Source organism: Pinus tabuliformis, chromosome 7, assembly GCF_031772625.1.
Source record: "Pinus tabuliformis cultivar Carrire ecotype Pingquan chromosome 7, CPIR1, whole genome shotgun sequence".
Taxonomy (NCBI): Eukaryota; Viridiplantae; Streptophyta; class Pinopsida; order Pinales; family Pinaceae; genus Pinus; species Pinus tabuliformis.
Window position 1 is genome coordinate 102114029 of NC_142293.1, and position 72089 is coordinate 102186117.

The window sequence follows — 72089 nt, forward strand, 5'->3', positions numbered from 1 at the left end:
CATATTTGATCTTGGAGAAATCACAGAAACAAGAACCCGACAACTACAAAATTGATTAATTTTAGAGTATCTCATTAAGTGTAAGAACTTACCAACTGAAGATTCCACATGGGAGGATGAGAATTTTATACAAAAGCATCTAGAGCTACTCAAGTGTTGAGGACAACACTTTTTTGAAGGATAAGGGTATTGTAGGTCCATATAATACTAGTGTATCCCCCTTATTGTTATTGTTAGTGTATCCCCCTATTGTTATTGTCATGCCCATGTATCCCCCATGTTGTTATTGTTGTGCATCATAGAATCCCACTATCATTATTGTTGTGCCCTTATATTATTATTGTTATGTGGGATATGATTATATTGTGACCCCTTAGACTCCTATATATACCAAGGATGTCTTATCATTTGTATCATCCAATAATTTTTCATTTATGTAATTTAAAGGAGGCTTTCCCCTTGAAGAGGATAATTTTTAATCATTGGTATATCTTTTATTTTATTTTATGAGATGGTTGCATAACAACTTGTGATCATTACTTGAAAGTTCCAAGTACATAATACAATGATATAGTGCTAGCTAGAATAGTGGAACATTAAGCCACCACTTTATTCTCCAAAAAATGATACTCATTCGAATGTTAGACTAGAGAAACCAAGGCTACAAATCTCAAGTTCCAATCCCTTTGCTTGAGTTATAAGGGTTTATTTATAACACATGCGATGACCTTTCATCTCCCCTTATGACCTTTAACTTCCCTCATGACTCTTGGACTTCTTTTGTCTTTCTTCTATCTAATGACTCTTCATATTTCATATTTGACTCTTGGACTTACATTTACACTTCTTATTATTTTCTAAATACAAAATCAAATAAAACAAAAATGTGGCTAGAGCCTCATAAGACAAAAAATTATACATTATGTTTGATCTTGTAGAAACTCTAGCTCAAAACTTCCACTTGTAACTTTGTTGTAACATATTGGTACCAACATTTATATTGTGCTGTTACGTCCTCAAACTTTGATGGAAGATTTAACTTATATCCGAATCTTGCCTCCATAACATCTAAATAGATATTTTTGTAACTAGATTGAACAGTATTCCACAATAAGAACAACTTCATGTTTACCTTGGCAGGTATCACTACATATTGTTGCATGTTCTGCCTTGTGATCTCTAAATCTTCTTTAATGGTAACCTGCCTCAAGTTGTTCAAGTATTCTTGAATTTCCTAAATGATAACATTTCTTCCCTTTTTTATGCAAATGCTCCAACAGAAGGAATTTTATGCACCATGGCCAAGGAGTCCAAACTATGGTACAATCCTGAATAGGTAGTTATGATGTTGGACACATATGTACTAAGCTTCTTGTTACTCTGTAAAATAATTCTAACCCGATCCCTTTCCACTTTTGCTTCCTGCCTTGTTTTTCTGGTCAACGCTAATAGTGCATTCTTGCACTTACTTCCCCATTCACAGATCATGTTGATGACTGCATGATTAACAACCCCGAAATTAAAACATGCAACTAATTAGATTAATCATGCGATTTATGGTCAACACACAATTTATCAACTATTTAACATCAAATTTCGAAAATATGAGCAGAGACAACTTATCTGTGGCGATGATATTCCTTACTTGTGATTTCGGAGTTGAATGTTATTTGAATCTTGCTAACCGCAACAAAGTTTTGGGGACAACTCTCCACCCAACCGTAGGCTCAATTGCACAAAATATTGCTACAATTGGCCACCCCCGAGCCCTCAATCAACGTACTACTGCCAGAGAATCCTTTGTCTCACAACACTTTTCTCCCAAGAGAATGGATGATGGAATGCCTCTCATCTCCCTCACCGTCTATTAATAGAGCAAACATTGGAAGGGGAACCACATGCTCACACTCCATGTGTCAACATGCAACTTATATATTTTTATTTTAAGTTTAACTTAATTTAGTAATTCTCTTAATATAATTCTTTCTTATTTTATTCCTTTTTTACTTTTTGATAACTTTACTTATTTTCACTATTTTTATAGTTCTCTTAATTTAACTCTTTCTTATTTTATTTTATTTTTGTTAACTTTACTTATTTTTACTATTTTTATAGTTTATTTATATTTATATTTATTTAGAACTCTAGTATTGTTATTTATTATTTATTTTATTTATTATTATTATATTTTCTTCTTTATTTATTATTTATTTACTATTATTATATTTTATTTATTGTTTATCATTTATTTTCTTATATTTTAATATTATATTATTTATTATTTTTATTATTATTAAGGAACATTACATACTCCCCCTGTTTAAGGAACTTTGTCCCGAAGTTAAGTTGAATTATTTAACATTTTATATATTCAGTTATTTATTACTTCATGTTTGCCCTACACCCTCTGCTGAACTAGTATAACCAACATGCATCGAAAGTTTTTACAACACCCGAGAAATCTCAAGGAATCTCTGTCCTTTTTCCCGCTTTTGGAACTAGGCATAAGCTTCCCCGATCTGTATCCTAGTCCAAGGCTGGCCCCAAGGCTCGCGCTTGACTCAGACCTCATTTTCCCCAAGGCAGGGATTCGGTATGGTACTCAATGACTCCGGGCATCTCGCAAGGCTGGCCCACTCCCTCCACAACTAAGGCGCAAAACCCCAGGCATCGAAGTCCTTACACCCCACCAGACTTCGTCATCCCAATCCAATAACAAGCACCTAACCTAGAACATCTGGCACTTGGTCTCCTCAATATGGTCCCATAGCCCTTCAAGAGCTATCCATCAAGAGCTACACAAGACAAAGGAACCACTGGCATATGTAGTGTTGATTGAGTTTGTCCCTAGCCCATATGGTGTTACATATTCTCCCTCGTAAGTATGGGCTCCCACGAGATCATCAAATAAACCGGCCCTCTCGGCCCATTTGTGGAGTTCCTGTCAATCACCACATCTCAACATGCAACCATTGCATTAGTTATAATCATAATATCATAGAAAATAATCTACATGACAACTCTTGCATGTCATCATGATAACATAACATCATTGTTAATCACCACATTCTCATGTTATAAAATTTGCTTGCAATTACCACATGCTTCACATCATAATATCTCATAAGTTACAACATCAACATATGAACATCAAAGATATATCATGACATCTCATAATAAATGAACCACATGTCAATTTACATCATATCATAACATCATGATCCCTATGCATATCATATCCATCATGAGCATTCAACATCATTATCATAACAATAAATAAATAAGCACCACATATACATCATTATCATATCAAACTAAATGAATAAGAACCACATGTGCATCATTACTCTCATACCATCATATCATGAAACATCATCAATATGAAAATCATCTTAATACTTATCAAATACAGAAGAATAATACACTATAAGCATTCTTAACATGATTCCTCAGAGAAAAAAAAAACTTCATTTTCTTGTATAAACATTGAATACCAACTATGAACTAAGATTATTCAGCATCCATATAGGATCTAGGCTATCTCATCAACACTCTTAGTGTTGTGCTCTTAACTATATGCCAATTTCTTTCAATAATAATCTCCTCTTCCTTCAATAAGAAAGTTCAAAATTTACTGGATAGGCATAGCCACACTATCGATGTGCTACAGTTTTGATATAGTCTCATTACTTGCAAGTTTCACCATCTATAACTGCAATTTCTAGTTAAGTTATTATTGGTCTTACCATCATTCCTTAAACCAATATTTCATTTCTAATACATTGAATCATTTACTTTGATACATAACTCATCAATGGCATACCAACTCTTTACTCTTCACATTAATTATTTTTTTTCATCTAGTTAAGTTATTATTGGTCTTACCATCATTCCTTAAACTAATATTTCATTTCTAATACATTGAGTCATTTACTTTGATACATAACTCATCAATGGCATACCAACTCTTTACTCTTCACATTAATTATTTTTTCATTAGTCTTTAAGCCTCAACTTATCACAAAATGTACCCCGGATGCGGGTGCTGCCACGCTCAAGGACGGTGAGCCACATGCTACGCATGCGCCACCCCAGGTGAACAGCACGGCATCTTAATGAATCGCCGGCTCAGCTATCTGGTTCCATCTTCGAGCCTGAGGCATTCAATGCAGAGTAATTGGGGTAGCAATATGCAGTTAATGCACACAGGCTACGAAGGAATTGAAGCCATTAAGGCGCAGAGGAAGCGATGCAGACACAGAGGAATGTTGGATTCAAGGGAGAGAAGGTTCAGCAAGCTGCGTGGAGAGTGGAGGTCTGGCCACCCTGGAACGCAGTCGGGAGCACTAGCTGTTGGCAATGCTGTGGGAGGGATCAGCAATTCGGAAGCAATCCAAAAAAATTGGCCATACGAGCCAGCTTTCTTGCAAGGGAACTCCTCTCGGTGGTGGTTGCGCTCAGTGATCAGGCCCGAAGCACTTCTCAGGCAACCCAGGAAAGCTGCGAGGTATACATGGCGAAATTGCGGGAGCGACAACCCTGTAGGAGAGGGCCACAGCGTGGGTCTTCGTCTCGACGACCTGCAGCAGACGAGCATCACCATTGTTGCTGCTGCTACTGTCACCGAAGAGCTAGAGCAATTCCGCTTCCAGCTGCGCAATTCTTGGAGGTTGGTGGTGCCAGAGAGGGAGGGCCTATGCTGCCCGCGTTTGGTTCGGTCATTTTCACTTTGGGGGGCTCAGCAGATAATGCCGGGCTCAATGCCCACGTCTCAGTCCTGTTCACCAAATCATCTGAAGGAACGGAAGCTGGGAATCAGCAAGGCACGCTGGAAACGCCTAAGGGAAATTCTGGAGGGGAGGCTTCAGCGGTGCCACCACCATTGCCCCCGGGAGGTTCTGGAGAGGTTGTTACAGCTGTGCAACCATCGATGGAAGCAAGCACTAAGGGGAAGGAGCCTATGCAAGGCCCCTCACATGCAATGGGGCCGGCACCTCCGGGAATTGATGAGGAGAAATGGAGGTCGATGTGGGAGGGCGTCGAAGAGGGACATGGATGGGCGTACATCAAGGAAGACACAAGTCTCTGTGAAGACGCTGAAGCACATCTTGAAGCCACACTCCGCCCACCCTCACCCCGATTCCAGGATTGAAGCAACAACGGGTAATTTGATTTTGCATTTTGGTCATGTTTACTGGCAGCAGACATTTCTGTCTCTGTCCTGTTCATGTTTGTATGGTCTCTGGCCAATTCTCTACGCTGTTCAGTTTATGTTGGTTCGGCTTTGGCTGTCTGATAGCCATAGCACTCAGTCAATAGTAGTAGTACGCCCCTGCGTGGGCAGTCCTGTGTCTACTTAGTGTAAAGCTGCACCTTAGTGCAACGGTTCATAAGTCTGTTGGGCCTCCCTGAAGGACGTTGGTGAACTTTAACAGAGATTATGGGAAGTCTAGTTGGTGCTGCCCCTGCGTGGGAGCTTTTGATAGCTGGAAATTTTGTAGATGCAGCCCCTGAGGGAGAGCTCTCTGCGCTCAAGTCAAAAAATCCAGGGTGCATCTGCTGGCCCTGGCAGGCATGCCTCACTGTTTGTAAAAGTTTCCATGTACATATAATACAATAGTTTAGATAGTCTTTTACCGAGAAAAAAAAAAAAAACTTATCACAAAATGTATCTCCTTTACCAATGGTAGACATTTATTATATTTATTATTTACCTTTCACTTTTGGCTTGTCAACACTACTATTTATTTAAAATGTGAAGCATTGAACCACTACTACCCTTATCATCCACTAAAACAGATTATATGCTTCGTGAGCTGGGTAACTTCTTCCATTTTCTATGGTATAAACTTGATAAATTCTTTTACAAAATTTTGATTATATCACCAATATAGTCATGAAACAATGAGTGAAATTTAGCCAAATACACCCTTTATTAGTTGATTTTCACTTCTTTGTCAGTTTGTATGTAGTCCTTCTCAAGATCTGATTATAGAATTTCCAACAATATTTCTTCCTACACTTCATGATGTGTGTTTTCTCATTAGTCTACATAGTTTATATCATTTTCCAACAATTAAACCATCACTATCCTTGAATTATTTTCTCGGTTGATCACTTGTCATTTCTCACTAATTCCAAGTATTCAAAACTTCCCATCTCGACACTTTTAAATTCTATAGGTCAATACTATGACCCTTACCAGTCTTGTTGTTCAATCCACTCATCAATATCCTTAAGAGAAATTTATTCTTAATAGAATCACCCCTTCACTTCCCCATACCAAATATCCATTGATATATTTTTGGTTTTCTCCATTAGTCTCAATTTCCTAATATTCCAAGTGGCAAGTTCTCTTGAGGATAAACCCCATAATTTACCCCTATACATTATTATATTTTCACCGTTCCATCCACACTTAATGTTATACACCTCAAAGAATTGTATGAACCTAGTTATCTACTCCATTCCTAAAATTTCATAAATGCTCGACTAACACTAATGTTAGACTTACCATGAAAACAGTACCTTAATGCCAAGGCATTTATTTTCTTTTACTAGCAAAATCTTCCAATTCCCATCATATAGACATTCATGGATCTATGACCAAATGTTGTCATAATTACTACAATTCCTCAAAATGACCTTCATAAATATAAGTATATTATTAAAACATTAAATGTTCCAAATCTTTTTCAAAAGAATAAAACTATAGATTTAATGAATATATTTTTTCCAACCACTTAAATTATACTTAAAATAATAATGTAAAACTAAAAATCAACATAAATAAAAAGATTAGACATATCAACTAACTTAAACTAACTTACATGAACATTTCTATTAACATGTAATCGCCTAAACCTACAATGCCTTGGGTTGATTTTCTGTTAACAAACTACATATGCATATCTAAGAATTGCAATACCTTGATTGTTTGTGTTGTCCTTCTCAATGTAGCAAGTATTTTTATTATTTTATAGAAAAAATATACAACAATAAAATATAATAATTTCAACTATTAACATAATCTATTAACAATAAATAGATTATACTACTATTTTTTTTATAACATTTATTTGTAATATCAATGCCACTTTCTATTCGATGCCATTTTTTATAAAAGGAAAGGAAAAATATTTAATTTTAATCTCCCACAAAGCTTTAAAATTCATGAAATAGTGAGTTTTTATTTCTATTTATAACATAAATTCTCTCATAAACTAAATCGATACCATACTATGTTTTTAGCATAAATATATATATATGATAAAAATTGTCCATACTAATAATTGAGAAGAATTTAGAAGAATTATTACCATAATCCTCAAAATTTTAATGATGGAAAACTTTACCATTATGTAATGAATAAACGTGGAACTTAAAAAAATTAAATATGTAATGAAATCGTGGAATACCGTGGAACTTAAAAAATTTAAATATGTAATGAATAAACGTGGAACTTAAAAATTTAAATGATAAAGTTCCACATAATTGATTCTTGAAGGGTCGATCTAAATGATTAAGATAGCTCCAAACAAAGCTTGAGACCTTCAAATATTTAGTGCCCAAAAATGGCTGCACTAAAGCTGTCAAATCTGGAAAGTCGAAACCTTAACTGAGATTTAAAAAAAAAATCCTATAAATGAGAACCCTTAGAAAATTCAATTTTAAAGCAAATGAAAGAGTCTCAAAACCCTAGTGGCCTAAAAGCCAAGGAATTGTCTAGATAATCAGTGGGCGGAATGTGGGCAAATTTTTTTCAAAAACTCTCGTAGAGACCGTGTTTGATTCAAACTTCAGGAAAAAATATGCGGCTTTGATGAATTAATGACTGCTGCCACCGTGAAATTAGGCTCAGAAATGCTTGCGGCCTAGCAGAAAATTGGTTTCAAAGATTACGCTAAATTCAACAAAAGTTTATGAATGATTTCCTTAAGGCTTTGAGGCTTGAAATTTCGGAGATTTTTTTTTTCAGAGAGAAATTCATATATATGGTCGAAGTCCTCAGATTACAATATGGTCGAAGCCAGTCAGAATACGGCCAAAGCCCTCAGATTACAATATGGCCGAAGCCAATCAGAATATGGCCGAAGCCAGATTACAATATGGCTGAAGCCAGATTACAATATAGCTGAAGCCAACTGTTTTTACGGCATAGCCGTCACATATATCACCGAAGCGAGAGGTCCTCCGCAGGAATCGGCTGGGAGGAGCGAAAGCCATCCGCCCCAGCCGTCATATTTTCAGCAGATTTGCTCCTTTTCCGACTTTACAAGCATTTTTGTGTTACAATACCCTTTAATGTCAGAGTTTTTGTGGGCTGAAATCCGCTGACTTAGGAATTGTACCGGAGGGATTACACGAGCTGCCAAGATTACACAAACTGCAGGCACAAAACTGCCTTAAGGCCCGACGATTTTATGTGAAAAAAAACAAAAAAAAAAAACATAGGGTCGCGCCGCGCCCATTTCCCCTCGCAATACAACCTCTTCCATCATAAGAGCCAAGAATCCGGTGGTATTGCGTCGCTGGCTTCTCCTTGCCGGGTAACCCAACTATTCTTCCCACCTGGTCATATCGCCCATGCAGGTTCGAACCCTTCATACATATCGACCAGTTCCCCCCGCCAGCGAGGGTTTGCTAAACATGGCTAGGGAGGAATGGGGGTTAATTATTTTCAAATAATTTAAGGCTTTTAACCTATATATATATCTATATCTATATATATATATAAATATTCAATAAAAACAATAATCTAAAAATTATATATAATATTATTTGTAATTACTTTCAAATAATTTATAGCTTTTAATATATATATATTTTCAATTAGAGCAATAATAAAAAATATAATAGTTACTTTATTGCATAATTTAAAAAAAATGGGAGGTGAGTCCCTTGAAGAAGCTTGTATTAGCCCAGTGTACAATATTTACATTATATACAAACTGTCAGATCAATCACATTATACCGATATACATGCTCAATGAAACATATAAGCTGTCGCGGAGTGCCACATATAATGGAAATCGATCACGAGTGAGGAGCGTGAAAGTCGACTACCCCAACCGCGTGAACTGTGCACTCGTGTGGTTACTTTATTGCATAATACAACTATCTATTTTTTTCCATATATATTATAACAATTTATATATATATATATATATATATATATATTATTTTTAACGATATGCCTCCTTATCATATTTTTGTCTACTTTTTGCACGGGCATAATTGAGGATGAAGAAATTTAACTAATTTTAATTTTTCTAACGATGCATAATATTTAATTTATTTGTATTTTTTTATATTTTAATTAAAAATATAAGGTATAAACATCAAATTTGACAAGAATTGATAAGAGACGAAACCATGGTTTTCTTTATCATAACTATTCATTAGCTTTTATTAGTTTTTTAAGCACATATGATAGATTTGTGCATGGAATTTTCCTATCATAACTATTCATTAGCTTTTTTTTTAAGCACATATGATAGATTTGTGTATGGAATTTTAATTCAAAATTTTTATTTTATAAATAAACACTCATTGAAACATGAAGTAAAAAAACTCCCATTCAATATAAATAATTATTTATTAAATAAAATAATTTAATATTAAATAAAATATTAATCATAAAAGAGAAAATCCAAAAGTCCAATAGAGTTGAAACTTCGCTCTGATACCTTATGTGACAACTCCGAAATTAAAACATGCAACTAATTAGATTAATCACGCTATTTATAATCAACACGCAATTTATCAACTATTTAACATCGAATTTTGAAAGTATGAGTAGAGACAACTTACCTGTGGCGATGATATTCCTTACTTGTGATTTCGGAGTTGAACGCTATTTGAATCCTGCTAACCGCAACAAAGTTTTGAGGACGACTCTCCACCCAACCATAGGCTTAATTGCACAATCAACTCCCGAGCCCTCAATCAACGTACTACTGCCAGAGAATCTTTTGTCTCACAACACTTTTCTCCTAAGAGAATGAATGATGGAATCATGGAATGATGGAATGCCTCTCATCTTCCTCACCGTCTATTAAATAGAGCAAACATTGGAAGGGAAACTGCATGCACACACTCCATGTGCCAACATGCAACTTTTATTTCTTTATTTTAAGTTTAACTTAATTTAGTAATTCTCTTAATATAATTCTTTCTTATTTTATTCATTTTTTACTTTTTGATAACTTTACTTATTTTTACTATTTTTACAGTTTATTTTTATTTATATTTATTTAGAACTCTAGTATTGTTATTTATTATTATTATATTTTTTCCTTTATTTATTATTTATTTACTATTATTATCTTTTATTTACTGTTTATCATTTATTTTCTTATATTTTAATATTATATTATATTACTTATTATTTATATTATTATTAGGGGACATTACACATGAAACACCTTTAGAACTTTTACATTCTCCTGCGATTGCTTTTGCATTGCATGAAATGGCACTACCACCTTGTGAAGGATGACCATCTCTTCATACAGTGGTCTCATGGTGTCTCCAAATGATTGGATTTCGTCAAATATCACTGCTTGTAGCTTGATCAAGTGAGAATCAACGAAAGACAATCTTTGGTTCTCGGTTAGGAGATGATCAATCTGTTGTCTTGCAACAATTAGATCCTTTGCCAATTGCTTATTTTCCTCCATCAAGAAATATGTTTTTACTTGCAGCTCTTGAAAAGTCTAAATTTGTTGCTACAACTGTCCTCATATTCTTCTTGTTATTGGGCACAATCACCCTCTATGTATGAATGGCAATATGATGAACTAGGTTATCAGGAAAACATTTATGCCTTTCTTGTACTATTTTGTTCTTTAGTATAACCACCCCTCCCACATTTACCCACTTTCACCGACATGTCAGGGTAAACATGAGTGGAGAGCTACTATGACATGAATCAACTCCCTAAGTGTAGTTAAGGAATTGGAATCAACAACCTAAAATTTTACTAACTTCCCTCATGTGCTACAAGACCCCTAGGAGATAAACAACCACTCCAGGTGCCCAAAGTTTGAGTTAAATTTCCTTTTCATTGATTTGGAGCCTGAGTCGCTCCCATGACAAGGAAATCCAGTGTATGTGACCCTCTAGTTTCTTTGATGACCCTGCCTCCTAACGACTGTAGTCTAAATTACCCAGTTATGAGCCCACAACCCTGAAATCTGAGCCACCTTTTCAGGGTCTGACTCTCAACCACTGCCCAGAACTTAATGATACTTTCAAAAATGATAAATGACACTAGGGAAAATCCATTAACACAAAACTTAGACAAGTACTTGACCTAACCAAGTCTATCCATGACAATCATTCCGTTAAACACATAGTGAACATGAAATCTATAGGTCATGAATGCATATCTGAACATGGAGATCTGAAACTTATATGAGAATCATAAAGAATGTCTAATTCCCTCTCACAATAGCTTCAATAACATCTATTAGTTCATGAATTCAATAACCATTCATTTACTAATCAAACATGATAATAGCCATAACTTGAATCTGTCATGAAACCATGCCTATAACAATCATATAACCATCATAATAACAATGGTAGAACAAACATTAAAGCCACATCTTAACATGTATATTTACTCATAAAATACAAGAGGAAATTAGCACTTATTAAGATATGTAAAAGCCAACCAAGTCAGGGACTTCCACGTACCACCTGACCATAGATTGGGCTAAACCAAATCTTTCTTTCAACCAGTAACCCCCGTGCCATATTCCAAGCATGAATGTGGGATCTCATGGGATGAAAAAATCCATAAACAACCAAGGGAATCCAGAGGTTAAACCACCTCCACCTTCACACTACTATGATCTCACTTAAACTGGTCCTAAGATCACAGAACCAAACCAAGCTTGGATTCCTCAGAATTACTTCATCATCCATTGAGGCATTTTCTTGTCTTCACCCACCTATTGAGGGCTTCCCAGAGAAAACCATTTCCACACCCAACCCTTGGGATTTTCCTAAGACCACCCCACCCAAATCCAAAACCTCTCAGCAACCAAATCTCAACCAAGAATGAATCCCATCATACCATGCCTATCCGGAAATGGCAAGGCAAGGAAAGGTTGAAACCACTATCGAACTAGGAAAAACGCATGAAAATGACAACAAATGAACCAAATACACACATGAATGTACCATTCATGCCAAAACCAACTAGGAAATCATACATGCAACCTGTTAACTGCAAGTATTCCTACTAAATCCACTCGATCCAACTTCCTTGCTTGATCCTTGCTTTCCTTTGCTTTCTTGTCCTTCCTTTGATTTGATTGCTTGCTTTCTTTCTCCTCTTGGTGCTATTATCATCTCTAAGACTAATTACAAAAAAAAAATTGACTATGGTATTCATTTGAGTTATATTAAAGAACCCATTTAAGTCGATAAGTCAAAGAACCTTTTCTATGATTACGACTTTCTTATAGTTAGCCCATTGATAGTGTTTATTCAGGCCAAACAGAAAAACTTATTTGTGCTGATTCATACAATTTTTATGAACACATTTTTATTATTGAGGATTCTTATTAAGATCCATTATTGCTGGTAAGAATTCATGGCACATCAAAGAACTTAATTGTAATGGCTCAACCTAGCTCGAAACAATTTTAAAAAATAAAACAAATTGTATCTATGGAGGCGATATTAAAGAGTCTGTTTTAGAGAATCCATCTAGGGCTTACCTCAAGAAACATATCCAAGGCGTTGTAAATCACATCACATGAATCTCTAGCATCATTTGGAAATGAGTCAAGAAGCAACTAAAATTTGGAGGGCTTAAGATTGACATTGTGGGCCACCTCTGTAATATACTTGTCCATGAGGCTACCCAACCTGTTATAGATGCATTTGGGCACATCACTCCCAACATTTAGATCAATTCTATTAGGGATCATCAAACCCTAATCCAGTTGCTACATAGACAAGTCATCACTTTGAATGCCTCCTTCCTTGAAAGTTTCCTGGCCTGAAGCCCTCCAAAAATGACTTCTTAAGGGACTAGCACAACCTTGGTTAGGAGAAAATGTGCTTCAGTGTAGGTAGGACCATGTAAGGGTGCATTTTAGTGCACTTAGGCCCACTTTGACCTACGCTGGGCGAGATTGATCGAATTATTCATAGGGTTTTGGGAATATTCTTATCTTCTGGAGCCTTCTAGAAGATCCCCACACTTATCATCTCCTATGAGCTCGAAATTGGATATGGAATGAGTTAAGTAACCTCCTATACTCTCACCCCTTCCTCCATGGAAACTAACTCTAATTTTGGAAGGCCATTCAATACCCTCATTTATGACCAAACCACCTCCAATTTCCTATAAATTGAGCACTCATATAAGTGATCAAGGGCTGGACTTTGAGAATTTGTAAGGAGATACTGTTGGTGTGAGGTTTGATATTGTAAGCAAGTATTGTTATGCTGCTGGAGTGTTGTGCTTTTGATGTGATGTTGGATGGAACTCAAGCTGGAGGAGTGACATTGGATCAGACTTCATGGTTGTAACTATTCCTTCTACTTAATTAATCTGTTTACACCTTTTCTCATATTCTTGCCTTTATGTATGATGATTATATGTGTAAATTATTTCGATTCCATTTTATTATAGTAGATAGATCTCTTGCTTTGATTGGTTTTTGTCCTCTGTTTATGATTGCAGGTACTTATTGAGCGGATTCTGTTTGAGAAGGAGCGATGGTAGGTATTCAAAGGAGACAAAGGAAGCGAAATATAATAAGTAGGTCCCTTGTATTATTTATCTTCTATAGGAAAATGTTAAACTCTTTAAATCTGTTGTTCTAGGTGTAGCTACCCACCTAGGGAAATTGTGTTTATTCGTAGATGCAAAATTCCACATAACAAATTGGTGACTCCGCTGGGGAACGATCATCGTTCTGGATAGTTTACCTTCATCCTAGTACACCCTAGTAGACTTTACTTGCTTCCATTGATGCTGTTTCAACCTTTTTGAAGTGTTTTTTGGTAAAAATTGTGCTTGAAAACCCCTAAAATGGCCTCTTTGGCACCAGCGCCGGCTTGGTCATGACACAGAGCATTGCAGAGCACCCTTGGCTTTAGGACAGTGCTCTGAAGCGCACTATCTCCCATTTAGGGCATGCTTTGATCCTTCTTAGGTAAAAAATCCCACCTTTGACTTGATTTTTCCCAAATTTCCTTCTGTTTTTGCTTGTTGAAAGATCAATGATTGTTATGTCTCTGAAATAAATTTGTGTTTCCTTTCCTAGCCCTACTTTGGCCTTGATTGTTTAGTGTTTCTTAAATGATTTCTTTATCACTATCAATTCATTGTCAAATTTAGTTTATAGTTGATTAATCTTTGCTCAAAAGAAAGTGTTGTAAAAGTATTCATTTCTTTCGAAAAGGAACTGTCGTAAAGCCTTCTTTCTTGCAAAAAGATTGATTGGTTGTATGTGCATTAGTTTCCTTTTGTTCATCTAAACATTAAGGAAATTGAAAAGAAAATTTTCCATCATGCATATTGTAGTTTGTGAATGCTTGATAGGAATATCTAGGGAAATTGCATTAGGTGTGCTGTTTTCTCTTTGTCAAAGATCTGATTACTCTATCCCTTACTAGCTACAGTTTTCATTGTTAATTGAATGAAACAATGTTTCTCATGTTAGTTTCATTCTAGGAATTGCAAACATACATCGCATGCTGAAACTTGAAAGAAAAATTCTTAAGAACATCAACTTAAAAGTTATCTCAATTAACCTAATGGAGCATTATAACTTAATGCATAACATTTAGAGGTCTAGGCTAGAGACATTTTCCAACATCGTAAAACATAGAAGCTGTCATTAATTGTCTGTGATACATTCTGAGTGTGATATCTCATTCCACGTATGTAAGTATATCGTAGCCCATCCATGTACTTTCGGGTATATAGGGTAGTGTTACAGTACGTAAAGTATAAAGGAATTCTCTCACTGTGCGGTTTCGCATTAGACAGCGCTAACATGGATTGGGCCTTCGTATACTTTCAGGTATATATGGGAGGAATACATTAAGTTGCTATCCATCTTTAGTTAACTGAGTCGGCCACCTTGTACATTGTGATACACCGAATACAACATTCGGGGAGATTGTCTGCCCGAACTTCTCGGTTCGCCGAGAGGTATACTGCAGTTCACAGTTGCTTGGTAATCCTTTTGCCTAGATTATCCCTCTTTTGTTTTGTTATGTTATTTTGATTAAAATAAAATTAATTTACCGCGGATAACATTCCTCCACGTCACTCCTTAGTTGATCTTAGGTTGAAACATATGGCAACAACTCTAGAGTCCATCGACCAAGGAATTCCTTTTGATGGGAATCCTAGTCCTTTTCCTCCATTCGGAAATATTGGTGTTCCTTATATGGCTACATTGTCCCTTCCGGGACTTACCATTGGCTTGCCAGTATGTTTGTTCTCAACCTCCTTAGCCCTGCAACCGAATATTCCTACAACTGGACAAAATCAACCTCCAGTTGATCCTAAAGTTAACCCTTTGCCTTCTTCATCAATTGTTTCTTCCTCCCCTTCTTCCTCTTCACCTGGTGAAAGTATTGACACTAGTAACCAGGTGGCTAAGAAGAAGAAGAAAGGGAAGAATAAGAAGAAGAAGAAAATTCAACAAGGGGGCAACCAAGAAATCATTGCTTCGAATGCAACTACTGATGAGAAACCGTTTGATAAGCCTCACAAAGTTCGATATGCTTGCAAACTTTGTACGGGAGACCATATTCTTCGAAATTGTCCAATATTCCTCAAATCTTAGAAGAATGGTCTTTTCGTTCACATCATCTTGTGTCATAAACTTCTGGAGATCACGCTGGTGACACACCATCAACTAGTGGTAGTAAAGTTCATGGAAAGAAGGATAAAGTTAAGTTTCCTTGTAGGTTATGTGAAGGGAATCACCCCATTCACCTTTGTCCCTATTTGGATGAAGCCAAAAAAGTGTTGGATAACCATCCTACTTCTCTACAGCGACTTCCATCTGGTTACAGGAGACTATCCCTTAAAACTTCACTAGTTCATAAGGTGACTAACTCAAATCAATCATCGGTCAAACCCACTCTCTCTGAATGTGAATCCCATGAGTCTATACCTGACCCATCACAGGTCGAGGTAACAGTTGACCTGATTTCACCTTCAGTTAATCGTACCTTTCCCGTAGAGAGTGAGTATGATACCACTTAGGTTCTTTTCGTTTCTTTAGATTCCAATGAGCTTGGAGGCAACCCTCCTATTCCATCAAGACAGGAGGAAAATCCTCCCGTTCTCGTAACTCAAGGGGGTAATTCTCCCATTCTTATGGTACCCCCTCCAAGTAGTCTATTCACTTCCTTTGATTGGAATCGACTGGCAAGATGTCGTCTTCCTTCTTATGTGCCTTTCCAGATCACAGTACAAGTTTGTAATATGATTGTACATGGCACTATTATATATGAAGGTGCATCTATGAGTACCCTTTCCTCCATTGCTTTGCAAGCACTTGGTTCACCACCACTTGTGCATGTTACCCAGAATCTGTTGGCTTTTAACAGAGGAACCAATCAACCATTAGGGATCGTTCCTTAGTTGCCTATTACTTTGGGAGGATAAATTGTTTATCTCAATGTGATGGCAGTCCCAAGCCCTTTAGATTACAATTTACTTCTTGGGCGCGACCATGTTTATGACATGGGAGCTATTGTTTCAACGCTCTTTCGAGTGATGTGTTTTTTGCATGAAGGCAAAATTGTCACCATTGACCAGCTTTCATTTCCCAATCCAAATATGACTTCCAGTCAACCATCTTCCCTAAATGGTCCTTTTGTCCCAATGGTATCTTCCCTACCATAGGTCAATTATGTGGCAACCCATTCCATGCCTACGTCAACTGACAATCAATTCCGTGATGTTGTGCATTATGTACTAGGGACATTGGAGCCAGATCTCACTAATGGATTCCTTGCTACGGATCCCTTCCAGAGCATTGTTCTCCCATTTGATGAGAACCTCTTGGAAGTCATGACCTCTTATGGGTCGTGAACAAGGACATGAGCATAGTTCCTTGTCTTATGTCAAGCTCGTTAAGAAATGAAACAATGAATACGAGGATAGTTCTTTTACTGTGTCAACCTCATTAAAAAATGAAACAGGTCCTAGAGCATAGTTCCTTGTCTTTTATCAAACTCACTAAAAAATGAAACAAGGTCCCATGGAGCAAAGTTCCAATTCAAGTCTTTGAGTAGATCTCGTAAATCCTAGTCGAGCCTTTCACTTGATCTCGGAAATGAACCTTCATTCCATCCACTTGATAGCCATGAGTAGTCTACTTAGGTGAATGCAATGAAGCTTGGGGGCATGCACCTAGAATTGAGTCATCATGCTGGGGGCATGTAAACCAATCTCAAGCATAGTTTTTCATTTCAAGCTTGTGTAAACATGAAACTGAATCCAAGCATAGTTCCCTATAGTTCAATCTTGTGTAAAAATGAACCCATCTCCATTTTAACCCTTGTGATTGCCATTCTATCAGCCTCTTCTGTCAGATGAGCCTTGGTTTTTCTCTTTCCATCATCACTATCTTCTTGGCTGACCATACACTTTCACTTGGTTGTTTTATTTTTTTTGAGAAACAACTGTAATGAGTGGTCTTATTAGCGAGCCTCTTCATATAAATCAACATGTTTTGAAAAGTTCCAACATCACCGAAACCAGTTACTATCTTGGAAACCACTCGTTCCTCTAAGTGGAATCATTTTTAAGCTCTTTTCAGACTCTTGAAATATGAAAATATTGTCGAGTGCTTGTCCTTTTCAGCTCGTTAATGGATTGGAAATGACATCTACTTAGTATAAGTTTAACCCTTTTCCGGACTGAGATAGATTATTTATGAAAAAGGAATACGTTGATCGAACATGGTCAATAGGTTCTCTCTCGTATTATTTTATGCTTTTTCGGACTTGAGAGACAAATTTACAAAAAAGAACTTGTGGAGTTTTCTTTTTTTCCCTTTTCAAACTCTCTAAACATGAAAAGGACCAAGTTATCATTGTCATTAAACTCGTTAAAACATCAAATAGCGACAAACTTGTCCATCATGACAAGACCAAGTTTCACCTTCGCTAGACTTGTTAAAACATCACATAGCGATGGATTCACCCAAAGGGTGGAATTATATAACAAACATATGTTATCCTGCTCAAGCTTGATAAAAAATAAAGAGGTACTAGTTAGAAATGACTAGGGAAAATGGGAAAAGGGGTAAACCACTTTATGGCAGCATGTCACTCTTGAACATGACACTTTCACTCCATCACTGTGACTACTTGGGTTGGGTTATCTGCTTGATGGTAATCATACCTTAGTCTATCATACCATCCATTACTTTGGTTTTGGGTAAATGTTGCCAATTCATTCAGTGTCGCTGACATGTTCAAGAGAAGTCACTCAGTTAAATTCATCCTTTTGCAATACTCATAAACCTTCATTTTCATGACCTCCATTCTTGAACTTTGTGTCATTAGTCACATTCCGTCTCCAAAAATCAATACAATCATTTCGTGTTATTGATATGGGATACATCAAGGCCCTCTTGCGATGAGTCGCTTCTTGTCGACATCAGCACATTATCCAAGAAGTTGACTTAGAATCACCCTTTTAATACCTTGAGGCTTGCATACATCAATGGCAAGTTTCTCGCTTTCGGTGATAGGTTGACAATAGGTTGACACATAGAAAATTTTAGGGGCGAATGTTTGCCCTTTGGCGAAATTAAGGGGTTTTAAATTTTTAGTGGGCGAATATTTTGTATCATAGTACATTTTTACAAATCACCTCAAATAGCCCACCTTATTTTAAGGGAGAGGGTAAAAAAGGTAAATTTAGCCCTTGAAATTAGGAGTTACAACCTTCCATTCGCCTACTTTCAAGAATATGTTTTATTTAAGTAAATCCATTCGCCCATTTTCAAGAATAGGTTTTATTTAAGTGAATCCTATGGGCCAAAGGCCCAAATACCATATTTATAAAAGAGGTATGGTAAATTAATAAAAATATAAATAAATGAGAGGTATGGTAAATAAATAAAACATTTTTTATATTTACTCCATAAGTCACCTTATATACATGCAAGGGTGTAAACAAATAAAAATATAAGTAAAGTGGAGGTATGGTAAATAAATAAAACGTCTTTTTATACTTACTAAAAAAGTATGGTAAATAAATAAAAATATAAATAAACTAGATGCATGGTAAATAAATAAAACCTATTTTTATATTTAGTCCATAACCCTCGTTCTATTTATGAAGGCTCAAGAAAGAGGTTTTATTTAAGTGAATCCTATGGGCCAAATACCATATTTGTAAAAGAGGTATGGTAAATTAATAAAAATATAAATAAACGAGAGGTATGGTAAACAAATAAAACATTTTTTTATATTTACTCCATAAGTCACCTTATATTTACGAACACTCAAAAAATGCGTTATATTTAGGTGAAACCTATGGGTAAAATACTATGGGACAAATACCATGGACTAGATTGTTATTAATACCATGCAAAAAAACATTATTAACCCTAATATTAGTATTAATAAAAATAAAAATGGCACATGGTATTGACCCATGGTATTCACCAAAATGGCACATGGTATTGACCCATGGTATTCACCTGGAATGTAGCCTATTTAAATGGGGGAATTAAACCAGCGTAGATCCATCTTTACTCTGGATCTACTAACCCCCGAGAGGTATCAAATATCGTGATATGCAAACTAGCATAGAGTGAAAAATATTTGATCTGATCAAGAGTAAAAATGGATGTTGTAATTTAATGTATGTTAAACATTTTAGCTTGGTTAAAATAAAAAATAAAATAAAAATCAACTATTAATTTTATTAATTTTTATAAATTACTAATAGTAATTTTTAAGCTCCAGGTTTATGATAACCCATGGTAATACCATGGTATTCATGTGAGCATAAACTATTTAAAGGGGAAATTCTATCATCTTAGATCCATCTTAATTCTGGGTCTACCAAGTGCTCAGAGGGATAAATAGATTTCACCCCCCTAAGAGTGGTAGATGTGGAGTTAAGATGGATATAGGTTGGTTTTTATGATAATGAAGATATTAAATAGACTTAGGAAATTATATTGTAAAAACATCTTAAGGTGAATAGTTAAAGCATAGACATTGGACAAGTATATTTGTATACTTTTGTTTTAAACTGAAACAAATCCAGGGCTAAAAGGAATGGATTGATTGCACTAGTCATCCTTCTATAAATTTCCAACATATGCTTGAGTAAACAGATTGTAATTTGGGTAATTTTTCTAATTGTAGACAGGAACATACTTGTGTATTGGCAGGGTGGTTACGAGGTCCCTAGAAGTGATGAATTTGAATTTTTCTTGGTTTTATATATAGTATTAAGTTTTTTCTCATGCTTTTTGTGAATGGCACGGGTGAATTTTATCCTACACCCACTAGGTTATCGATATGTAATTTCAGTAATTTTGATTTCAAAAGATATTTTAAAGAAATACAATGATTTCATTTGTGTATTCAATAAACACAAGATTTTATAATTGAGTAAAATATTTGCCATTCCTGGTGAGAGGTTCGCAAAAAAATTATATATACATATCATATTATTGATAAAATTTCCTTCCATTTTTCTTATATACCATGGAGATTCGCCCATTTATTATACATGTAAATTTAGGGGGGGTTCTTAAAATTTTCCCTGGGTTGACATCATTGGCCTTTGACCGAAATACTTTCTATGGTGTTTGACATCAAAACATCTATTCACACCATGCAGAAAGTACTGCAGTACTTTGAGGATCATTATCATTATCGGTGATTTCTCTCACGTCTGTTAACAAATGACATCATTGGATGGTAATGAGATGGTGTCTTCCCATTTTGACTCTAGATCACATATTCACATGGTTAGACTCGTACTTGAGCGAACAATTTAACGAGATAGAAGACCTCGGATGTAGTTTCATCCATCTGAGCTACGATTTCAGGAAAGTATCAAATCATTTGTACAATGGCTTTACACTGATGGTCATCCCATCATGGGTCTATATCTGTAGACGACTATCTATGTACTTGTAATGAAATTTTATATGCTGAGCATGGGTATGCCTTCCCTTAACAATTCATGAAAAAATTCAAAATATCATGATATTATGTATTGTAATTGATGCAGGTCACTAGCCGCTTCGGAACCTCCTCATCACATCGTAAATCATATCACTCGATATTATCGTTTTTAACTTCATGTTTTAGGGGGTAGCTGTTATAGATCCATTTGGGAACATCACTCCCAACATTCATATTAGTACTATTAGGGCTCATCAAACCCTAATCTAGTTGCTACATTCCCTAGACAAGTAATCACTTTGAATGCCTCCTTCCCTGAAAGTTTCATGGCTTGAAGTCCTCCAGAAATGCCTCCTTGAGGGACCAACGCAACCTTGGTTAGGAGAAAATGTGCTTCAGTGTAGGTAGGACCATGTAAGGGTTCATTTCAGTGCACTTAGGCCCACTTTGGCCTTTGTTCGGTGAGTTTGAGTGAATTCTTCATAGGGTTCTGGGAATATTCTTATCTTCTGGAGCCTTCTAGAAGATTCCCACAGTTATCATCTCTTATGAGCTCGAAATTGGATAGGGAATGACATAAGTAACCTCCTATCCTCTCACCCCTTCCTCCATGGAAACTAAATCTAAGTTTGGAAGGCCATTCAATATCTTCATTTATGACCATACCACCTCCATTTTCCTATAAATTGAGCACTCATCTAAGTGATCAAGGGCTAGAATTTGAGAATTTGTAAGGAGATACTATTGGTGTGAGGTTTGAGATTGTGATCAAGTATTGTTATGCTGTCGGAGTGTTGTGCTTTTGATGTGATGTTGGATGGAACTCAAGATGGAGGAGTGACATTAGATCATACTTCATGGTCGTAACTTCCACTTAATAAAGCTATTTACACCTTTTCCCATATTCTTGTCTTTATGTATGATGATTATATGTGTAAATGCTTTCGATTTCATTTTCTTATAGTAGATAGATCTCTTGCTTTGATTGGTTTTTGTCCTCTTTTTATGATTGCAGGTACTTATCAAGCAGATTCAGTTTGAGAAGGAGTGACGGGAGCTATTCAAAGGAGACAAAGGGAAGCAAAAGATAACAAGTAGGTCCCTAGTCTTATTTATCTTCTATAGGAGAAGGTTAAACTCTTTAAATCTGTTGTTTTAGGTGTAGCTACCCACCTACGGAAATTGTGTTTATCCATAGATGAAAAATTCAACATAACACACCCTCTTCATCTAACTCTAGTAGAAAATGCCAAAAGTGGGCTCAATGGTGCCAGTGGGATATTCAAGCACATAAACTATCACCTGATCCATGAGGAAAATATGAAAGATCCACATCATAGAGGCAACCTATGTCACAAGGTTCAACGAACTTCAACCTTGAGGTTCAAAATTCGGCGAACCTAAAAAATAAATTGAGGTTCGAAAAACATCATCGAAACTCATGGCCATTGACCAAGTTCATAGCTCAAGCTCATGACCTCATGTTGCAAGTCAAGCTAGTAATCTATCCTTGCAATTTCCATGTCCATGACATCATTTTTTATTTTTATTGATGTTGATTTCTCACTATTTTTTGCTAACATAGGTTGCCTCTATGATGTGGATCTTTCATATTTTCCTCATGGATCAGGTGATAGTTTATGTGCTTGAATATCCCACTGGCACCATTGAGCCCACTTTTGGCATTTTCTACTAGAGTTAGATATATTTATATATATAGAAAATGCATATATATGAACCTAATGGAAAAAATCATCCGAACCTCATAAAAAAATTCAAACTTGAACTGAACCAAATCATTGCCGAACCCAAATTCGAACCCGAATCATGTAACTTAGGAGGAAACCCATCCCCTGGGGTGCAGGAATTAGTATGTTATCTAATGTAGAATTGTCCAATTGTGATCCAATCATATTGTCTAGCTATTTCCTACATAATTTATAGGCATTTAAGATAGTGATCACTCTTAAGATCCCAAACAAGTACATGCATGTGACTGCTTCTCTCTCCAAATAATGAAGCAAACCCAAAACAATTTCAAGAACTTCCCTCTGCACTTTCTGGGTATAACGATGCATAATCTGCTCATCCTTGCCACATTTTTTCTTGGGGAATATTGAGCTGTAACCAAGCATGGGCAAGGTAGACTTTAGCTAATACAAAAAGAAATTTGCTGAGAACCTAGTTTTCTATTTTGTGGGCAATCATGGTTTTGACAATTCTTTCCATCAAATACATGCTCAATGATGACAAATCTTCAAACCACCACCCTATTTTAATTTTTGAGCTCTCAGAGCTTCTAGTATCGCAAGAATACCAAATCCCATTACTACAAGGAGAAGACGATGTAGGTCTGGTATCACAATTAGAATTCATTCTTTCTATGAGTACATCAATACATCTCTGAATAATCCCTATAGAATATGTTTTCAATACCATAGCCTCACAATCCCTCAATGTATTTATCAATTCCTACCAACTCCAGAAGGCCAATCCCTTGAAAAAATCCTTTATTCCAACCTCACCAAGTTCCCATCTTGGATCTCTTCTATCATCTCCAGATACTCAACCATGCAACAAAGCTTGCATATGTTGGTGGACGTGATCTCAATGTTGTCGATCCCATTGTAATAGAACCTACCCACTAGTTCAAATGCCTCAATGCCTCATGATAAATCATGAAGTATTACTTTGCATGACTTCACTTGCCCTGCCTGACCTCCTGCTGTTGCTACCTTGTTGAACAACTTGATCAACCTCCCTGAGAAGGAAAGCAATGTTTTCTACAAGAAATCCAATCACGCCCCCAATTCATCTCAGGATACCCACCACCCAAAAAAATAACAATCAATCCATTTCAACATACCTACCACCTAAGAAAAACATAACTGACATAAACCCATCCTAACCCTCAATCTCAAGCCCCAAGAGCTGAAGAAAACTCAAAATGCAAGTAAAGCAAGTTCTAGAGCACCTTGCTTTTCTCTTGCCCAATAAAAGAAAAGAAAAACAGAAGGATAGGATAACAATACCTTGTCTAGAAAGAATGTTTCTTCTCCATTTACATTCACCTCTAGATCACATACAAGGTGTGTTGAACCCCAAAATTGCTTCTTTTTGACAACTTTTTTTCACTACATTCCTCCCTTCTTGACCTTCATAACTACAATTTGGGTATCTATTTACAAGGTTGATAGAATAGTAGGTACATAATCATATTCTATTTCATAAATATCATTTGTATTTATTATTTAACTTAATATTTACCTAAGCTACTTAATTACAACGATTCTGCAACTAATTTATGTTTCTGCAACTAAGTCCAAGGTTCGATAGGTTGCAAAGCTTCAGCCGAGAAACAGGGAATATGGGTAGTTGGCAATTAGATGAGACAACGATTTGTTCCTATTTACAGAAGCTGGATCGATAAAGAAGGCACTATAACATCTCAGTCAAAAGATAACTCAACCACTGTAGAAGGCAAATCAACCGAGCGAGATGCAAATTGTTTGTCTCATGATTTACCGCGTTGATATAAAATCATGAGTAGATCACGATATATTATCTTTTACAATTAATTATAGACAATTTCGATTAGCATAGGCATAATGAAATGAAACATTTATTGCATAAGAGTTTTATAAATATGCCTCTCGACATAGCTGGGATAGACTTGAATTTTATTTGTAAAAACTCTATTTTGCTGTACAATCTCTATTTTATTCCATTTTCTTGATGTGCAATCTCAACGTGTGGTTGATCATCTCGTGAAAGCGTTGTAGTGCTACCTGCTTCTTGTAGGAGGCCCCCCTCGAGATAGTAATCTTTTCCTCTTTGTTTACAATTAGCAATTCATTTTATGTTTCCTGTAGATTTCTATGAGTTCGTTTAATGATTTAAGTTTTGATTGCTAGATAGAGGTTTAAGATTGTTTTGCAGCAGGTTTATATAATCATTTTATTGTTGAAGAGAAGCGATATTTCTAGTGCACATGTACAGAGTATGATTTAACATAGATTAGAAGCATAACTTTACATTGTAATGATATAGATAGGATTTTCATTCGCAAAGTTAATCTTTCTTTTTGTTAAAGTAAATTCATTTATAGTGTGATTTTATTGTAGGTGTAATTTTGTTTATAAGCAAGAGCGATTCCATTTGAATGCAAGTGTGATTTTCATTTAATAAAGTGTGATTTTATTTATAAGAAAGTGTGATTTTCATTTAATCAAGGGTGATGTTATTTATAAGCAAGAGTGATTTCATTTTAAAGCAAGTGTGTCAGTGATCTTATTTCAAGCAAAGCGTGACTGTGATTTTATTTTAAGTAAGAGAAATAGAATCAGTTCCATTTTTATGAGCAATTTATTTACTTACATAGATATAGAGAAACATGTGCATTTCGGCATCTCAAATTAAGTTAGGAATTTCATGAGTGACAAAGACTCCTAGCACATACATTTGATTAGTTTACTAGCCCTGATTGATAATTATGTAAGTAATTTAACATCAATTAAATTACCAAACATTTTGGCGCCATTGCCAAGGAACTGTATATAGTAGTATTTTTAGAAAAGTAATAAAAATGGTATGCATAGCGAAAGAGATTCTAGAGGTAGATTTGTAGGTAGAGGTAGGAGTTTGATTCCAACATCATCACTCACCCCACCATGACCTCGTAGTGCCACATCATCCACCCAAACTCACATTCCATCAATTGTAAACAGACACAAACTTACTGAGGTACTTATACCTGAAATCCAACCTAAAGATTCACCAACTTTTGAAACTGAAGGTGTATTAGAGGAAGAAGATCCCATATCCCCAACTGAAGGAGTAATTTGTTTATCTTCAACTAGAGAACAACTTCTAGGAAAATAACTAGAAATCCCTAGTGAAGAGGAAGAAGAAGAAACATATTTTAACATTCCATTGATAGAAGAACCAGGAGAGCTAGAAGAGGAACTAGAAAATCCAATTTTAGAACCTTAAGTTAGTTCTGAAGAATCTGCAATGGCTAGAGAAGGGGAAGGGGAAGTACATAATGTAAATGGTGAACAACCCAGGATTGGAGGCAGAAGAGGAGGAAGTAGAGGAGGTGGAGGAAGAGGAATAGGAGGTGGTAGAGGAGGTCCATAACCTTTTGAATTTCCCATCCTCAATGAAGATACCACAACCACAATGAAAAATATCTCACCCTCCATCCTTCCTAATTTTCATGGATTAAGAAATGAGGATCCTATTAAAACATTTCTCTGAGTTTTAAGTTTTGCGTAGATGTCATGACTACTTGCTTGATACTCAAAAGTTGAAATTGTTTCCAGCCACTCTTAAGGATGCAACATTAAAATGGTTTATGGGCTTAGGAGTACACTCTATAAGAACATGGAAAGAAATGAAAACTGCATTCTTAGAAAAATATAAGGATTATTGTATGCCTCGTAATATTAAAGATGAAGTCTTTAAAATGTGTTATAGACATTTTTGGGCACTGCAACCCCAATCATAGATGTCCATAAACCAAGGGCTGCTAAGTCCCTAAAAGTGTTGCTTCACACCCTAAAGGAACAAGGTCAGTTGATTACATCATCTCCCAGAAGTTCTCCACAGAAAATTGCTCAGAACTGGTCAAAGATGGACCATACAGACTGCCCAGTGCAGAGGGTGCGATGCATCTCACCTGCCCAGTGTAAAGGGTGCGATGCATACTGGAAAGCCCTTCTGTAGGGTGCGATGGGCGAGAGTAGACAAATGGCAGAGACAGTTTGCAAGGTGGATCGTCATGGAATCTTCCAGAAAATTCTCCTGTGACACTTGCCTCTCTGAATTTGCCCAGGTATGAGTAAGAGATCATCAATCTCCAAGTGGAATCAAGAACTATTAGAGAGAGGACACTAATAAAAATCCTAGAAGCTGACTCACCCCCCTCCAATTATCTATATATGGATCCCTCATCCCAGAGATCCAGAGGCTGGAATTTTGTATCTTGTAAGGAAGTGTTGTTGGTTTCTTTGTGGAATATCATAGTGTTGGGTGATCTAAGATTTTCATGAGGTGAAGAAGGGATTTCATGCTGGGAGGATGACGCTGGGTCAGAACAATTGGTTGCAATCCTCTTTGCTATTCTTGATATTAATAAAGCTATTCAAGTTTTCCTGCATATTCTTGTATGTTTGATGATATATGCATTTGTGTGGTCACTATATATCTGGTCCTATATTGTTTATGATTGTAGATCTCTGTTCTTCGATAGTATTATACTGCTTTGATTCCACAGGTGCTCTTTGAAGCTAGGTAGACGAAGGAAAAGCGGCAAGGATCTGTCAGAAGGGAGAGGAACCAAGTAAGGAACCAAGCGCAAGACTGAGGTTGGTGTCCTTTGTTCCCCTCTTATCTACTTCTCATAAAGGAAAGCGAAAGTAGTTTTAGTTTGTTTGTTTCTAAGATAGCTACCAGTCTTAGTGGGACTAGCAGCTTCGAGTGGACACTAGATTTCCCGATAAAAAAATGGCGACTCCACTCGGGAGCGAATAGATTTTTTACTTGTCTATATTTGTTTGTTTTATAAAATTACAGACAGAGCTTGAAGTTAAGCCAGCTAGCCTTTAAATTGCATTTTCTATGCAAGTGCAAAGTAGATCAATGTTGCTTTAGTCTATCTCCGGGTTTTGTTTATAAACTGAACAATCGATTTGCAAACATTCTAATTGCCCTAGTGGTGGCTCCAGTAACCTCATTAGATCAACCCCTGTGATTTCTATTTACTGACTATCATTAGCTCGGCCTAAATCCCTGAACTAAGCTACAAACTGTGACCCAGAACCATGTTGAAGTCTCTTCCCTGGACCATCACACTTTCTCCTCTTGGGAATCTAGATGCATCACACTTTCCCTGTGTTGTAGGTGCGCTGATCAGACAAGACCTCTTCTGCTCTCAGATTTTGGTTTTTGTGTTCACTCTCTTTAGCTTTACTTAGGAGTTTTGATGTCTGTGATTAGTATACCACTGTAGAAACTCCCTCCTTTTGGCATGACTCCGCCTCCATAGTACAAAGAATTGTGAATTTTTTTATGTATTGTGCGCCATTTACAGTTCTCTTTTACAAAAAAGTAGCATAATCAAACTCTCGTCTTTTGATTTGGAAGTGTCGCAAGTGTCATTTTCAGTCAAAGAGAATAATTCTATTGTTCTTGATGGTTGATTATACAGTTACTCTTGTATTTGATTTGAATTAGTAGTTTTTCAAGTGTCAAAAGCAGTTTTCAATTCAAAATCGCAAAGTGTCGTCATTATCTTCCTTTCGTTTTTGAAGAGAAATTTGTTAGTACTGTCGCTTTGAAAAGATAAATCAGATTTGTACTTAGCCTTCTTCTTGTCATTCACACGTTAAGAAAGCTGAAAACAAGTACATGCATGTGCATTTGCATTTAGACTGCTTGTTGGTTTGATTTAAGACAGTGCATCTAGTGTGTGCTCTCTGCTCTATGTTGAAAGAATATCATCTCTCTTTCTTTAGTAGCTAGGATTTTCATTGCAAAAAGAAGATTAAACAATTGTTTATCATCTTAGATTTCATTTTAGGAATTGTATATCTACATCACGCGGTGAACCTGAAAGGAAAATTTCTTAAGAAAGATCAACTATAAAATAAATTCAATGAACATAAAAATGCTTTGGAACCTAACGCACAACATCTAGAAGTCTAGGCTAGAGACGTATTCCGGCGTCGTAAAGCCTGGTAACTATCACTTTCACTGTTGGTTGGGTGATTCCTCCTCTTTGAGACGACAAGTGCCAGTACAGACTTGTGCTCCCACGTACTGTCGAGTATATATTGGGAGACCACAATAGGCTATATCCTTTATCCATAGGAAGCTGTGTCTGCCACCCTATTGATCGCAATGCACTGAACACAGCATTCGGGAAGATTGACTATCATACCGTAAAAAGTATTCTGCAATTTTGTGATTGGTTTGGTAATCCCTCTATCTAGATTTCCAGAGTAGTCTCTTTTGTTCCTTTTCAGACTCCTTAAAGGAAAAGGTCCATCTGAGCACTTGTCACTTCAGGCTCATTAGATATTGAAGGCGACTAGAGTCATCTTTTGTTTTTTCTCGACTCTTAAAAATTGAAAAAACATGTTGTGTCAAAGCATCTAAAATTTATTTTAATCGGAATAATATCACCATTCCCGTGTTGGTCTTAGGTTGGGAAAAATGGAGTCCACCAACCAAGGATTTCCCCTTAGAGGAAATCCTAGTCCTTTCTCCTCTTGGGGAGATGTTGGTGAACTTCATATGGCCACATTGTCACTTCCAGGATTGATGATTGGCTTGCCAATATGGCTCTTCTTGACCTCTGTCATTCAGAACACCGTGATTCCTGAACAATCGAGTCAGCAACTGGATGATACTAAAGTTACCCCCCAACCTTCTACTTCGTCCGATTCTCCCTCTCCTCCTTCCTCTTCGCTTGATAAAGCTGGTAAAGCCAAAAGTCAAGTAACTAAGAAGGAGAAGAAGGGGAAGGAGAAGAAAGAGAAGAAGAAGAAGGAGCCAAAGGCGAAAAGGGGTAACCGGGCATCGTCTAGTGAAAATCCGCACACTGCACCGTCCAAGCCTAAATCTCCATGTGTCATTTGCAAAGGAGACCACTATCATCGAGATTGTCCTTGCATCCCTCGGATCTTAAGGGACTAGTCTCCTCGTTTACACAATCCGGTGTCATCAACCTCTGAAGATCATGTTGAAAGTACACCATCAACTAGTGAAAGCGAAGCATTTGGATAGAAAAGGAAATGTAAATTTCCTTGTAAACTGTGTGAAGGCGATCACGTCATCCACCATTGTCCTTTCCTAGATGAAGCTAAAAGAGTCTTGGATAACCGTCTTGCTTCACTGCTACGGCTTCCTTCTAGATATAAGAAACTCTTGCCAAGTCCATCGCTAGTTGAAAATATGACTGACACACCATTGTGGTCGGTCGAAGCATCTATCATTGAAGATAAACCCATTGAATCCATACCAGACTAAAGTCAAAAGGTTGAGGCGGCAATCGACCCGGTCTTGTCTTCGGAAGGTCCATCTTCAGATGATGCAGTTACCGAAGAGAATGAGAATGACACCGTTCAAATTCTTTTTGTAAACACAGAATCTGATGAACATGGGGGCAATGTACCCACTCCTTTACCGCAGAAATGAAGTTCGTCAGAGTCATATCCGGCCGTCTATTCGGTCCCACCTCCAAGCAACCTAGTCGTTTCCTTCAATTGGAATCTACTAGGCAGACCCCGTTTACCAGCTAATGTACCATTCTGAATCATTGTACAAGCTTACAAAATGATCATGGTCGGTACCATCATAGATGAAGTCGTTTCTGTGAGTATCATTTCCTCAACTGCTTGGGAAGCGCTTGGTTCGCCATCGCTTCTTCCTGAAATGAGAAGCCTGACAGGCTTTGACAAAGGAACCAGTCGACTGTTAGGGATCCTTCCCAATGTTCCCATAATGTTGAGAAGGAAAACCATTTATATGAATGTAATGGTAGTCCAAGGACCTCTAGATTATAATCTACTCCTTGGGCGCAACTATATTTATAGCATGGGAGCCATTGTCTCCTCACTCTTTAGAGTAATGTGTTTTCTGCATGAAGGATGAATGGTCCAGCTCGTAGATTAGCTTTCATTCCCTGGCTCACACATAGCTAATAGTCAAATGCCATCGCTAAATGGTATTTTCATGCAAGGAATGTCTCATCAATTTCCAGTCCATCCACCTGAAGAGCGCGAGTAATTCGGGAGGACATGACTGAAACCCAGGGGGCATGCACCCTGGTTTGTTTCGACAGGAAAACCTTGGGCATAGGGTAGCTTTCCACGGAGGATATATGACTAGTCTGACACACCCATCCATTTAGGAAAATGGGATTAGACTGGAATAAGATTACCTCGTCAAAGTTATGTGAGTGGAGGCAACCGTGCCACTCACCTTTGTCTATTTCGGTAGACATCACCAAGGAAGTGTTTTGTCTGCAATGCGGATGGAGCAATCTTGCATATGTGAGAGCTTTCATATGGTAACCTAGAAACTCTACTTCGCTATGCCTGGGGGCATGCAAACCTTTTTTCCTGAAAGTAAAGAGCGACCATTTATTTTCTTAGTTTGTAGTTTCTCAACCCTTTAAACTCGTAGGATTGGTCGTTCCTAGCTTGCATAATGAAAGGATCCGGAGCAAAGTTTCGAATGGTGCAAGCTCCCTAAAAATTGAACCTATCGATGAGACATCCTTATTATACGACTGGCACAAGCAGTTTTTATGTGGAGTTCAAGCTCGTTAAAAATTAAACGTAAGCAATGAGCAAATGTTCCCCCAGAGTTTAAGCTCATTAAAAAATGAAACAATCCCCGATAAATAACCATTGTGAATGCATTATCATCCGCTTTTGAGCCATGGTCATGTTCTCACCATCACCTCCACTTTGTTTTAGCCGATCATTCACCTCCATTTGATTGTTTACCCCTTTTGAGAAACAACTGCGAAGAGTGATCCTGTTAGCCATCCTTGTGACACTGTCGTGATTGGAAAAATTCCAAGCCTTACCTGGAATTAGCTGCTACCTGAAATTATCACTCGTTCCTAAAAAAACGAGTCTTCTTTAAGCTATTTTCATATGAATTGTAAAATATGAAAAGATTACCGAGCAATTGGCCTCTCCATCTTGTTAAAGCCTACCGGGAGTGCTATCCCTCTAGATTTTAATCTTTTTGGACCTGAGGGATTATTACACAAAAAGATCGAGTGCTTGTTTTGTTTGGCTCGTTAAAATTACCAAAAATTCATCCCTTTCGTATTATTTTATACTTTTTTGGACTTAAGGGATTATATGACGAAAAATGATTATTGGAGTTTCTTTTATGTCCCTTTCAGACTCTCTAAAATTGAAAAGGACCGAGTTATCTTTGTCGTTAAACTCATTAAAACCAAATAGCGACAAACTTGTCCATATAGACAAGAACGAGTTTCACTGTCACTAGGCTCATTAAAACATAGCGACGGGTTTGCCCGAAGGGAAAATTATAGAACAAGCATATGTTATCCTCCTCAAGCTTGACAAAAATAAAGAGGTACTGGTCAGCAATGATTGGGGAAAAATTGGGAAGAAAACTTGAAGAAACTTTATTGGTAGCAAGTCGCTCTTGAGCATGACACTTTCACTCCACGTCCGAGTCGGGTTGGGTTATTCCGTTCACCAGTCATATCACCATTGGTCCATTGCACCATCCATATTTGGGGTTGATTCTACCAATACATGTCAGTGTCATCGGTATGTTCAAGAGAAGTCGCTCATAGAATTCACCTGTGTCTCATCTGCTGCAATACATTCACGCTCCATTCTTTCATGACCGCCACCCTGAACCCTGTATCATCAGATCGTTTTCACCTCCAAAATCATTTACTCCGTTCCGTGTCATAGATGTGGGATTCATTAAGGCCCTCCTATGGCGGGTCGCTTCTTGTTGACATCAGCTCATTATCCAAGAAGTCGACTTAGGAACAACCCTTTTAGTACTTTGAAGCTTGCATGCCTCAATGGCAAGTTTCCCACTTCCGGCGATAGGTTTACATCAATGGCCTTCGACCGAAAGATTTTGCGTGGTGTTCAACACCAAGTCCCTTTTTCACACCACACGAATTATACTGTAGTACGTTGAGGGGCATCATCATTATTGGTGATTCCTCTCGCGCCTGTTAACAACTTACATCATTGGCTAGTAATCAGGTGATGTCTTTCCATGTTCGACTCCAGAATATCTTTCACATGGATCGACTTGTACTCTGAGTGAATATTATACGAGTTTGAAGACCCCGGATCTAGTTTCATCCATCCGGGCTGCAATATATTCAGGAAAATAAAGACATCAAATATACATCATTGCTGCACAGATGATCATCCGAATCAAAGGATGATGGCTCTACCAGAATCATCAGTTTGCCACACAGATGGTTGTCTGTCTTATGTACATGAAAATGAATTTATAAAGTTGAGCATGGGAATGCTCACCTCAGCTAGATCATGAAAAATATTATGAAGATAATGTATTGTATTGTATCTTATTACAGGTCGCCTTCTAGCTCGAAAAAACTTCGGATCCTCATGATAAAGCATTTCACCCGACATCAAAAGATTAACGACCTCATGCTTTAGGGCGCAACTGTTATAGACATTTTTGGGCACTACAAACCCAATCATACATGTCCATAAACCAAGGGCTCCTAAGTCCCTAAAAGTGTTGCTTCACACCCTAAAGGAACGAGGTCAGCTGATTACATCATCTCCCAGAAGTTCTCCACAGAAAAATTGCTCAGAACCGGTCAAAGCTGGACCATACAGACTGCCCAGTGCAGAGGGTGTGATGCATCTCACCTGCCCAGTGTAAAGGGTGCGATGCATACTGGAAAGCCCTTTTGTAGGGTGCGATGGGCGAGAGTAGACAAATGGCAGAGACAGTTTGCAAGGTGGATCGTCATGGAATCTTCCAGAAACTTCTCCTGTGACACTTGCCTCTTTGAATTCGCCCAGGGATGAGTAAGAGATCATTAATATCCAAGTGGAATCAAGAACTATCAGAGAGAGGACACTAATAAAAATCCCAGAAGCTGACTCACCCCCCTGCAATTATCTATATATGGATCCCTCATCCCAGAGATCCAAAGGCTGGAATTTTGTATCTTGTAAGGAAGTGCTGTTGGTTTCTTTGTGGAATATCATAGTGTTGGGTGATCTAAGATTTTCATGAGTTGAAGAAGGGCTTTCATGCTGGGAGGATGATGCTGGGTTAGAACAATTGGTTGTAATCCTCTTTGCTATTCTTGATATTAATAAAGCTATTCAAGTTTTCCTCCACATTCTTGTATGTTTGATGATATATGCGTTTGTGTGGTCAATATATATCTGGTCCTATATTGTTTATGATTGTAGATCTCTGTTCTTCGATAGTATTATGTTTCTTTGATTCCACAGGTGATCTTTGAGACTGGGTAGATGAAGGAAAAGCAACAAGGATCTGTCAGAAGGGAGAGGAACCAAGCAAGGAACCAAGCGCAAGAATGAGGTTGGTTTCCTTTGTTCCCCTCTTATCTACTTCTCATAAAGGAAAGCGAAAGTAGTTTTAGTTTGTTTGTTTCTAAGATAGCTACCAGTCTTAGTGGGACTAGCAGCTTTGAGTGGACACTAGATTTCCCGATAACAAAATGATGCAAAAAGAAGATGAAAATATTGAAGATTTCATTGAAATATTTGCTTCTAATGTAAAAAGGGCTAAAATGCATAATCTAGATGAAGAAACTTTGAAAGCTCTCTTACTAAAATCTATCATAGATGAGTGGATAGACCTTCTCAATCTGATGGATAAAGGAGATATTTCTTAGCTATCATTTGGAGATATTTTTGAGTTATGCATACACATTTCAGGAGGAAAGGCAATAACTAGGAAAAATCCAAGAGATCTTGTTATGTCTAGGATTAATAAATTTGGAGCTGGGACAGTTAGTAGGTTTGGAATCGGAAATTTTCTTGACAACTTTAAAACTGATATTTTGGGGAGGCTTAGTGAAAAACCCTTAAAGTAAAAATCAAATAAAAAGCTTCAAATACAACATTATCTATCTTTTGTCCAAAATTTAGAAAGAAACATGCCTTGAGAGAATGCCCTCTTGGCTTAAAAAGTGTATAAACCTGTGTCATATGTGCAAAAAATCACGATATAAAGGAATGTCCTTCAACAACGGGCCTTAAAGATGTCTATCAAGAGGAAGTAATGCCAAATCAAGTAGAACCTCTTTGTTTTATTGCCAAGAGACAATTTCAAAATCTACAATCGAGTATGAACCAAGGTTTCAACACTCAAACATATGCACAACCATCACAAAGCAATTGGATTGCACCCATGCCTTGGAAACCTTGGCCTCAACATTGGGAACAAGGATGGAAAAATCATTATGTAAAATACCCTCAATATCCTCAAACTTACCCTGTTTTTCCACCACAATATTTTCTTCAGCCCGTTCAACCCTCTCAACCACAAAATCCAAACCCACAACTTTGCCTACCATTTCTAAAAAGACCAAATCAACTTCCTCCTCAACCACTTCCAAATCAAAGCAATGAAAATTCACAGGTTGTTTACAACATGGAAGGAAAAAATTTCCAAACTTACATGATAACTCCATTAGATCTAAACACTTTCCAACTTAGGTCGAGTAGAGTATTGGAAAAGATGTCGCCATCTGCTGTTATCTAGGAGTCTGCAAAAGATGACATATCCGAGAAAGAGACATATTCTCATCAAAAATAAAATTCTAAAAAAAAAGCCACCCCTGTAAATTCTGATGATATTCCAATAAACTTAACTCCAATTATAAAACAATCTTCAGTTCAAAACCCACCTTTTCCTGAAAGATTGAAAATTGACAAAGGGGTAGAAAAAAAATAGTGTTTCAGGATTATGATATGATAGATGAATAAAAGAATGTTTGTATAAAAATTCCTTTGTTACAAGCTATCAAAGAAATACCAATATTTGCAAATAAAATCCGGGAGTTAAGTATTCAAAAACCAGGAAGAAAAAGGAAAGAATTTAAAATAATCCAGTTAGTTGGAAAAATTGCAAATATCATGATGGGAAAGACAATAGTTCAAAAATATCTAGATCCAGGAAGTCCCATTGTGAAAACACACATCAATGGTGTTGAGATTCCAAACACATTGATTGATTTAGGAGTAGCTATCAACATCATGAGTAAACAAACTATGGATGAATTGAAACTTCCTAATCTTCAATATACACCTACACTATTATAATTAGTAGATATATCTGTTATCAAACTTGATGGTGTGTTATAATATGTATTTGTATCCTTAGATTCTTGGGAGTATCTTGTTGACTTTATGATCTTAACACCCAAGAATAATCTAGGAGGACACCCATTGATTCTAGGAAGACCATGGTTAGCTACAACTGATGCTTTTATAAGTTGTAGATATGGTGATATGTTTATCTCTGATGGAAGTTCGACAAAGAAATTCACATTATATCCTCCTACAAAAACAATGATAGAAGTAGAAGTGAAGCATGGATAGATGATGATAATGAAAACTTTGACATATGACCAATTTTTTCCACTTCACAAATAGATGAAGAAGATCAAATTTTGAATTTAATAGAAAATAATGAATCTTCCTCATATTGTGAACAAAATCACAGTTTTCAAGAACAATGTACTATTGAATATCTATCATCTCGTCAAATGGCTTTACATTCTATGGAGAAATTTGGCAATTCTTTAATAGAATTTTTTCCAGGGAAAACTTTGAATATTAATGATAATCTGGAAGAATCTCAAAAGAAAGAATTAATAAAGATGTTGCAAGAACATTCCTCTGCTTATGCATGGGAATACACTGATATGAAAGGAATTGATCCTAACACTTGTATGCATCATATCTATATTGAAGAAAATGCCAAACCAATCCGACAACCACAAAGGAGAATGAATCCAAATTTAAGGGAAATTGTTAAAGAGGAATTACAAAAATTGTTAAATGTGAATTTCATTTATCCAATATCAGACAACTAGTGGGTTTCACCATTGGTAATTGTTCTAAAGAAAAAATGGAAAATGGAGATTATGCATTGATTATAGGGAATTAAATAAATCTAATTTGAAAGATCATTTTCCACTTCCTTTTATAGATCAAGTTCTTGACACATTGGCAGTGAAAAAGTAATTTTCATTCTTGGATGGTTTTAGTGGATATAACCAGATCCAAGTAGCTCCAAAAGATCAAGATAAAACAACCTTTACCTATACATGGGGAACCTATGCATACCGAGTACTTCCTTTTGGGTTATGTAATGCACCTGCAACATTCCAAAGGGTAGTTCTAGGTATTTTCTCTGATCTAATTCATGAATGTGTGGAAGTTTACATGGATGATTTTACTATATATGGGAATTATTTTGAAGAAGCTCTTTAAAATTTGGAAAAAATTCTCATTAGGTGTAAAGAAGCAAATCTCTCATCAAGCCATGAAAAATGTTTTATGATGTTTACTGAGGAAATTGGTTTAGGCCACCATATTCCAAGAGATGGAATTAAAGTAAATGCATCTAAGGTAGAAGTCATTTCCAAATTATCGGTTCCTACATGTTAAAGCGATGTTATAAGTTTTCTTGGTTTTATTGGATATTATAGAATATTTATATAAAACTTTACAAAGATTGCCTCTCCACTTTTCAAATTTCTTACAAAATATTGTGAATTCATCTGGAATTTTGATTTCCAAAAAGATTTTGAAACATTGAAAGAAAAGAGTTTTGAAGCACCCATTTTAAGAGGACCGAATTGGAAACTACCTTTTCACGTTTCGACTGATGCCTCAAATACAACTTTAGGAGTTGTATTAGGACAAAAATATTTAACTCCTTATGCCATTTATTACACAAGCAAAAATTTGACCCCTGCAGAGTTGAATTATACTATAACAGAAAAGGAGTTTTATCTGTTGTACATGCCATCAATAAATTCAGACATTACATCACTGGTTATGAAACCTTCATACACACAGATCATTCTGCAATTAGATATTTAATGAATAAACCAATTACTAATGGCAGAATTACAAGATGGTTATTATTATTACAAGAATTCAATATCACTATTTTGGATAGACCAAGAAAACAAAACACAATTTCTGATTTTCTATCTACAATAAAAAATGATAATAATGATGTTCCTGTAGAAGATAAATCTCCTGATGAATATCTTTATCTATTAAACCTCCTTGGTTTGCAAATATTGCTAATTATTTATGTACAGGGAAATTACATCATACTTGTTTCCTTGAGAGAAAAAGAAGGTTATTTTAACTAGTGCATCCTATTCGTGGCTAAATAAAGAGCTGTACAAGAGAAGACTTGACTTAATCATTTGAAGGTTCGTTAGAGAAGATGAAGTACTAGAAATATTAAAGGCTTCTCATGATGAACCATGTGGAGGAGACTTCGCCGATAAAATAATTGCTTATAAAATCCTTCTCTTAGGATATTATTGGCCTTCTCTTTTTAAGGATGCCAAGGAATATGTTAAGAGGTGTGATAGTGGTCAAAGAATGGGGAAACCTATTCCTTCAAATGAAATTTCTCTGTAGCCTTATGTACTTATTAAACATTTTGAGAAATGGGCTTTAGACTTCGTTGTTCCAATCAATCCACCAGCAGGACAAAAAAGTACATTCTTGTTTATACAAATTATGTCACAAAATGGGTAGAGGCTAAGGCTCTTCCTTTTGCTACTAAAAATGATGTAGTTTCATTTTTGTTTTAGGATATTTTCACTTGTTTTGGTGTCCCAAGGGAAATTGTGACAGATCAAGGCACTCAAATTACATCCAAGGTGGCACATAAGATAATGGAGGAGTACAAAATCAAGCATAGGAAGTAAACTCCATATCATCCACAAGCCAGTGGACAAGTTGAATTTACCAATAAATTAATTGAAGAAATTCTTACCAAGACTGTGCATTTGCATAGAAGGGATTGGGAAAAAAATCTTCGAGAAGCTTTATGGGAATACCGTACCACGTGGATAAATACAATAGGACACACTCCTTATGAACTTGTTTATAGGAAGCAAGTCATGTATCCTATTGAGTTCCAGATAAAGACTTTTAATGATTTATGGGCATATTGTACCACATGGATAAATGCAATAGGACACACTCCTTATGAACTTGTTTATGGAAAGCAAGCCCTGTATCCTATTGAATTCCAGATAAAGAATTTTAAAACAATAGCCAAATTGGGTCTTGATCTATCAAAAGTGCAAAGACAAAGAATGGAGCAATTGAATGAACTTGATGAGATAAGACAAGATGTTATTCAAAGAACCAATATAGTCCAACAACAAAGATCCAGGTGGCATGATAAGTTTATCAAAGAAAGGAAATTTTAGCCTGGTGATTAGGCATTGCTTTTTGATTCAAAATTTAAAGATTTTCAAGGAAAATTTCAAACTCATTGGCTTGGTCCTTATGAGATTGAAACTATCTTTGATAATGGAGCAGTCAAAATCAAAACCATTGATGAAGAGAAAGTGACCTTCCTTGTAAATGGTCATAGATTATGAATATATCATAAAACATTAACAAGGGAGGAATTTATAAGAAATCTGCAAGATAATATTGATTTGAAGTTGGTCAAGGAAGATTCTTCTTCCTCTCCAACTTAGTCTTCTACTTTCTTTTTCAAAAAATAAATAAATTGTATAAACATGAATACCAAAATTGTTGGCATGTTTATAGATAAAATCCATGTTGAAAGCCAAGAGTTCTTGGTAGCCTAGATTTTCTTTTCCATATTCTAGTCCCATTTTCTTTTTATTCCTCTTTTCTCTTTTGAAAATAAAGCAACTACAAAATTGTCAACAATATGCAGCTCTAACAGAATTGTGCAGCTGAATTGGCAGATTGCAACTATGGCAGATGAAGATTATGGCAAAAGAAAATCCAATGAAGATTGCAACTGAAGCAACTTGACAACCTACAAAAGAAAAATCAAAATTAGTAAGACAAAGGATCAAAGGTATGTAAATATTAAGTTATATAATAAAGGTAGAACATTTGAATTATGAAATAAATGATGAGTAACCATTGTTATTGCCATACTGAATAATGATTACCCTTAATTACTCTCACATGATTTCGGTTTTAACGAAAATATCAATGTCTTGTCAACCAAGTTGGGGTTTCACCATGATATAATTCAAAGATCACCCTCTCCTCTCCATTCATCATTCCTCTTCATGTCGAAACACTTCCATTTCACTCAGCCCTGTTTTATTACCGAGACTACCCTCACCTAAATTCTATTTTCTAATTCATTCCATACTTAAATTTCTCTTACTCAACCTTGTCAAAAGAGCGATTACGGGATAGACTTATCTACCATGGGAGTCATTGTAAGGTCAAAGCCGAATGGGATTAGGTTTCTTGAGGGATACCCACAGGTCAAACAATTGTTGCAGTAGGCAAGATGGCTAGAATTTGTGGAGAAATTCGATGGGCATGAGAAGGAGGTAACAAAATATTTCGCTAGGGAATATGATAGAATTGAAGCATAAATTGGGGACGTGAAGCTGGTGTTAACAGAGTCTTTCATAGCAGAAGCCATAGTATTGCCAAGAATTGGAGAGAACCTATTTAAGAACAGAAGAATTAAAGAAAAAGAATGGAGAGTTTTTCTCAAGAATCCAGGTATGGACATTTCTATGTTTATAAAGGAAATACCAATCAAAACTTTGAAGATTAAATGGAGGAATTTACTGCTAATCATTCAAAAGTTTATAACTTGTGAAGGAAGATTTAGTAACATGTTCTTTTATCATGCACATTTAATGATGAATTTTCTAGATGGAAATGAAATTAACTTATCATATTTCCTACTTCGAAGTTTAAGAAAGATGGTTGGTAATGTTCAAAGAAAAATACAATCTATAGATAATTCTCTATACCATCATGGCCTAGTGAAAATCTTGATTGAAGCACATCTGAGAAACATAGGAGACAATTGGGAAGATTTCTTAGTCAGAAATCATTTCAAGGAAGCAGAAATAGAAGAGCCTAGTGGTAAGACAAAGAAAAGTAGAAGGAAGTTGCCCATAGAAGATAACTCACCTCCACAACAAGAGCAACATTCAGAGGATGAGACTCCTCTTGCAGATATGTTAGTAAATCTTAAAAGGAAGATAACTAGCACTAAAGAAGAAATTTCATCTAAAAAGAGAACAGAGCAAGAGAAAACAGAGCAAGGAAAAGTTAAGAAGCAGTCTCTTACTACTAAATCACCATCTAAACCATCATCTACCATAAGAAGAAGTGCAAGGCTCAATAAAACAGTGCATGAACAACCTCGACAGTCCCCATAATTTTTTGATTTAGAGAAAGAAGAAATGGAACCTAGAGTTTCATCATCACCAATTCCATCACCAACAGTTCCATCATCACCTATTCCATCACCAGTTAGAAGAACTCCAAATATTGATCATGTGCAATAGGAAAATTATGTCTATAGAATCTTTGGAAAGAAGAGATATAGGTAAAAATATTGCATCATCCTCAAACCAAGGATAAAATGAAGCAATCCATTCTAATATTTAAGGAGAACTTCAAGTTGAAGACACCCTCAAGAAAGAAATTTATGAATTGGAACACTGAATAGACATCTGAAGTAGGAGCATGAAACATTAAAGGCACAAAATGAATTCACAGAATCCAAAACGACAACATCCTGCTACATCTTGATTTGTGGTATAAGGAAAACAAAAAATTGATAGCTCAAAACAAATTTCTTAGGAGGAAAATTATATGTCTGCAACACAAAATTTTGATGACGAAACCAAGGATGGCAATCACTACTAAGAAATAAAGGATGAATAACTTGGATGTTCTTGCTCAGGTATTTGAGGAGGCTCAGTAACAGGAAGGAATCACATATTTTGAAAATTTGCATGAGGACATGCAATGTCTTCTATGTGGGGGAATGTTGAATCCTAGAATTGCTTCTTTTTGACAACTCTTTTTCACTCCATTCCTCCCTTTTGAATCTTCTGTGAGGTCCCTATAATATTAGTGTATTCCCACATTATTATTTGTGTAGGCCCCATAGAAGCCCACTAATCCCTCATTGTTATTAGTGTAGCCTCCGTATTGTTATTATTGTGCCCCATAGAAGCCCACTATTGTTATTGTGGTGCCCTTACATTATTATTGTTATGTCAGCTTTGATTATATTGTGACCCCTTAGACTCCTATATGTAGAAAGGAGGTTGTGTCATTTGAATCATCCAAGAATTATTCATTTATGTAATGTAAAGGAGGTTTCCCCCTTGAAGAGACTTATTTATAGGTCGTTGATATATCTTTTCTATCTTTTTGTGAGCTAGTTTCATAACATTTGGTATCAAAGCTTTGGATTCTAAGGTTTCGCTGCTCCAAACAACTCATTGTGGAATTTTCTCTATAATGTTTTCCCTAAATTTTTTCAGAAGATAAAAAACAACCATTTGATCTGAAATCTCTATGAACCTCGGGTCTAAATTTCAGAGCTTGTCTTGCTATATTTTCGGATATATGATCTGAGGAAGTTATGGTTTTTGCAAGCTCCAAAATTCCATCTCAAACACATCATCGTGGAATTTGCGCTATTTTTTTTTTCTACGAAGGTTCATACTCTAAAATTAAAACCCATTTGAGATGAAATCGTGATGAATCTTGGGTCTGAATTTCAGGTCTTGTATCGCTATATTTTCAGATCTATGATCCAAGGAAGTTAGGGTTTTTCCAAGATCCTGAATTACATCCCAAATAGGTGACCTTGGGAAAATCGTCATAACTTTCTCTCTGAGTATCAGATTGAAATTTTGTAAGAAGTTACAAAAATATGATGGAATTTAGTTTTCAGTGTAGCATTTTTAGGTCCAAAGGTGGAAACAAGGATATGTGGCACTTCGTACAAGTATGCTATACTGAAGAAGTCTATAATCTGGTCAGTGTGGGAGATTTGGCCTGAGGCTTTCTTGAAGGCTCCAATCTTAATTAGACCTATGGGGCTAGAAATAGGTTTCATAGGGCTACCATAGGATGAAATTGTAGATCTTGGAGATGTGAAAATGTAGAGATACAACAGATTCAATATCGAGCTCATACGAAGCAAAAAAAGGTGTGTAGTCTTTTAATTTTTTTGTTGCATAAGTTTGGTTTGAAAAATTAGTTTGAAGTGATTCAAAAGGGCATAGTGAAGCATAATTATCATTAATTGATTCCTCGAAGAAATAAAATGGAAACACCTAGTAAGCAACCCGCAAGCTCCACTATGACACATGAAGAAGAGGAATAAATGCAACATGATATCTCAAAATTGCAAGACCAAATGCAACAAATTTTGCTCTCAAAAAAGGTAAAAAAAATTGAATTGGAAGCCATGATGAATGTTAAGATAGATGGTATAAAAAGGGACATGGTAGTTTTGAATGATGGTTTAAAATCAGACATGGAAGCAATGATGAATTTCAAGATAGAAGGATTGAAAGAAAGTTTAGCAAAGTTGCTAGAAGAAAGGCATCCCATTGGTGACAAGGCAATCCATGAAAATCATGATGAAGACAAAAGAAATATCAATCACAATTTTAGAGACTCCCATGTGGGGTTTAAGAACCACCACATTCCAAATATAGAGATGAGGAAGTTTGATGGCAAGGATCCGGTAACTTGGATAATACAAATGGAGCAATATTTTGATCTACAGGATGTGCAACCCTCACAAAAGGTACGTATTGCATCTTTATATTTAGAACCCAATCAATTTATATGGTATAGATGGCTTTGTTCTCATAAACCACTTGTCACCTGGTCAATTTTTATGGAAGAAATTATAACATATTATGAAGATACAAAGAGAAACACCTTCTTTAGCCAATTGATAAATCTCAAACAAAAGGGTTCAATGGTGGAGCACATTGAAGAATTCCAAAATTGAATATTAGGGTAATCAATATTCCAGAGCAACATAGGATTGATTTATTCATAGGGACTTTAAAATATAACATCCAACATGAGGTTCACCTCTAGGAACTTGATTCCTTAGAGAAGGCATTCAGGGTGGCAAGAAAAGTTGAAAGAAAAATTATGGCAACAAGGAAGTCTAGCAATCAAAACTATAAAGATGGAAGTGTGACTGGTCCTAGTCTTCCACAAACTACAAGGTTGACACCAAAAAAATTGGAGGAAAAAATATCAAAAGGGATTTGTTATAGTTGTGATATCAAATACACTAAAGATCATAAATGTGCTGAGAATAAATTATTCTAAATAGATTGTGAAGAGGAGAAAGAAAAGGAACAAGAAACATCAAAAGAGGAGGATATACACCAGGAATCAACCCTAGAGAAATAAGAAATGAATCCAACCTTATCTTGTAATGCATTGGCAGGAATTACCACTCCCCAAACTCTTAAGGTAGAAGGACATATCAAGAAGAAAAACGTAATAGTGTTGGTTGATTCGGGTAGTACCCATAATTTTATTCATTGTAAGATAAAAAGGGAATTAAATTGCTTCCTATATCCAACACCAGAGTGTCAAGTGATGGTTGCAAATGGAGGAACCATAAATTGATATGGAAAGTGCCATACTATCAAGCTATCCATGCGAGAATATGTATTGAATAGTCCAATGCTTTCCATTCCAATGGGCAGTGTTGATGTTGTACTAGGAGTCCAATGGTTACAATCTTTGGGTACGATAACTTTTAATTTTCAAGAACTTTTCTTGAATTTTTTTGGGAAGGAAAGGAAGTTGAATTAAGGGGTATCACAGGGAAACTAGGAAAGATAATCAACTCTAATAGCATGAGAAAGCTTCTAAAGAAAGAAAAACGGGGTGCAATTACACAATTATATCCTCTAGAGGTTCAAACATCGAAATCATCTATTTCTCCAGATCTCCAAAAAGACTTGCACAATCATTCCAAGGTATTTGAGACTCTCAAAGGCCTCCCACCTATTCATGATCATCATCATGCTATTCATTTGATTCCAGGAAGTATTCCTCCAAACATCAGGCCTTACAAATATCCCTATGCCCAAAAGAGTGAAATTGAACGTATGGTTGCAGAAATGATAGAGGTAGGTATAATTCAACCTAGTCAAAGTTCTTTCTCTACTCTAGTAGTATTGGTGCACAATAAGGATGGATATGGCGCATGTGTCCAAATTATAGGGAGCTCAACAAGCTCACTATTAAAGATTAATTTCCCATTCTTGTCACTGATGAATTTTTGGATGAATTACATGGAGCAACTTACTTCACCAAGTTGGATCTTCGTTTAGGATATCATCAAATAAGAATGAAGACTGAAGATGTTCCAAAAAAAACATTTAGAACTCATGAAGGTCATTATGAATTTTTGGTCATGCCTTTTGGCCTTACCAATGCACCTTCTACATTTCAAAGTTTGATGAATTCCATTTTCAAACCCTTCCTTAGAAAATCTGCGTCAGTATTTTTTGATGATACACTAATCTACAACAAGTCTTGGAAGGATCATGTTCAACATGTTGACAAGGTGCCCAAGCTATTAGAGGAGAAACAATTATATGCAAAAACCTCCAAATATTTCTTTGGAGTACAAGAGGTGGAATATATTGGTCATATTGTATCTCAAGAGGGTGTTAAGGTACACCCTAACAAAATTAAAGCCATTAAGGAATGGAAAATCCCCACATCCATAAAGCATCTGCGAGGATTTCTCAGGTTGACATGGTATTATCGCAAGTTTTAAAGAATTATGAGAGAATATTAGCACCTCTAACAACATTATTGAAGAAAGATGCATTTTCTTGGACTCTAGAAGCAACTAAGGCCTTTAAGCATCTTAAAAAGGCAATGCGCCAAGCACCGGTCTTAGCTACGTCAGACTTCACAAAAACTTTTATTATGGAATGTGATGCCTGAGGAAATGGAACTGGTGCTGTTTTAATGTAAGAAGGAAGACCCATTGCTTTTGAAAGTCGTCCAATCAAAGGAAAGTATTTACACAAAGCTATTTGTGAGAAGGAAATGTTGGCAATACTACATGCACTTAAGAAATGGTGACCTTACTTAATGGGAAGGCACTTCAAGGTAAGAACAGATCATGATAGTCTTAAATACTTTTTAGAACAAAGATTATCTTCAAAGGAACAACAAAAATGGATCCCAAAGATGTTGGGTTATGACTTTGAAATCATCTATAAAAAATGGAAGCAAAATGTTGTTGCAGATGCACTCTCAAGAAAGAATGAGGATGTGGAAGCATTGCATTGTGCTATTTCTATTATCCAACCAGATTGGATAACTGAAGCGGGGGATGAATGGAAGAATGATGAAGTGTGGGAAATCATTCAAAAGATGCAGCAAGATCCTAGTACATATGATACTTTTAGCTGGAAAAATGATGCATTATGGTACATAGCTCACTTATACCTTTGTAATAATTCCCAAATCAAATAAAATATTCTTCTAGAATTGCACACCTCTCCCTTAGGAGCGCACTCGGGATTTTTAAAAACTTACCACATGATTAAGAAGGATTTTTTTTGGGATGGCCTTAAATCCGATATTCAAAATTTTGTGGCGGAATGCTTGGTTTGCCAACAAAATAAAGTTGAGACAATTAAGACCCTAGGTCAGCTACAAACTTTATCCATTGCAAGTCAACACTGGGAGGAGGTTTCAATGGATTTTATCACAGGTTTACCTAAGTCCAAAGGGAAGAGTGTCATCATGGTGGTAGTTGATAGACTTACCAAGCATGCAAACTTTTGTGCATTATCTCATCCACTTAAAGTGAGTATAGTTGTTATTGCATTTATGGAAACAATTCAAAATCTACATGGAAACCCAAAGATTATTGTAAGCGACAGAGATCCTATTTTCACTGGAAATTTTTGGACGGAATTATTTTCTTGTCTGGGTACTCAATTAACTCATGGCTCATCTTATCATCCTTAATCAGATGGGCAAATTGAGATAGTAAACAAATGTTTGGAAGGATATCTTCGTTTCTTTGTATCCGATAAAAAAACGTAATGTGTCAAATGGTTACCTCTGGCTGAATGGTGGTATAACACTTCCTTCCATACTATAGCAAAAATGACCCCATTTATGGCACTTTATGGAGATCATCCACCATCCATCACATCATCTTTAAGAGAAAATTTTAAGGTTCAAGCAGTGGAAGATCACATAGAGCATCAACAACAATTTCTACATTAGATATTACTTTAGTTATGGAAGGTGGGATAAGGAGTCTGCAGCCACATTGTTTACCTGTTGTAATGAATTTTAAAGTCAAAACCTTGTAATTAGCTTGCCCATTTGGCTTGTTACTCAAGTAATTTTGTAATAAGAAATACTTCAAACAATAGTGGTTTTTTTAAATAATGAAGTGATTCCCAACCAATATTGTTTGAAATTTTCTATAAAATTATAAGAAACAACATTTATTTATCATAGATTGATAAGAACTTCTATTTATTATACAATTTTCCACTGAAATTCAATTGTCCATTAATTTTCCATGAGGATAAACCCTATTCTAATGATGGAACCATTGCGTACAACTATAAAGAATTGTGAGATATCTAGGAGTGCTAGTACAACGATGGAAGTCATTACCCCCTTCGTATGTCGAAAGGCAGAATTTTTTGCCTCTATCCATTTGAACTGGTCCTTCTTCATGAGATAAGTTAGGAGTTCCATGAGGTGTCAAAATCCCTAACAAATTATATGTAGAAGTTTCATAGCCTAGTAATCCCTCTCAATTATGTCACATTATTTAGAGTAGGCCAATCAATAATGACCTGAAGTGTACTTGGTTCAACACAAACTCTGCCCCTACATATGATGTCTCCCAATTACATAAGTATGAAACACATTATTTGGAGTGGGCCAATAATGGTTGGAATATTTTCTAAATCGTCTCTATCTCTTTGCAATATCATACTTCGATTCTTTTGCAAATAGAGAGTCAAGTCATATGAGTTCTAAAAAAAATTTCAAATGATGAAAATTCTCCTCCATATTGTTTCTAAAAATGAGAATATCATGAAATATGGCTTGATGATTCAATTCATTGTAACATTGGAATGTGGTTGGTGCCTTGGATAGCCCAAAGGGTCAAAAAACATCACCCAAAACTCGTAGTGGACATGATGATTTATAATGGTTGTCCTCTTTGAATCACCCCCCTGTCTTCCTCCTTTTAAGGCATAACTAAATTGTGAAGTAGACAGTATCTATAAGTAGTTCATTTAGACAACATGGATCTCCCTGAGCCACCCCCAAACACCGCCCCCCGCCCCACCCCCCCCCCCCCCCAACCTACTCAACAACCCTCTCATCCACTCCATCCTAAGTTTGGTTTCAAGATTGAGAATTTAATAAGAATATTATAGGTCATTCTTATTTGACCAACATACCTACAATAGCATTGGTCTCATGACTTAGAGATGAATTGGAAAATGAACAGGGAGAATTTACAGGAGTCCTAAAAGAAGCCTCTGACAGGTTGAGACAGTAGCCTGACTATTTAGTATGTACAACAGACAAGATGGGAGGACATTACAAAGTAAATATGGGCTATAAATTAGAATACTTTCCATCCTCATGATGTTGGAAGTGGAACCTTAGGCTCCTCCCAAATCAAGAATTTTCCTCTGGCTGATCCTAAACTAATATGGGATTACCTACAAAAGGGGTCTTGACAAGGACCTGGTATTTACTGTTTATGTAAGGAAAGCTCCAAAAGTGTCATGCATCTCTTCTTGAATTATCCCTTTACCAAGGAAGTGTGGAGTTTAGATAGCCTCAAAATATCACTGTGGTGGAAAAGGAAGCAATCTAGGAAGGAGAAACAGTTGAAGCAACCCTGGAAACCTGGTTAAAAAACAACAAGGCTAGAAAGAGCCACCATTCCCTACCAGCTTTTATCCTTTGGGCAATCTGGCTCACAAAGAATGAGGCCTTGTTCCAAGACAAAGTAATCTCTGATGGGAACCTTCCCTAAATTCAAGAGGGCCTACTTATGCTACCAAAAAGTCTCAAAGTAGTCCCATTAAAGAAAACTAGCAGTCCCTGACATCTCTCCTAAACTTTAATACTCCTCATGGATTCTTCGATGAGGCAACAAGCAGAGACTCAAAACAGAGTGGAGGTGGGGGGATTCTAATTATTCTAGAGAATCTGAACACAAAGCTAATATCCTTTGAATGTGGATTAGGTGTTTCCACATATATTTTTGTAGAAGTAAAGGCTACCACCATCGTAATGAACTTTGAATGTGGATTAGGTGTTGCCACAAATATTTTTACAGAAGTAAAGGATACCACCATCCTAATGAACTTAGCAAGAGGAGGAGGTCTCAGAAGCCTAAATATATATGGGGACTCCAAACAGGTTATTGACTGGATGTAGAGCTCCAAAAATAAGAAAGTGTTCAATTACAAGGGTGCCTCCAGTTTGCAGAAGAACTAAAGAACACCTTCACTTTTGTATCCTTTCACCACATCTACAGAGTATAACCAAGAAGTTGATACTGTCTCAAATCAAGCACACAGAAGAGAACATGGTTCCTTGCCGATCAAAGGATCAACTGTGGGTGGGGAAGAAATCCATCCACCAAGGCAAATCGAATACTAGTTCAAGATTACTCTGGTTGAACATGAAGTTGTTTTCAGTCCATATCTGATGATTGCAGGTTTTCAGAATCTTTCTTTGAGGCCAAAGTAGTAGCTTACAGGCTACTACTTTATACAGTCTATCAAGACTCTTTCAATGTATATGAAGAAAATACCAGTGCCGCCTTTGCAAAACTTGTTCCTTGAAAGACAAATTCCAGCTTGAAAATCCGTCTCATTTTTAGACAACGTCGTCGGGGAATTTCTTTTGGATGTGCTCCTTTGATTTTTTTTTTTTCCAAGGAAAAAACGGTAACCTTTTATTAAAAAAATTTAATGAAAAATTACACAAGCAGATGCAATGAAGCATTCCAAAATCTGCCACATGGGCCCGAGTGCTTTCGCACCCCATGCAACGTTAGAAGACTAACGTGCACAAAGAATAGAAAAAAAGAAAGAGAGGAGAGAGAAAAGAAAGGGCAAAAAAGCTGAGAGGCTCACGCTTCAAGCTTTTCTCCCCTTTTTCTTTTCAACCTTGCGCCACTCTCCTTGAGTGGGCTGGATCGAAGCAATGACTAACTGTGATTCTGCATTCTGAATCCCTATTTCTTTATCTGAGTCTGAGTTATCTGATTGGTGGTGCCTTTTGATGCCTCCCATGCTTGGATCCATGCTTGTCATCTCTGCCTGATTTTGGTGAAACTTTGTACTCTTGTTTGTTGCTGTGGTAATTTTTCCGGGATCGGAGTAAAGGTGTTCCTGATTGTTTACCGTTGGGATCGCTGCCGCGGAATTGTCCCCTATAGGATCATCGTGTTGTTCAGGTGGGGCGTTAGGCTCCCCCTCATCCTCTATTTCTTCTTCTGGATTCACTGTGCATTGCCAGCCTCTTGGTTTGTGCACTTGCTTCTTATTCCTTCTGTTTTCTTTTTTGTTTTGCGGACAATTTTTTTGTAAGTGTCCTGTTTGCTGACATCCACGACATCTGAAGGCCGTATTTTCATAGTCAAGAGTCTGTTTCCACTGAGAGTTGTTATGGATCAGGATTATATTGTCAGGAAGCCCTTCACTGAGATCAACCTCCACACAAATTCTGGCAAAAGTATGAATGCATCTATCTATTCTTTCCACATCCTGCTTGATGAATGAACCTATGGCATTCCCTATTGCTGCAAAAACATTTGGAAACCAGAAATGTAATGGTAGATTATAGAGCCTGACCCACACCGGCATTTTGGACACCACCATAGTGGAGGGATCAAAACCCGGGAACCAGGGGGTCATGAATAGACCAGCATTGCCCCAGAACCATGGCCCCTCATGGAGGGCGAAATCTTTTTCCTTAACCGTATCAAATTTTACGATAAAGAAACCCTTGGAGCACAAATGGATATCACAATCTGGGTTCCATGTGGAGAAGATCCGTTGTCTTAAAGCATCTATTTTAGGCCAAAACCCGTTGAATTTGCATATGACAGCTAGTGAAGCAAGATCAGAGTGAATTTTTTTTACCTCAGGCAAGTCGATTTGCAGAGCAGGAGTCTGTAATCTTTGCTCCACAATGTAGGGACCAGGAAGATCTGGAGATGGTGGCTTGCTTTTGGCTTCCCCCTTCCCTTTGACAGCATCTTTAAAAGAACCACAGCCCTTTGGGCCTGAACTAGAGCTTCCTCCTCTCAACCTAGAATTTATAATGATAGTTGAATCTCGGCCAATCCCATAGTGCTGTAATGTATAATTTTCCTGCAGGATTTTACCTGCATGTATCAAATTTATCAGATTTGATGGGATGCCCAGATCTGCTTGTATATCGTCTTTTAAATGCTTTATCATCTGCCCTGACCAGATTTCCTTGAAAATAGTTTTCCCAAACAGTGGTTTGATGAAAATTTGGGTTCGATCTTGTTCTGGATCCTTGAGAGCTAGCTTGGATTTTTTAACACAGACGTTTAGATCCGGCCCAGATCTGCAGTCGTTGTGGACAAAGGAGGGCGAATCTGAAGCATGCAGCCCCGGAAATCCAAGAAGGGGCAGAGGAATAGGAAGACTGCTCTGTTTCCCGTTGACGCATCCAGAGCAAACAGCCCAGGGAAAAACACCCGCGATGGAGGCCCAATCATCCTGAATCTGTGTAGAAATCGGAATATTTGAAAAATACAACCCCGGTCGATGAAGCAGGGTACCCAGAGTCTTCTTGAGAAAACCGAAACGAGCCAGGAAAGGGGAAATAAAATCAAAACCTTGATGCAATACCAGCGGCTCCTTTCCGTTAATGAAACTGGCCCAAAACCTGAGGGTTTCATCAAGTGCTGTGGATCCCGCAGCCAGGCTCCAGCTCTTTCCAGCGTCGAGCAAACCTGTGAAAGCGGCGGCGGCAACGAAAGGACCTGCAGAAAACCTAAGCTCGAAAACGCCCGCCATTTTTCTCATCTAAATGTTACACTTGCTCCTGTGCTCCTTTGATTTAATAAAGGTATATGCTTTATTTATTTGGAAATTAAAACAATATTGGTCTCATGCCCTGATATTTCCATTGGTCCAATGAAAGTGTGATACCACTAGCTCAAGATTAAGACCAAACATCATATCCCTCATGATAAGAATTTCATATATGTACAATCTAGGAAGTTGAGACGAAGGATTATTTTACTTTTCAGTGCCTCATATAATATGAGATAAAAGTGAGATATTATTGCTTATTCAAGGATTTTGGAAGGAACCTCTCTATCTTTTTGCATTATCCTAACTAGATTTTTTTTTGGCACACTTTCAAAAGATAACAGTTCTCTAATGCCAATTCCAAACGATGTGATAACCGTATAGGTTGAGCTACTTGATTAATTCTATCTTTCAACCCCTCAACAATCACAGTGGTGCAAAATCTTATTTAGGCTATTTGGCAAGATGGTGGAGATACTACAAAGATAGTCAAGAGATACTACCACTACGTACTTTCTTCATTCACTATCTTCCTTATTAGTTTGTGGTGATCTCTATCTCCTCAATGATTCTAGGAAAAAGGGTCCTCAAGTGATGAATTGATGATCATGGGAACTTTCATTATGTGACTGCTGCAATAGGGAGGGTAGTGTTTCATCAAATTTACCTAGGATCTACACCTGGCTCCAACTGCTTATTCATGTCCTTGGAGGATTTCAACCTTGGTGGGTGGCCTAGCTTGCCCCATACTTCACTACTAAACTACTATCCCATTGACAATAAATGATATTTTTTTCCAATGGATTGAAATTTTTGTGCACTTTTAAAGTGTAGTAGGTGCTTGATACTTTACAAGTCAGTATACATTTGTCTAGAATATAAAGCATGAAAATTCAATCTCTTAATTTCTATACAGAATATGAGTCTGATTAATATAAGTTTTGTTGTCTCTCTATGCTTAGTAAAATCCCATGAGAATTTGTCACAATTTTTTAGAAGACTATAAGATGTCTTTCATATATTAGTTTCGATGTGGTGCAAGCCAATTTGTTAGGGATATCAAGATATGCATAACATTAATGTTTCCTTCATGCATGGATCAATAATAATTGCAGTCACTCATTGAAGTAAAATTCCTTGCAGATAACACTTTATAAGTTCAACCAAAGGTATGCCATCATGTTTAGTGTGTTAAATCTAACTAAATAGGGAACTGTCTTTAGAAAGGAGAGAATATGTTTTTATGATATTCAAGTTAAGTGAGTTCCTAAAACAATCGAGACTCTTTTAAATTGAAGGAATAACAAATTATGCAATTCATCCAAATTGAGAAATATAATATAAATCTTGACTTGTTTGGGTATATTCCATTGGAAACTTTGATATTTTGTCTTTGAAAAAATAAATCTATAATGATTATGAAGTTTCAATGCAAAGGAACATGATGACGTAATGCATGGTGGGCCCTTTCACTTGCAAAAGGGATATTTATTCAACATATTAGATGATGCAAGTGAAATGAAATTTGTATGTGTAGGAACATTTGTGTCTGTACAAGGGCTTATATTTGAAAATGTTGGACTAGAAGTGAAGAATCTCATTGCTTCCCTGGGTTTCTTGGTTGACCAGAAATTGATAAGTGAGGGCTATGTGAAATACAAAACGTAGGTGTTTTGAAGATGAACTATTATAATTAATGAAGTTAATGAATTATTTTTTATATGCCTCACATTTTTAAAACTATTGAAAGCTTTTATTTTGGTAGGTGAAGGCATGGATAGCTGATAAGGATGCAGAAGCTCTTCGCTATCGGAAGGATCTTGTTGAGGAAGAAGAAGCTACCTGAAAGAACTATTCTTAATAGTGTCTGGTGTTGTTTGAACTCTTCCATTGTATTTATATGTTTTAAGAAACCTTATTTCTAAACTTAATCATGTTTGATAACTATAGGGACATAATAGTAGGACAAAGGTGTCATCTATAGAAAATGGATCCAAAACGTGGACAAGAAAGATGCAACAAATATCAATTTCGGACTCTTGCATGGCAGCAAAATCTCAAAATTCCAAAGATGATACTTCTGATACTATAAGTGTAGCAGAGAAAGATATGGATGTACATATGGCATCATATGTAGGCTCAAGTGGGATGATTGGTAAGGGCATCCCAGTAGTATATTAATATGGTTCAGAATTTAAATTTTCAAAAATGGATAGTTCAAAAAGTGATAAAAACAACATAGTACTAGTATTCATGACGACAATAGAGAATGAGTCTGGCTACCATCTAGAAAGTGTTTCCAATGATGATTTTTTGATTGGGTGAGTGTCTGTGTCTTTAATTAATGTTTTAGCTAGATTTCCGCAACAACTTTTGCTGGAAGTTGGTATTATAACAAAAATAAAACATAGATGACTTTTAAATACTAGTCAACGAGAGGCACATTTTGAGTCTTCTCCTAACACTATAAAAAAGAATGAATTTAGATGTAATATTGATAGTCCTTGCAAGGTTTCAAATGGCATCCTTGAGGGGAATGTTTCTTATGTCAAGCCATGAAAGGAAGATGGTAATAGTGGTGATATTAAAAGAGTGATGGGAGATGGTGCATAAGGGTCCTTACTTCATATGACTCAAGGTAAAAGTGGTGCAAGGATAAGTGAAAATCATGACTATGCATAGTAAAAACATAGAAATAATTGATTTTATTGAATTAAAAGTTCTATTAGCTTGTGATATTGCATCACATTTTCTCCCTAAAAGTAGGTAGAATGTATTATATCAAGCCCAACTTCATCTTTTTTGTATAGATGATTATCCATGATTCTTACTCCCTATTGTGTTTGCATATGCAGGATGGAAAGATGCAATTGCTGACCCTGGAGCGATAGTTGTATCCAATCCCTCTTCAGATGTAGTTCAAGGTGTTAATGATGCTTCTGAATAATTATGCTCATGACTTGAAAGGAAATGAATGGAGTTACTTCCTTAGCTCCTGAATCACAATAGTTTCATTCCACCATTTTCTGAAGTTTGGACATTGTCCTCCCACTGCAGAATTTGGAATGGAAGTTCTGAATTTAAGAGAAGTGAAGGATTCTTATAACTGTAACCAAAATATAGGTACCATGGGGTTCACAATGTATTCACTTAGAAAATAAATAGTAAATAGGAATTAGAAGTATAATCTAGTTGGAAGCTTGGAGTTTATCCAAGAACTCATCAGAACTATCCATGACGAAGGGATTTCGAGGAGGATTGACATGGTTGCTTTTCATCTTTGTTTCAAGCAAGTTGGAAAAGGGCACAACCTGCATATTTTATTTGGTAAAGAGGTTTGTCTTACTTTCCTATTTAGGTGACATCGCAAAAATTGATGTGTTGTGGCTCCAACCAAGTAGACAACATTGATGTTCAACACTCAGAAGAAATTGTAATTTTTAGCATGTAAGTTGACTCTCTCTTTTTACATTTTATCAGCTCAAAATATTAGACACTAGATTCAGCTCGAGGGTTATTTTCTTAAAGTGATAGTTCAAGTGTATTGTGGTTTTATCTTCTATGGTGTATTTTCAACATTTTTTGAATTTTCCTTTATAAATTATGATACATTCATGCAAATTGAGTGTTTCTTGTTTTAAGGATAGTTGGTTTCTTGTGATTTGTGTAAAGAAGGATTGAAAGTGCATCTCATAGAATCAATGAAATTTTTTGAAGACTTAAGAGGTGTCAGTTTGTTGTTTAGTTGAAGTAATTTTTTGTCTAAACCTAGTTTCTGTTTTGATCACCTAGTTCCACTTGGTGTGGTCATCTTTTCCTGGTGAATTGTGTTTCTTATATGTGTTTCTATTGACAATCCCGATTTTGAGCTTTTATAGCATTTCCCATAGCGTGTTAGATGTTTTCATTACTTTTCCATGACAAGGATGGAGCTTAAAAGTAATTATTCTTTCATGGTAAATTGTATGTTTGTCCAACAACAATAACTGTTAGCAAGCCTGGATTTTGCAGACAGGATTTCAACTAATCATCCATGAATCTAAATTTTTTCATTTGTAGGTATTTATTCCCAGGCTTGAAAATGCAGGTCATCGAATGATGTTTAAAGTAATATTATACCTTGGATTATGGTAATTGGATGCCTCTCATAAGCAAGCATATACAAAATTATTTCCCTTCTTCAAGTTACAACCTAAATATTACTAGGTCTAAGATGGGAACCATGCTATAAAGAAAGATTTGATTACATTATTTATGTTGAAGATGAACGAAAAATTGATAGTCTGAAATGTCATCAACATCTCTTTCCACGAAGTTACTCCAGAAATGTCCATCCAAAAGTATTTATGTTGTTGAGATTCCTCAATTCATTTTTTTGAGGTATTTTGAATGAAGTCCAGGCCCATCTTTATTTAGAATAAATATTAGTACGAGTTCAACTATGGAAAAAGGACATTTTAATGTTGCTTTTTTGAAGACATAGAAAAATCAATGTTTCTTGATAATCAAGGCAACAAGACCTTTTCTTATTAATTCGTTATTTTAACCAATTTTTTGGCGTACCAGATGGCTCAAATATGTCATATAATATTTTTATAATTGTTAAGGAATATACTTGCATTCATTGCATTTGGATGCTAATATTTTGTATTCTCAAGCTTGTCTTGGAGTGTCCTTTGCTTTGATCGTTTCAGGATGGATATTGGACATTTGTTCTTTGTGAACTTGTCCTCCTCCTAGCTGGGAGTTTTATGGCTTATTGCAGATATTATTATGCAACATGACCACCTGAAATGTTCTTGTAAGCAGTAAACAATAAGGTATGCAATGGAATCACAACCTTAAAGTACCTTTTTTGTATATCTACTATGTCAAAGTTCTTTTTCATGGTATTTTCCCTCTTGCTGCAAGAACTAAAATTTGGAGAATGGAAAAATGGATATTTTGCAAAGTAGTGGTTCATAGGAACTTGACTGTTGTTTTATATGAAGTGCACTTTTTACATCAATTGAGTTCAGGAGATGTAAATTTGGCATCGATTTAATTAGAAATGTGGTGGTTTATCTGTGGAGGAGCATCTGCAAGACTCTCGAAGTTGTGTGACAACAAACATGGAAAAGGAAAGCACAAAGAACCAAAGACTATAATTGGGATTCTGTGAGAGACATCCAAGCAATCCTTGGTTTAAATTTAGAAATATCTTAAACAAGTGAGGTCTAGGAAACTAACCGAGAGCCTGACCAGTCCCAAATAAAGACAAATACAATGTTACTTGTAGAAGGTTCAAATTGTGGAATAAAACACACAACAACGTGGAATAGTGATTTGATCTCATTGCAAGGAGAAACTTATGGTTGGTGAGGAAAATAGTATAAATTTCCCCATAATGTGATATTTTACTTGTGTTGTGACTTTCATGGTGGTTCTGACTTTGAGATTTAAAGGCATATATGCCATTGTGCAAAACTAGTGTATTAATGGCAAATTATTGTTTGTTTTGTAGGATGGATGGTATTTTTTCTTTTTGATAGGTAAATGGTTGTCTTGTTTTCTTTTGCACAATGAGCTCTATTGTTAGCCTAGATGCCACAACTGAGGGGTATCTATTCCGTCAAATTTATCATTGCATGAACTTTCTTGTATCCATTGATTCTTGTAAAATCATGAGTTATTTGTCCCTAGAAATTTCATCCAATCTTGGTCGTAGGAACCAATTTTTTTTCTTCCCTATAGAGTTTTGAGTCTAGTTCACTATCATGTTAAGTGCTCCATATTATCAATTATATTAATGGAGAAAATGAAATTGGTGGGCGATCATCCGTAATGAGAAACTATTTTAATTTTGTCATACGTTGATTTGATTATCAATAGTTTTGTGAACAACTAGTGTAGGGAAGCTGACTCTATGAAGGGAATTATTTTAGTTTTTTTCGGAGTATATTGCCAATTTATTGGAGGCATTGAAAGTGAATGAAGCACGAAAAAACCACTATGTTTTGAAGGAATCATGAACAGTTTGTTTATGAAGAGTTTGCTTTGGTGCAATGTTGAATTTGCAGTGGTAATAGAGGCTTAGTTAACAATAATTTTTCTTCTGTCTAAGGTGGGACAAATGGATGGGAGGTTTGCTAAACCTAGATAAGATGATTTTGAAACTATGGATGGTGTGAAACTACCAGGTTACAAAGGAGATAATGTTAACGATGATACTTTTAACCTGAAAGCTCGATAGTCAGATCCTCAAAGTATGGTTTATGCTTTTTTCCAAGTTGCTGCAACCCTCAACCTTATTTGGGAATTTGCAACAGGAGGTTATGAAACAATACAACATGCTATTCAGTGGGTTTTGGATTTCACCTCTAATAACGAGCAAGGGGACATGTAATATTTTTACCAAGCCTTGCAAACGATTTCAAAATTCATTTGCAATTTTGCAAAGAATTACAAAGATTTTTTGAATTCATCTATATATTCTTGTTCTCTATTCTTGATAATGTGTATGTGTTTTAGGTATATATGGAGCTTTCCCATCATGTTGATAAAGCTCTCGGATTCATGTTTGCCTATGGCCTTATAGTTGACCATCCCGTTATGAATTCCACTGAATTCTGGACATCCCATGAATGCTTGCTACTCCCATATGAGCAAGCAATGACTGGGGAAGATTCCACTTATGGACTATGGTATGATTGCTCTGCTCATATATTGTGGGTTGGTGAATGCACCAGGTAGCCTAATGGTGCACATATTGAGTTCTTGAGAGGTGTTGCTAATCCTTTGGATCTTAAGGTACCAAAATTTCAATGCCCGTACCTTTTCTTATTTGTTCGGTTATGGAAAACCTTAAGGTTTACTGCTTTGAAACTGGAAGAAACAGATATGGATAGGTTGGAGACAGTCATTTATACATTCTTCAACCCTACCCATTGAAAAGTCTGCCCAGTTTCAAGAAACAATCATTAAGTTGTTGCATAGTAGATGATGTTTGCCTCTAGACTGTGTGTTTTTATAGTGATTCTATAGGGACAATGTTTTCAAAGCAATATATTTTCTAGAGATTACATAGAATGCTGGGAAATTGGTAAAATCATGGTCGGGTGGAACCAACAGTATTTCATAGTTTCAACTTGCCCATTCATTGTCTTGTGTAATCTAAGACAACACATCATTAATTTTTTTTTTTTAAATCAGGGTAATTGGTATACCTGTGGCTTGTCATCGAGAAGGTTTGGAGTTGTGTCGAAGTAACCATCCTTATAATCCTAAGCCTAATGAAACTACTCACGAGCACCCTACACAGGTAAATTGAGTTTCAAATTTTGACAAAGCCCAATATTACTCAGTGAAATATTTCCACTATGTGGATGTCGACCATTCGACATAGCCTGTTGCATATAAAATAATTTTTACTTATATTATGTAATGCTTCTATTTATTGGGGTTTTGTAGCCACCAAAGAGTACATAGAATGATAGCCATCATTAATAGTTTTTCCCCTTTCCCCTACCTACCGAGGTAAGTTGTGACGAGGATTTGTTCATGAGGTCAAAATCTTTTTGTGAGAAACACAAAGAGCTAATAATTGAATCACTATAACATCTAGATTTGAAAACTTGTTTATTTTAGCGATATCTTTGAGTATTTGTTCAAACATCCACATACATCATTTTACCACAGGAAGTGTGAGGTGATTGAATTGATAACCTATCTGATACTCCAAACAGGTTTGTGACCATTTTGATAATTGGGTGTTGGCTAATGCCCAATTCTATTGGTTTCAATTTCAGTGCAGATGCCTTGTTATGTTGATTTATGTTATTGATTTAAGGATAAGAATTTCATAAAAAAAACAAAAATTGGAAACACCAAGCTCTTTCTGATAATTTAGTTAGATAAAATATACAACATTGAAATAAAGTGGGAAAAATTAAATTTCTAATAAAATAAATGATTTGGTTTTGGTGTTATGAGATCGATACTAATTGTCTTACTGTTATGATTGTTTTTATTGATTCATGACATTAAATTTTATGGAAAATTATCCAGTTGCAGTGGTAGTTTCCTTTTTATTGTATAGTTGTTGTTTGGTTAGGCCATCACTTTCTCTAATTCTTTGAACTTTGCAAAGATAACTCTTCCTAAAATGTTATATAGATGGGTGAACCCCATGTTTGTTTTTTCTCAAAAACACTTCATGTAGTTTGTGAACTTAGATATGGATTTCTACTTGACAAGCTAGTGATAAAATGGACACAACAGTTCGTGAAGGTTTGTGAGATATTGATCCCTACAAATAAACTAGGATGATGAATAGCTTGTACTAGCTTCCAAATGTAGTGATACTTGTTGTTTATATGCTTTTTCTTTCCATGAAATTGGGTCTTCATAAGAAACATTCACAATAGAATATGAAGAACAATTGGGTACCTACTTCATATGCATTAAAAATTTCTTCTACTACTTAATGTGAATTACAAGCATAATCTTAACTAGATCTCCAATATATCTTAAACCGAATTTTCATTTTATTTTTTAGTACTATTATATGTTATTGTATACGATCTCATTTTATGGTTAGCATTGTAACCAAAATATGCATTGTGCTATGGAATTAATACTACATGTAATATTGATTTTTTTTTGTCAAGAATGCTATAGGTAATGACCTCAGACATGATAATCTAGACTACACTAAACATACATTAAATATAGGAGACGATGATGATGGGGATGTTGATAGTTTTGGTGATGATGATGATGGTTATAGAATTGGTGATGATGATGTGGATAAAACTGATCATGATGGTAAGGATGATGATCATGAGGATGATCTTGGTGGTGCTAGCTAGTGATATCTTGATGATCCTGTAAATTCCTATTTTTAGAAGGATGCTATGAATTTACCTTACAATAATGGTAACTATGAAACTTTTTGATTTGGTTATCATACATTGAATTTTAGTTTATTTGATTAAAGATGATGATGATATTATCATTATTATCTTATTACTTTATCTATATATTGAAAATTATCAACGTTATTTTGATGTTGAATTCTTATGTATGATGGTAGTACTATATTTGGATGGATGTTGTGAATTTACCTTAGAATAATGATATTCATGAAAGATTTTGATCTGGTAATCACACATTTGAATTTTAGTTGATTTGATTAAAGATGATGATGATATTATTAGTATTATATTGTTACTTTATATATGTGTTGAAAATTGTCAATGTTTTCTAATGGAGAATAATTATGTATGATGATATTACTATTTTTGGATGAATGTTGTGAATTTACCTTGGAATAATGATATTTGTGACAAGTATTGATTTGGTAGTCATATATGTATATTGAAAATTGTTAATGATTTTGATGTAGAATTATTATATATGATGATATTGCTATTTTTTTGGATGGATGTTGTCAGCTTCACATAAATTTGTTTACAAAGACTATGCTATCAATTTGAATTGTCATATTTTCTTTAATGATATTTAGAAACTAGAATATATTTCACTATGTAATTGAAATTAGTAAAATGAACCAATAAGTGGGGTCATAAATGGCAAGAAAAGTATTCTCTAAACAAGAATCCAAATGTGGATGTAAATGTGGTGTAACCATGGATGCAAAATTGGGAGTAGAATTGGATGTTAAACTAGGTGTCAAAACAAGATGCAAACAAGGACAAAAAAAGGGTTTTAAACTAGAAGTAAAAAGGGTGTAATACTAGACACAAAGAAGGGAACCAAACATGACATACAAAAGGATACCAAATTGGGTGCAAACAAGGACACAAAAATGGACACCAAACTAGATACAGAAAAGGACAAACAACTAGACATAAATTTAGATGCAAAAAAGGATGCCAAGTTGGGTGCTAAAAATAAGCAAAAAATGATGCAAATTTGGATGCCAAATGAGTATGCAATGAATGGTGTAAATTTTGGATGAAAAATTTTGCGCAAAAATGGATGTAAGAAAAGACACAAAAAAGATGCAAAATGGGGATAATAAAATGGTGAAACCGATGACGCCATATTCAATGCCAAAAATAATGCATAAATAAATGAAAATTTAGACTCAAACTTAGGCACAAAATGAGATGTTAATGTGGACACAAAATGAGGTAGAAAAAAGGATGCAAAATTAGGCAAAAAAAAATTGATGCAAAAATGGATGTAAAAAATGGTGCAAAAGTGGACACGGAAGTAGATAGAGAAAATCGTGCAAAATTGGGAATAAAAATGACTCAAAATTGGATTCAAATTGAGATGCAATGTTGGATGCAAAATGAGGCGCAAAAAGTGATGCAAAACTTGGTACAAAAACAAATGAAAAAGTAGACGTAAAAAATGTCTCAAAATTGAATGTAACATTAGACACAAAATGGGATGCAAAGGTGGATGCAACACATGGCTCAACATAGGATGCAAATCTAGATGAAAATTTGGATGCTCAAAAGGATGCAAAATTGGATGTGAGAAATGGTGTTAAAAATGATGCAAAATTGGATGCAACAAATGATGAAAAATATGGTGCAAAAAAGGGATACAAATCAAATGCAAAAGTGGATATAAAAAGTGGTGGAAAACAAGATGCAAAAATGGGAAAAAAAATGGATGCGAAATTTTGTGCTAAATCATATTCAATATATGGTGCAAAATTGGATTCAAAAAAGGTGCAAAATTAGAAGAAAAAATGGTGTAAGACTAGATGCAAAAACTGGCACAAACTAGATGCAAAAAATGGTGCTAAATCGAATGCAAAAGATGGTGTAAAACCCAATGCAAATGATTGCACAAAACTAGAAGCAAAGAATGGAAAAAAAATTAGAAGCAAAACCTATCGTAAAAATAGATGTAAATCCTCGGGAAAAATTGGAAGAAAAAGTTGTTGTAAAACAAGGTGCAAAACTAGATGCAGAAAGTGGAGCAAAATTAGACGCAAAATCTGATGCAAAAAAGGATGCAAAATTTGGTGTAAAAAAGGATGCAAAATATGTCACAAAAAAAGGACGCTTTAAAAATTGTACAATAGAGTCAGATTTAGCACCAGAATGCCCATCCCAATTTGGGAAAAAATGTACTAAAATCTGGCACAAAATCTGGCGCAAATTGCTTGTTTTGTTGTAGTGAAAATTGTAACAATATCACAATTTGCAATCTCACAAAAGAGTTTATAACAACATCAAACCGTAGCATTAAGACGAATTGTGTCAGAAAACTAAGATTCAAAAGAGTTCATAGGTGTTGGATCTCTTGCACTCGATCCCAAAGGGGTTGGTGAAGTGGCACTGCAAAGGGTTATGTCACTCAATTCAAGCTAGTTAGTTTTCCATCTAATCCATATAGAATCACATGTTCTATTGTTACCTCTTAACATATACAAGATTGGAAAATCTATTATACTAATATGCTTCCCTCTCCATCAGGATTCTTCCCATTCGTTGTGACAACCCTAGGCTAATTCCTCTTCATTATAAACATTTAATATACTATGATTTTAATTAAAATGCCTAATAATTGGGACACATATTCCAAAGTTTGAGGAATCTTGATTATTTTATGATAGCCATGGAAGGCTAGTAGGTGTGCGATTAAATGGATTAGTTAAGCCATTAATCCAGATGAAGAAGAAGGATAAGGAGCCATTCTCACCTTAGAAAAATCCACAAGGAAGAGAGGAACACAATTCAAGAGTGGTGGGTTGTGTTGGAAGGTGGGACATCCTTAAGTCAACCAACCAAGATGTGGAAGGGAGAGTTGGCACAATGAACCCCCCACAACCACGTGAACCCAAAGAACCATTGTGAATGAGAATCAAAAAGAGGGGGAGATAGAGAATGTATGCCAACAAAGTCAAAAAATAGTTGCAACTGCATGAGGGGGATAGTCTCTGATATGGGGAAGAGTAATAAAGAATGCAAGGGACAACAAAAAAAGAATCTCAAGAAATAAGAAAAATAAAAGAAAGCCTCGGGGATAGGTTCACAGAAGTATTGGTTGTGCTACAGAGAAGAATAACTTTGTGACGCTATCAAAATGTGGGGAAGAAGAGTCATTCTCTAGTTGACCATTATGAAGTGGAGGAATAGCTCACCATGTCCTTTGGATTCGCTTGTTGCTTTAAGGGTGGAGGAGGTGTACCACTAGATTCCCTGTCATATATTGACTATAAGAAGTAGCTAGTGGGTGGAGGTCAATGGTCCTTTGGAGTCCCTATTTTAGCTGGAATATTTGGTTTGATCCCTTAAGAACTCATCCTCAAGCTCTAGAATTTTGATCAGGGGTGACGATTGCAAGAAATAATTTACTACAATGTGTCTAAGGTTGGGTGGAGAGTCGAATTCCCAATAGTAGTTTCCTGGCTCAATATATCTATAACACCCTTCTCCCATATCTACCTAAGAAACTATCCAACCGGGGTAAACATGTGACGAGAGACTACTATGATATGATTCAACCTCCTAGGTGTCCTTAATGAAGTGAAATGCATGAAAACACATCAAACATACCTTACACATTAGAAACAACTCTCCCAGGAGCCATCCCAACCACTAAGGTATCATGCCCATGGGTCCCACTAAGCTTTTAAGCTATTAAACCTCCATAAGCTCCCATGCTATTGGCATGCCAGCATGCAAAGAGCTATGAACGCTCCCAAAAGCCTGCATGCCTGCATCTAGGGACTATTTCTAGCAGAGATGTGCCAAAGTCTGTGGGATTTAAGGCACTTTTCAAGCCCAAAATTTCGCCCACTGCCCAAAACTTGTTGTAACTTCTAGAATCCATTAAACACGTGATGACAAGACTAATAAACCAAAAACCAACTCTAGGACTAGGCCTAACCATCCCCAACCAGGATTGACATTATGTCAAACAATTGGCATCAATATAATCTATAGGTATAGGATACAAGAAAACTTGTATGACTGAAAAATATTATAAGAAATGACAAGGATCACCACCTCCTCCCTTGAATTTTTATGACATCAATTAGGTCTTGCATCTAGTATCCTTTCAGTTACAATTAAAGACATGAAATAACCATGATGATAACCAGTCATATAACCATGATTATAACCAGCATTAAACCATGAGAATAATAGTGAAATATCAGCCATCAAATCCACATATAAATAAGTACAAAAGTAAGAGAAATTAGCTTTTATTAAACATAAGTAAATCCAGGTTCGAGACTTCCACGTAACACTTGATTGTAGACATGGATGGACCAAATATTTCTTTCAACCAGTCACCCCCATGTCATATTCCAAGCATGAATGTGGGATCTCATGGATAAACCAATCCAAACACAACCAAGGGAATCCAGAGGTTAAACCACCTCCACCCTCACCAAAGCGTGATTACACCAAAACCGATGCTCCAATCACAAAGCCAAACTAAACTTGGAATGACATCTAGAATCCATCACTATCCTTGAGGAATTTTTCATCTCCTTGTCTCTCAGGCTTTACCACAATCTAATCATGGATCAATAGGCCCTAAAATGATACACCTCCATCAAGATTTACCATGTATCCTGCCAAAACCGGTTAAGGGATTCCTAGGCATTTGGGAATGAACCTTGAGACCACCTCTTCCCTGGATTCTGAAATCCATTCGGAAATTCCAAAGCTTAAAACCAAGATCAATATCCCAACACACCATGCCATCCATAAAAAGGCAAGGCTAGGCTGAAAACCACTATCATAACCCAGCAAAACCATGCCACCGATAGCAAGAGAACCATACACCAACATGCAAATCCATGCATGTCAAAACCATCTAGGTAATCACACATGAAATATGTTACCTGTAAGTATTCCTATTGAAGCTGCTTGATCCTGCTCTTCCTCGCTTGATCCTTTCTTTCATTCCCTTCCTTTTTTCTTTCTTTTCCTTTCTTGCTCCAAAGCTAGAGTGCTCCAAGAAAACTCTAAGTGTCAAAGAGTGAGAGAGAGAGAATAACGAGAGTGCTCCAAAACTGAACTAACCAACCTTACACTTACCAAGCCTGCCCACTGATCCTTAGAAGCATTTTTATCAACTATGCCTCTATTTTCTTCATTTTCCATTATTTTCCTTCAATTTCCTCCTCACATGCAACCTGTGACCTTTTACCTTCCTTTTCTCCTATTTTCCTTTATTTTCATAAATAAGTGTGCCAAAAATGCCTTTTTTCCTTTTAATGCATTTGCATGTTGCCCAAACTGACCAAGACACATTCTTGAAATCCCTTTGATACCATGGTATGTTTTTTATGGTGAAGAAGTATTGTTTGTATAACAGAAAGATATTTAGGTTCAATGGACCAATGAGAAACAATTCCATTCCTCATAGACACTGGATTTTAGTTTATGTGTTTATAGTTTCAGTTAACCACCCAACCAGGCATTTCTATGTTTCCTGTACCAAGCACATAAATTCCATTAGATTCAAATAAATTCCAATCATACCTCATTGGTGGCTCGTCGACAAGGTACACTTGTAATTATGTTTTCTTCTTGTCACAACAAGTCAAACTAGCATCTTTGACCAAATCATCATGTATAAACAATCACATCAAGTTAGCTCAAAACACAACCATCATAGATCAAAATCATAAATCACATGTAAGTAGAATAAAAAAAATCATAGATCACATGTAATCATCATAGACCAAAATCATAAATCACATGCATAATAAAATTGAAATAAAATATTGATACTTATCCTTTAATCAACCCTTAGCTTCTACATTTGTCCTTATTTCGTACGCACTCTAGATCTGTTTCCACACCTGAAAAACACCCAGTGTCTTCTCCTCAACCATGTGCACATACACATAGTGTGCCTCACACACATAAAACCGCACACAACATACAACACCATGCAATGCATGCACCTACACCTAACATAGCACACATACACCTACACCCAGTGTACAACACCACACTATACATACTCCTACATTCGGTGTACACCACAACACAATGCGTACATTTACATTTGGTGTACATCAAAACACAATACATACAACTACACCTGATGTGCAACACAATACATACATGTACACAATGAATACACATGTCACGATGCCACGACTACACAATTCACATACGTAGTACCACATGTACACAACACAACATGTACAACATGCACATAATACACCATGTGCACCAATACCACATGTACAACATGTACACATTACCACCTATAAATAACACTACCTGCATAAATTGCACACAACATCACATGTACATGACACCACATGTACAATGTGTACATAACACCACATGCACGACATGTAAACGACACCACATGTATACAATACCATATACATGACATGTACACAACACCACTTGCACACAACACCATATGTACAACATGTACACAAAACCACATGCTCACAACACCACTTGTACAATCATGCACACAACACCATATGTACATAGCACCACAGGTACAACATGCATACAACACCACATGTACATATCATTGAATATCCAATATGTACATAGCATCATCTGTACACAGCACTGCATATCCAACTTGCACACAACACCATATGCACACAACATCGCATATCCAACATGTACATAGAACCATCTATGCCCAAAACTGCATATGAAATATTCACACAACACTATCTATACCACCCTGTACATAGCATTGCATAGATAACATGTACACACCCTATATATACACAACACCGCATGTGCACAACATCAAAGATGCAACATGTACAACATATACAACATATGCACAACAGTAGCACTGCACATCCAAAAACCACATTGTCTCTACCAAGTAGCCTTGTGTTAGTGCTCAAATTGCTCCCACATATTAAAAAATTAAGTACACATTCACTGAGGACTAGGGAGTCCTCTCACTCTAGGTGCGACTACTGACCTCCAATACACCATAGGGGGTAACCCTGAAAATAGAAATATCTGATTTTCAATGAGCAAATAAATTTAGGCCAGAAAGAGATAATTTATCATTGTAATAAGTAATGGATTGAACAGAAGAGAGGAGCATGACTTAATTAGTCTCAACTCTAAGATTCCTTTCCAGGTAATCATAAAAATAACAGTTAATGTGAACAAAGATGATAATAAGGTTTTCAACGAAGAGAAAGAAAGAAAATAAAATATAAGGAAACACAAGTATAAGAATGTTCACCAAGCTTGAGTTATGACATGTGCATCAAGTGCAAACATATCAGAATTTTGCCTTATTTTGTGAATGGTAACAGTTAATAATAAATATCGTGATCGAAATCGCCACCAGAGGGGAATTTTTTTATGATTTGGGGAACAATGCACATATACAGATAAAACACATTTAGAACAGTGATAGTCAGAGAAAATAATGCAATTAAATTTAATACAAGGACCATTTCAAAATAAAAGGTATCCTTTCATTCATTAACAATCCATGGTTGATCTTCTAGACTATGCTAATAATATGAATATCGAAACATGAAGGCTAAGTGATCTAATCTCTAAACGAGAGCAAGCCTCAGATTTAGTTTTACTATGATTGTAGATCAAAATAACCAAAATAGAAAAAGAAAGGAAACAAAACCAATGGAATATAACTTCATAATTAAAAGAGTGAAAATTGTGCAACATGTGAGTCAGTTTCTGAATAGAAAAAGTTTCTCACTTCTCCAAACAACCCCCCCATAATGGGAAACATGGATTTATATTATAATTTTTTCTTAAGATATAACGTATTTTGCAACTGTCTCCAAAGTTACATAACAAAATAAATAAAATGAAATCGGGGAGTGAAATAATCAAGCATCATGTCGTCACCGTGACTTTGGAGTTTTAGCCTTTTTAGTCAGTAAGTGTATTAATTGTTAGAGTGTGTGTCATAATCAATGGGATCACATCCCAATCTTTTGGCTGGTCTGATGCAGGTTGCATTGGTGGAACATGCCTAACTGGCTGTGATGTAGTAGCAAGTTGTTCAATCACAACACTGTGTTTGTAATTGTTCTTTAACTTCACTAGCTTTTCCCATTCTGCAGTAGGCAACCAAGGCACATTTTGGTGCTGACTTGAATCAATTTGTACAACTTCCCTTATAATTCCCGTAGGTGACACTAACTGCAAATTCTCTTTAGTTTGTACTGGAAATTTCCCCAGCTTCTCTAACTCAGGCTTGCTTTCATGGACATAGGCTGATAATCTAGCCTACTTCTTGTGTCATGAAATGACGCCTAATGGGTCATAGTGCCAACAATCATCCTGCACGAATCCAAAATAAGTGATTTCCTTTTCCAAAATATCAATAGCACTTTTATTCTTAGCAATTAAAGGAGAAATAAGATAGGGCAACTAAACAATGCTCCTTTCTTTTTAGAAACAAAGTGACATTCATTTACTGCAAGTCTCTGCCTTAAAACCTCATATGCAAACAACAAAGGAGTAACATACTTGGGTAGTCGGTAAGGTGGATTGTCGAATTCATACAAGCATATTATTGTATGGTTATGAAACAAAAACCATCTATCAATACTTTCTTGTTCATTTAACCTTAAGAATTTAGTTTGGTCTTCAGAAATTCTACTTACATTCATTTTTTTTATTTTAGCCCTCACAGAGTAAGAAAAACAATCGACATACTGAGAATAATCTAGAGGAATATGATGATGGTAGATTGCATGAGTCCAGCAGAACACTTCCCTCTCTTTACCCTCAGGATCAGTAGTGCTTAAGAGAAGTTTAATATCCATAAAATAGGCAGGACAATTGAACAGGTCTAAATGTATCAGGTAAGAACAATGGTGGCAGGAACTGAATGGAAGGGCAGTAGATAAGTCTACTGTTAGGGCATGAGCCAAATATTTTGGAAAATCTATGGTCTACTGGTCTGAATGGAGGGTGATGAGGCGAATTGCTAAGAACATTGTCTCATCCAATTTGGAATTGTTAGCGAGTCCAAAAATGATGGAAAAGAGGAAAGTTAGGGTTCGAAAGAAAGGTTTAAGAGACTGAGTGGATATGGTAAAAGATAGATTTAGATTAGGGTCCAAGGTCTCGAAGAGGGTCTTGAGGAATTCAAGCTTATCCTCCTTGGCCCAGGTGATAAACTCCTTATCTAATCCTTTATCTGTTAAATCAACACCTTGGGTTGGGATACCTAGCATTTTGGCTAGTATTTTCTCATCTATTTTGAGGAATAATGACCTACTATTTTTAAAGTAAATCACTTGTTTCTCTGGATCAAAGAGCTCAACCAACAAGAGAACCAAGACAGAGTCGAAATGCACTATAGGAAGGGTTGCATGTAAAATTCCAGTCTTGAGTAAGCACAGGTCATGCGACATTGTGGCTATTGACAAGGTAAGAGTTCTTTTTAACATAAGAATATAAGTTAGGTGCATCTTAGAGTCCTGAACACCAACAATCTCATTTACTAGGGCTTCTCTTCCTGTTGACTGTGCCATTGGTACATGGTAAGATGAATTATAGTTTCACGAACAAGGATAGAGCATAATAGACTTACTATCCAGTAATGGAAATTTCATTGACTAGATTATTTCCATGCAACTTCAAAATGATCGTAGCTACGCTTTGTGAGGGAGCATGCAAGAGGCTAAATTAACAAAGAGAATGAAAAAAGATGGTGGAAAAAGGGTTTTAAAAGGGATTAGTGGTTAATTAATGCAGTGTACAAGTGCCCAATTTTCATTGGTTGGGCCACCAACCATGGGAGGTAGGACCAGCTCATCACACGGGGTCTGATGACTAAAAAATATGAAACTTGGAGTGTGATCAACATTGATCTGGGGACGATCAATAACTGTTGTATCATCGGTCTTTCGTGTTAGCATTAATTGGTGAGCACGTTGAAATGTGACAGGACAGAATCACCATCAGATCATATAAGATCGAACGAATAAGATTGATCAGGTAGTATGATGCGTTTAAGGCCTGTGCTACTCTTATTGCAACCATTCTCATGAACCATAGGATCTGATCTTGTTCGTCGATTGATCAAGCAATTTGAGCAAGTATTGATGATGATGATGATGATAGTGGTTACCGTCCACTGAGACCAAATTGGTCTATCAGACCTATAATATTTTTAGTTTTTAATTGTCTGGCTCCTCGTCTTTCTTGGCGAGATTGGTGTTGTAGCTTTCTTTTTTTTCTCTACGGTCATCCAACTTCCTTTATCTTGCATCTACTTCATCTCTTCTGGTTCTTGGGACATTGGTGTCTTAGCTTCGCGATCTATTGTGTTCATCCTTTTGAAGATAGTCGAAGAATAAGTTTGGTCTAGGAGATTTGCTTCGCTGTTAAATGAAGATTTATTTTGTATGGTATTTGAATCTTCATAACTGTTGATGCTTGAGGGGTTGTCGAGTGCACTTTTTTGTTGTTGGGCAGGGCTTTCTCCATGCTTGTCTTGAGAGTTGTTTCTGTCTTGCCCAATTTCTTGTGATTCAGAGTTTTCTCTAGAGTATTCTTCTTTGATGATAGTGTAGTGTTCTTTTTGTGCTCCTTCCCACCAAGTAGATCTGTGGTGGTTTTTTCTACCAGGATTTTTCTGGGAGGCTTTTGGGCAATTTTTGGCTAGATGGCCTGTCTCAAAGCAGGATCAACATCGGAAGAGGACACTTTCATAATCGAGTTTCTGGTTCCACACATAATCTTTACTTGTTAGGTTTATTTCTGCTGGGAATCCGGCACTGAAGTCCATTTCCACACAAATGCATGCATAGGTGGTTCTGGCATATTCCTCTGTTTTTGGGCACCTGCAGTAAAATTTCCCAATTGCATTTCCAATGGCTTTTAGCGAGGAGAGATTCCAGAGATGAAAGGGTAAGCTTGGCAATCTCACCCAAACTGGTGCTGAGGTTATCACCGCTGTTGAGGGATCAAATGCTGGGTTCCATGGCTTCATGAATAGGCCTGATTTTTCCCAAAACCAAGGGCCGGAATCTAGAATGCATTGTCTGCTTTCAGGGTTTTCAAAATCTAGTATAAAGAAACCCCTTGCGCAAGGGTAGATATTAATCTCATTAGAAATGACAGGTTCCATACCTTTGAGATCCAATTGTGGAGAGCTGTTAGCCGCGGCCAAAAACCATTGAACCGACAAATTAGGGCACTTTCAGAAAACTTCAAAGCCTCATCGAGTGAGGCCTGGACCACCTGGACAGTGGGCGCTGGGGCTTCACTGACAATATGGGCAGGAGCTT